The 72,089-nt window shown below is 42.9% G+C and overlaps 6 pseudogenes; all 6 read left to right on the forward strand.

Moving 5' to 3' along the window:
• Positions 1 to 2,189: 2,189 nt before the first annotated feature.
• Positions 2,190 to 3,196, forward strand: LOC132482914 (ferritin light chain-like; annotated as a pseudogene).
• A 9,581-nt stretch (positions 3,197 to 12,777) lies between these two features.
• Positions 12,778 to 13,784, forward strand: LOC132482915 (ferritin light chain-like; annotated as a pseudogene).
• A 9,579-nt stretch (positions 13,785 to 23,363) lies between these two features.
• On the forward strand, positions 23,364 to 24,370 carry LOC132482916 (ferritin light chain-like; annotated as a pseudogene).
• Positions 24,371 to 33,948: 9,578 nt separating this feature from the next.
• Positions 33,949 to 34,955, forward strand: LOC132482917 (ferritin light chain-like; annotated as a pseudogene).
• Positions 34,956 to 44,536: 9,581 nt separating this feature from the next.
• Positions 44,537 to 45,543, forward strand: LOC132482919 (ferritin light chain-like; annotated as a pseudogene).
• A 10,673-nt stretch (positions 45,544 to 56,216) lies between these two features.
• LOC132482920 (ferritin light chain-like) lies at positions 56,217 to 57,223 on the forward strand (annotated as a pseudogene).
• Positions 57,224 to 72,089: the final 14,866 nt, after the last annotated feature.

The raw sequence follows: 72,089 nt of genomic DNA on the forward strand, positions 1-72,089 counted from the left end.
AAGTAAAGCTGTCACTGTTTGCAGATGACATGATACTATACATAGAGAATCCTAAAGATGCTACCAGAAAACTACTAGAGCTAATCAATGAATTTGGTAAAGTTGCAGGATACAAAATTAATGCACAGAAATCTCTGGCATTCCTATATACTAATGATGAAAAATCTGAAAGTGAAATCAAGGAAACACTCCCATTTACCATTGCAACAAAAAGAAAAAATATCTAGGAATAAACCTACCTAAGGAGACAAAAGACCTGTATGCAGAAAATTATAAGACACTGATGAAAGAAATTAAAGATGATACAAATAGATGGAGAGATGTACCATGTTCTTGGATTGGAAGAATCAACATTGTGAAAATGACTCTACTACCCAAAGCAATCTACAGATTCAATGCAATACCTATCAAACTACCAATGGCATTTTTCACAGAACTAGAACAAAAAATTTCACAATTTGTATGGAAACACAAAAGACCCCGAATAGCCAAAGCAATCTTGAGAACGAAAAATGGAGCTGGAGGAATCAGGCTCCCTGACTTCAGACTATACTACAAAGCTACAGTAATCAAGACAGTATGGTACTGGCACAAAAACAGAAAGATAGATCAATGGAACAGGATAGAAAGCCCAGAGATAAACCCACGGACATATGGTCACCTTATCTTTGATAAAGGAGGCAGGAATGTACAGTGGAGAAAGGACAGTCTCTTCAATAAGTGGTGCTGGGAAAACTGGACAGGGACATGTAAAAGTATGAGATTAGATCACTCCCTAACACCATACACAAAAATTAGCTCAAAATGGATTAAAGACCTAAATGTAAGGCCAGAAACTATCAAACTCTTAGAGGAAAACATAGGCAGAACACTCTATGACATAAATCACAGCAAGATCCTTTTTGACCCATCTCCTAGAGAAATGGAAATAAAGACAAAGATAAACACATGGGACCTAATGAAACTTCAAAGCTTTTCCACAGCAAAGGAAACCATAAACAAGACCAAAAGACAACCCTCAGAATGGGAGAAAATATTTGCAAATGAAGCAACTGACAAAGGATTAATCTCCAAAATTTATAAGCAGCTCATGCAGCTCAATAGCAAAAAAACAAACAACCCAATCCAAAAATGGGCAGAAGACCTAAATAGACATTTCTCCACAGAAGATATACAGACAGCCAACAAACACATGAAAGGATGCTCAACATCTTTACTCATTAGAGAAATGCAAATCAAAACTACAATGAGATATCATCTCACACCAGTCAGAATGGCCATCATCAAAAAATCTAGAAACAATAAATGCTGGAGAGGGTGTGGAAAAAAGGGAACACTCTTGCACTGCTGGTGGGAATGTGAATTGGTACAGCCACTATGGAGAACGGTATGGAGGTTCCTTAAAAAACTACAAATAGAACTACCATATGACCCAGCAATCCCACTACTAGGCATATACCCTGAGAAAACCATAATTCAAAAAGAGACATGTACCAAAATGTTCATAGCAGCCCTATTTACAATAGCCCGGAGATGGAAACAACCTAAGTGTCCATCATCGGATGAATGGATAAAGAAGATGTGGCACATATATACAATGGAATATTACTCAGCCATAAAAAGAAATGAAATTGAGCTATTTGTAATGAGGTGGATGGACCTAGAGTCTGTCATACAGAGTGAAGTAAGTCAGAAAGAGAAAGACAAATACTGTATGCTGACACATATATATGGAAATTAAGAAAAAAATGTCATCAAGAACATAGGGGTAAGACAGGAATAAAGACACAGACCTACTAGAGCATGGACTTGAGGATATGGGGAGGGGGAAGGGTAAGCTGTGACAAAGTGAAAGAGCGGCATGGACATATATACACTACCAAATGTAAGGTAGAGAGCTAGTGGGAAGCAGCCGCATAGCACAGGGAGATCAGCTCGGTTCTTTGTGACCGCCTGGAGGGGTGGGATAGGGAGGGTGGGAGGGAGACGCAAAAGGGAGGGGATATGGGAACATATGTATATGTATAACTGATTAAATTTGTAAAATAAAAAAAATAAAAAAATATAGTGAAAAAAAAAAGAAGGAATGCAAGCAGCATTTAGAAGCAGAGAGCAACCCCTTGCTGACAGCCAGCAAGGAAACAGTGAACCTCTGATCTACAGCCTCAAGGAACCAGATTCTGCCAACAATGGGAATGAGTTTGGAAGCAGATTATCTCCCAGACCCTCCATATAAGAGCCCAGCCCAGCCCAGCCAACACCCTGGCTTCAGCCTTGTGTGATCTTATACATAGGATGTAGTTGAACCCACCTAGATTTCTGACCCATAGAACTGTGTGCTCACCAGTGTGTACTGCCTTAAGCTTTGAAATTTGCAGTCATTTGTTATGCAGCAATAGAAAATTAAGAAAAGGACTGATAAGATTCATTCACTGCAGCAGAGGAGGTTAGGGTGTAGGCAGTGTGCTAGGCAGTGCTTTGGATCTGTCTCTTGCTTCAGTAGTGTTTGGGTGGAACAGACCCACATGGACATCCCCTGCTCCAGCCTCTGGTCACCCTCCAACCTTTTTTCCAGTCACAACCTTCAGAATCAGCCACTCAGCTCCCCTTGGTCACCGGGACCAACCAACACCACTTTTTGAGCTTAACTGCTTTCTACCGATCAACCACGAGTTTCCAGATTCGTCAGAATTATCACACTGAGGTGGAGGCCCCTGTCAACCCCCTGGCTGACACACAGCTGAGGGCCTCCTACACCTCCCTCTCTCTGAGCTTCTATTTCGACTGCGACAACGTGGCCCTGGAGGGCATGGGCCACTTTTTCTGTGAATTGGCCAAGGAGAAGTGCGAGGGAGCCAAGCATCTCTTGAAAACACAAAACCAGCGTGGCAGCCGCGCCTTCTTCTAGAATGTGCAGAAGCCATCTCCAGATGAGTGGGATAAAACCCAGGATACTATGGAAGCTGCCGTGCTTGTGGAGGAGAACGTGAACCAGGCCCTTGTGGACCTGCGTGCCCTGGGTTCTGCCCACGCAGACCCCCGCCTCTGTGACTTCCTGGAGAGCCTTGTCTTAGATGAGCAGATTAAACTCATCAAGAAGATGGGTGACCACCTGACCAACCTCCGCAGGCCGGCTGGTCCCCAGGCTGGGCTGGGTGGGTCTCTCTTCGAAAGGCTCACCCTCCAGCATGACTAGGTGCCTCTGGAGCCCAGCGACCTTTGAGGATCCCCTCTGGCGTCAGGGTTTCTGCCTGAAGCCCCTCCCTGCAGCCACTAGGCAGCTTTTTAACTGCCCTGGAGCTCTCTCCCAAGCCTTGGACCAAATGGAAACCATAAAGCTTTTTACAGCAAAAAAAAAAAGAGTGGGGTATAGTAAGTAATGCATTATGCTTGGAATACATTGGAGACACTTGGAAAAGCAAGCACTGCTGGCCAGGCGATTTCTCAGCCATGTGAAATCCTTCCTTCATTTGGAAAGTCTTGGACTTGGAACTGTCACTGGTGTTCCTATAGTCTGGCACCTCAAAAGCATGACCATTTAATTTTATTCTCCACAGATAATTTGCAAACATTCAACAAGGGAAGGAAATGGAAGCAGGAAAATTTTTATAACTGGCTTCTTTGTTCAGAGGAATTGTGCTTGCTTACTACTTTGTAATTTGCCCACTAGAGACTAAAGGAAAACTCATTTGGATGTGTACCAAATAAGAAGCAGAAGGTTGCAACTGGATATTATAACTGTCCATTACTTATCTTATTAAAGAGGGATTCAATTTTTCTCAACAATCAAAAGTGGAAACAACACAAATGTCCATCAGCAGATGAATGGATAAACAAAATGTGCTGTATACAGTACAATATCACTCAGCTTTAAAAAGGAAATAAAGTCTGATATGCTAAAACACAGATGACATTATGCTCAAAGACATCATGCTAAGTGAAATAAGCCAGTCACAAGAGGACAAATATTGTATGATTCCACTTATATAAGAAATCTAGGGTAGTCAAATTCACAGAGACAGAAAGTAGAATGGTGTTGTCCAGGGGCTGGGAAGGGAGGAATGGGGAGTTGGTGTTTAATGAGTTCAGAGTTTCAGTTTTGGGAGATGAAGGTCTGGAGATGGTTGGTGGTAATGGTTGTGCAACAATATGAATGTACTTAATGCCAATGAATACAGTTAAAAGTAATTAAAAGGTTAAATTTTATGTTATGTATATTTTGCTGCCATTTTTTTTTAAAAAAGGGATTACATAAACTTCCCTTCTTCAGAAATCATCATTCAGTTGTGTTAAAGGAATTTCACTGTGGGTGACTTTCTATAATAAAACTCCTTCTATTCTCATCTAAAAAAAAAAAAAAAAGAAAAAGGCATGGATCATTGTGATGAAAAAGGCATGGAGCCTTGTCATGCCAGGGTTCATGGAGCATACTGACGACAAGTGTCAGGGAGCATTGTGATGACAAGTGTATTGAGCATTGTGAGGACAAAGGTCATGGAGCATTGTGATGAGAAGACAATGGATAAATGTGATGATGAGCATCATGGGGTGTTGTGATGATAAGTGTTATGCAACATTGTGATAACCAGGGTTTGGAGCATTGTGATGACAGAGGTCATGGAGCATTTTGATTTCATTGTGATGACAATAGCTTGAAGCATTATGATGATGGGCATGGTGCATTGTGATGACAAGGTTCATGGAGCATTGAGATGAAAAGGGGCATGGAGCATTGTGATTACAGGGGTCTTGGAGCATTGTGATGACAAGGGCATGGAGCATTGTGATGAGAAGTCCATGGAACATTCTGATGACATGCGTTATGGAGCTTTGTGATGACAAGGGCATGTTGCATTGTGATGACAGGGGTCTTGGAGCATTGCGATGAAAAGGGCATGGATCATTGTGATGAAAAAGGCATGGAGCCTTGTCATGACAGGGTTCATGGAGCATATTGACGAAAAGTGTCAGGGAGCATTGTGATGACAAGTGTATTGAGAATTGTGATGACAAAGGTCATGGAGCATTGTGATGAGAAGACCATGGATAATTGTGATGATGAGTGTCATGGGGTGTTTTGATGATAAGTGTTATGCAACATTGTGATCACCAGGGTTTGGATCATTGTGATGACAGAGGTCATGGAGCATTTTGATTTCATTGTGATGACAATAGCCTGAAGCACTATGATGATGGGCACGGTGCATTGTGATGACAGGGTTCATGGAGCATTGAGATGAAAAGGGGCATGGAGCATTGTGATTACAGGGGTCTTGGAGCATTGTGATGACAAGGGCATGGAGCATTGTGATGAGAAGTCCATGGAACATTCTGATGACATGCATCATGGAGCTTTGTGATGACAAGGGCATGGAGCATTGTGATTACAGGGGTCTTGGAGCATTGTGATGGAAAGGGAATGGATCATTGTGATGAAAAAGGCATGGAGCCTTGTCATGACAGGGTTAATGGAGCATACTGACAACAAGTGTCAGGGAGCATTGTGATGACAAGTGTATTGAGAATTGTGATGAAAAAGGTCATGGAGCATTGTGATGAGAGGACCATGGATAATTGTGATGATGAGCGTTATGCGGTGTTGTGATGATAAGTGTTATGCAACATTGTGATCATCAGGGTATGGAGCATTGTGATGACAGAGGTCATGGAGCATTTTGATTTCATTGTGATGACAATAGACTGAAGCATTATGATGATGCACATGGTGCATTGTGATGACAGGGTTCATGGAGCATTGAGATGAAAAGGGGCATGGAGCATTGTGATTACAGGGGTCTTGGAGCATTGTGATGACAAGGGCATGGAGCATTGTGATGAGAAGTCCATGGAACATTCTGATGACATTTGTCATGGAGCTTCGTGATGACAAGGGCATGGAGCATTGTGATTACAGGGGTCTTGGAGCATTGTGATGACAAGGGCATGGAACATTGTGATGAGAAGTCCATGGAACATTCTGATGACAAGCGTCATGGAGCTTTGTGATGACAAGGGCATGGAGCATTGTGATTACAGGGGTCGTGGGGCATTGTGATGAAAAAGGCATGGATCAGGACTTCCGGGTAAGATGGCGGAAGAGTAAGACGCGGAGATCACCTTCCTCCCCACAGATACACCAGAAATACAGCTACACGTGCAACAACTCCTACAGAACAACTACTGAACGCTGGCAGAAGACCCCAGACCTCCCAAAAGGCAAGAAACTCCCCACATACCTGGGTAGGGCAAAGCAGAGAGATTCCCGCAGAGAGGAGCGGTGCCGAGCGGCACTCACCAGCCCGAGAGGCTTGTCTGCTCCCCCGCCAGGGCGGGCGGCGCTGGAGCTGAGGCTCGGGCTTCGGTCAGAGCGTAGGGAGAGGACTGGGACTGGCGGCGAGAACTCAGCCTGAAGGGGGCTAATGTGCCACAGCTAGCCGGGAGGGAGTCCGGGAAAACTCTGGAGCTGCCGAAGAGGCAGGAGACTTTCTCTTCCCTCTTGGTTTCCTGGTGTGCGAGGAGAGGGGATTAAGAGCGCCGCGTAAAGGAGCTCCAGAGACGGGCGCGAGTCGCGGCTGAAAGCGCGGAGCCCAGAGACGGGCGTGGGACGCTGGGGCTGCTGCTGCCGCCGCCAAGAAGCCTGTGTGCGAGCGCAGGACACTGTCCACACCGCCCTTCCGGGAGCCTGTGCAGCCTGCCACTGCCGGGGTCCCGGGATCCAGGGGCGGCTTCCCTGGGAGAACGCACGGCGCGCCCCGGGCTGGTGCAACATCACGCCGACCTCTGCCGCTGCAGGCACGCCCCGCACTCCGTGCCCCTCCCTCCCGCCCGGCCTGAGTGAGCCAGAGTCCCCGAAGAGGCTGCTCCTTTAACCCTGTCCTGTCTGAGCGAAGAACAGACGCCCTCCGGCGACCTACACGCAGAGGCGGGGCGAAATCCAAAGCTGAGACCCAGGAGCTGTGAGAACAAAGAAGAGAAAGGGAAACCTCTCCCAGCAGCCTCAGAAGCAGCGGATTAAAGCTCCACAATCAACTTCATGTACCCTGCATCTGTGGAATACATGAATAGACAACAAATCATCCCAAATTGAGGAGCCAGGAGTCAGTGCTGTGCCTCTGAGGTGGGAGAGCGAACTTCAGGACACTGGTCCACAAGAGACCTCCCAGCTCCACATAATATCAAACGGCGAAAATCTTCCAGAGATCTCCATCTCAACACCAGCACCCAGCTTCACTCAACGACCAGCAAGCTACAGTGCTGGACACCCTATGCCAAACAACTAGCAAGACAGGAACACAACACCACCCATTAGCAGAGAGGCTGCCTCAAATCATAAAAAGTCCGCAAACACCCCAAAACACACCACCAGACGTGGACCTGCCCACCAGAAAGACAAGATCCAGCCTCATCCACCAGAACACAGGCAGTAGTCCCCTCCACCAAGAAGCCTACACAACCCACTAAACCAACCTTAGCCACTGGGGACAGACACCAAAAACAACGGGAACTACGAACCTGCAGCCTGCAAAGAGGAGACCCCAAACACAGTAACATAAGCAAAATGAGAAGACAGAAAAACACACAGCAGGAGAAGGAGCAAGATAAAAACCCACCAGACCTAACAAATGAAGAGGTAATAGGCAGTCTATCTGAAAAAGAATTCAGAATAATGATGGTAAAGATGATCCAAAATCTTGGAAATAGAATAGACAAAATGCAAGAAACAGTTAACAAGGACCTAGAAGAACTAAAGACGAATCAAGCATCGATTAAAAACACAATAAATGAAATAAAAAATACTCTAGATGGGATCAATAGCAGAATAACTGAGGCAGAAGAACGGATAAGTGAGGTGGAAGATAAAATAGTGGAAATAACTGCTGCACAGCAAAATAAAGAAAAAAGAATGAAAAGAACAGAGGACAGTCTCAGAGACCTCTGGGACAACATTAAACGCACCAACATTCGAATTATAGGGGTTCCAGAAGAAGAAGAGAAAAAGAAAGGGACTGAGAAAATATTTGAAGAGATTATAGTTGAAAACTTCCCTAATATGGGAAAGGAAATAGTTAATCAAGTCCAGGAGGCACAGAGAGTCCCATACAGAATAAATCCAAGGAGAAATACACCAAGACACATATTAATCAAACTGTCAAAAATTAAACACAAAGAAATCATATTAAAAGCAGCAAGGCAAAAACAACAAATAACACACAAGGGAATCCCCATCAGGATAACAGCTGATCTCTCAGTAGAAACTGTACAAGCCAGAAGGGAGTGGCAGGACATACTTAAAGTGATGAAGGAGAAAAACCTGCAACCAAGATTACTCTACCCAGCAAGGATCTCATTCAGATTTGATGGAGAAATTAAAACCTTTACAGACAAGCAAAAGCTGAGAGAGTTCAGCACCACCAAACCAGCTTTACAACAAATGCTAAAGGAACTTCTCTAGGCAAGAAACACAACAGAAGGAAAAGACCTACAATAACGAACCCAAAACAATTAAGAAAATGGGAATAGGAACATACATATCAATAATTACCTTAAATGTAAATGGACTAAATGCTCCCACCAAAAGACACAGACTGGCTGAATGGATACAAAAACAAGACCCATATATATGCTGTCTACAAGAGACCCACTTCAGACCTAGAGATACATACAGACTGAAAGTAAGGGGATGGAAAAAGATATTCCATGCAAATGGAAACCAAAAGAAAGCTGGAGTAGCAATTCTCATATCAGACAAAATAGACTTTAAAATAAAGACTACTAGAAGAGACAAAGAAGGACACTACATAATGATCAAGGGATCAATCCAAGAAGAAGATATAACAATTGTAAATATTTATGCACCAAACATAGGAGCACCTCAATACATAAGGGAAATATTAACAGCCATAAAAGGAGAAATCGACAGTAACACAATCATAGTAGGGGACTTTAACACCCCACTTTCACCAATGGACAGGTCATCCAAAATGAAAATAAATAAGGAAACACAAGCTTTAAATGATACATTAAACAAGATGGACTTAATTGATATTTATAGGACATTCCATCCAAAAACAACAGAATACACATTTTTCTCAAGTGCTCATGGAACATTCTCCAGGATAGATCATATCTTGGGTCACAAATCAAGCGTTGGTAAATTTAAGAAAATTGAAATTGTATCAAGTATCTTTTCCGACCACAATGCTATGAGACTAGATATCAATTACAGGAAAAAAGCTGTAAAACATACAAACACATGGAGGCTAAACAATACACTACTTAATAACGAAGTGATCACTGAAGAAATCAAAGAGGAAATTAAAAAATACCTAGAAACAAATGACAATGGAGACACGACGACCCAAAACCTATGGGATGCAGCAAAAGCAGTTCTAAGAGGGAAGTTTATGGCAATTCAATCACACCTTAAGAAACAGGAAATATCTCGAATAAACAACCTAACCTTGCACCTAAAGCAATTAGAGAAAGAAGAACAAAAACATCCCAAAGTTAGCAGAAGGAAAGAAATCATAAAAATCAGATCAGAAATAAATGAAAAAGAAATGAAGGAAACGATAGCAAAGATCAATAAAACTAAAAGCTGGTTCTTTGAGAAGATAAACAAAATTGATAAACCATTAGCCAGACTCATCAAGAAAAAAAGGGAGAAGACTCAAATCAATAGAATTAGAAATGAAAAAGGAGAAGTAACAACTGACACTGCAGAAATACAAAAGATCATGAGAGATTACTATAAGCAACTCTATGCCAATAAAATGGACAACCTGGAAGAAATGGACAAATTCTTAGAAATGCACAACCTGCCAAGACTGACTCAGGAAGAAATAGAAAATATGAATAGACCAATCACAAGCACTGAAATTGAAACTGTGATTAAAAATCTTCCAACAAACAAAAGCCCAGGACCAGATGGCTTCACAGGCGAATTCTATCAAGCATTTAGAGAAGAGCTAACACCTATCCTTCTCAAACTCTTCCAAAATATAGCAGAGGGAGGAACACTCCCAAACTCATTCTACGAGGCCACCATCACCTTGATACCAAAACCAGACAAGGATGTCACAAAGAAAGAAAACTACAGGCCAATATCACTGATGAACATAGATGCAAAAATCCTCAACAAAATACTAGCAAACAGAATCCAACAGCACATTAAAAGGATCATACACCATGATCAAGTGGGGTTTATTCCAGGAATGCAGGGATTCTTCAATATACGCAAATCAATCAATGTGATACACCATATTAACAAGTTGAAGGAGAAAAACCATATGATCATCTCAATAGATGCAGAGAAAGCTTTTGACAAAATTCAACACCCATTTATGATAAAAACCCTGCAGAAAGTAGGCATAGAGGGAACTTTCCTCAACATAATAAAGGCCATATATGACAAACCCACAGCCAGCATCGTCCTCAATGGTGAAAAACTGAAACCATTTCCACTAAGATCAGGAACAAGACAAGGTTGCCCACTCTCACCACTCTTATTTAACATAGTTTTGGAAGTTTTAGCCACAGCAATCAGAGAAGAAAAGGAAATAAAAGGAATCCAAATGGGAAAAGAAGAAGTAAAGCTGTCACTGTTTGCAGATGACATGATACTATACATAGAGAATCCTAAAGATGCTACCAGAAAACTACTAGAGCTAATCAATGAATTTGGTAAAGTTGCAGGATACAAAATTAATGCACAGAAATCTCTGGCATTCCTATATACTAATGATGAAAAATCTGAAAGTGAAATCAAGGAAACACTCCCATTTACCATTGCAACAAAAAGAAAAAAATATCTAGGAATAAACCTACCTAAGGAGACAAAAGACCTGTATGCAGAAAATTATAAGACACTGATGAAAGAAATTAAAGATGATACAAATAGATGGAGAGATGTACCATGTTCTTGGATTGGAAGAATCAACATTGTGAAAATGACTCTACTACCCAAAGCAATCTACAGATTCAATGCAATACCTATCAAACTACCAATGGCATTTTTCACAGAACTAGAACAAAAAATTTCACAATTTGTATGGAAACACAAAAGACCCCGAATAGCCAAAGCAATCTTGAGAACGAAAAATGGAGCTGGAGGAATCAGGCTCCCTGACTTCAGACTATACTACAAAGCTACAGTAATCAAGACAGTATGGTACTGGCACAAAAACAGAAAGATAGATCAATGGAACAGGGTAGAAAGCCCAGAGATAAACCCACGGACATATGGTCACCTTATCTTTGATAAAGGAGGCAGGAATGTACAGTGGAGAAAGGACAGTCTCTTCAATAAGTGGTGCTGGGAAAACTGGACAGGGACATGTAAAAGTATGAGATTAGATCACTCCCTAACACCATACACAAAAATTAGCTCAAAATGGATTAAAGACCTAAATGTAAGGCCAGAAACTATCAAACTCTTAGAGGAAAACATAGGCAGAACACTCTATGACATAAATCACAGCAAGATCCTTTTTGACCCATCTCCTAGAGAAATGGAAATAAAGACAAAGATAAACACATGGGACCTAATGAAACTTCAAAGCTTTTCCACAGCAAAGGAAACCATAAACAAGACCAAAAGACAACCCTCAGAATGGGAGAAAATATTTGCAAATGAAGCAACTGACAAAGGATTAATCTCCAAAATTTATAAGCAGCTCATGCAGCTCAATAGCAAAAAAACAAACAACCCAATCCAAAAATGGGCAGAAGACCTAAATAGACATTTCTCCACAGAAGATATACAGACAGCCAACAAACACATGAAAGGATGCTCAACATCTTTACTCATTAGAGAAATGCAAATCAAAACTACAATGAGATATCATCTCACACCAGTCAGAATGGCCATCATCAAAAAATCTAGAAACAATAAATGCTGGAGAGGGTGTGGAAAAAAGGGAACACTCTTGCACTGCTGGTGGGAATGTGAATTGGTACAGCCACTATGGAGAACGGTATGGAGGTTCCTTAAAAAACTACAAATAGAACTACCATATGACCCAGCAATCCCACTACTAGGCATATACCCTGAGAAAACCATAATTCAAAAAGAGACATGTACCAAAATGTTCATAGCAGCCCTATTTACAATAGCCCGGAGATGGAAACAACCTAAGTGTCCATCATCGGATGAATGGATAAAGAAGATGTGGCACATATATACAATGGAATATTACTCAGCCATAAAAAGAAATGAAATTGAGCTATTTGTAATGAGGTGGATGGACCTAGAGTCTGTCATACAGAGTGAAGTAAGTCAGAAAGAGAAAGACAAATACTGTATGCTGACACATATATATGGAATTTAAGAAAAAAATGTCATCAAGAACATAGGGGTAAGACAGGAATAAAGACACAGACCTACTAGAGCATGGACTTGAGGATATGGGGAGGGGGAAGGGTAAGCTGTGACAAAGTGAAAGAGCGGCATGGACATATATACACTACCAAATGTAAGGTAGAGAGCTAGTGGGAAGCAGCCGCATAGCACAGGGAGATCAGCTCGGTTCTTTGTGACCGCCTGGAGGGGTGGGATAGGGAGGGTGGGAGGGAGACGCAAAAGGGAGGGGATATGGGAACATATGTATATGTATAACTGATTAAATTTGTAAAATAAAAAAAATAAAAAAATATAGTGAAAAAAAAAAGAAGGAATGCAAGCAGCATTTAGAAGCAGAGAGCAACCCCTTGCTGACAGCCAGCAAGGAAACAGTGAACCTCTGATCTACAGCCTCAAGGAACCAGATTCTGCCAACAATGGGAATGAGTTTGGAAGCAGATTATCTCCCAGACCCTCCATATAAGAGCCCAGCCCAGCCCAGCCAACACCCTGGCTTCAGCCTTGTGTGATCTTATACATAGGATGTAGTTGAACCCACCTAGATTTCTGACCCATAGAACTGTGTGCTCACGAGTGTGTACTGCCTTAAGCTTTGAAATTTGCAGTCATTTGTTATGCAGCAATAGAAAATTAAGAAAAGGACTGATAAGATTCATTCACTGCAGCAGAGGAGGTTAGGGTGTAGGCAGTGTGCTAGGCAGTGCTTTGGATCTGTCTCTTGCTTCAGTAGTGTTTGGGTGGAACAGACCCACATGGACATCCCCTGCTCCAGCCTCTGGTCACCCTCCAACCTTTTTTCCAGTCACAACCTTCAGAATCAGCCACTCAGCTCCCCTTGGTCACCGGGACCAACCAACACCACTTTTTGAGCTTAACTGCTTTCTACCGATCAACCACGAGTTTCCAGATTCGTCAGAATTATCACACTGAGGTGGAGGCCCCTGTCAACCCCCTGGCTGACACACAGCTGAGGGCCTCCTACACCTCCCTCTCTCTGAGCTTCTATTTCGACTGCGACAACGTGGCCCTGGAGGGCATGGGCCACTTTTTCTGTGAATTGGCCAAGGAGAAGTGCGAGGGAGCCAAGCATCTCTTGAAAACACAAAACCAGCGTGGCAGCCGCGCCTTCTTCTAGAATGTGCAGAAGCCATCTCCAGATGAGTGGGATAAAACCCAGGATACTATGGAAGCTGCCGTGCTTGTGGAGGAGAACGTGAACCAGGCCCTTGTGGACCTGCGTGCCCTGGGTTCTGCCCACGCAGACCCCCGCCTCTGTGACTTCCTGGAGAGCCTTGTCTTAGATGAGCAGATTAAACTCATCAAGAAGATGGGTGACCACCTGACCAACCTCCGCAGGCCGGCTGGTCCCCAGGCTGGGCTGGGTGGGTCTCTCTTCGAAAGGCTCACCCTCCAGCATGACTAGGTGCCTCTGGAGCCCAGCGACCTTTGAGGATCCCCTCTGGCGTCAGGGTTTCTGCCTGAAGCCCCTCCCTGCAGCCACTAGGCAGCTTTTTAACTGCCCTGGAGCTCTCTCCCAAGCCTTGGACCAAATGGAAACCATAAAGCTTTTTACAGCAAAAAAAAAAGAGTGGGGTATAGTAAGTAATGCATTATGCTTGGAATACATTGGAGACACTTGGAAAAGCAAGCACTGCTGGCCAGGCGATTTCTCAGCCATGTGAAATCCTTCCTTCATTTGGAAAGTCTTGGACTTGGAACTGTCACTGGTGTTCCTATAGTCTGGCACCTCAAAAGCATGACCATTTAATTTTATTCTCCACAGATAATTTGCAAACATTCAACAAGGGAAGGAAATGGAAGCAGGAAAATTTTTATAACTGGCTTCTTTGTTCAGAGGAATTGTGCTTGCTTACTACTTTGTAATTTGCCCACTAGAGACTAAAGGAAAACTCATTTGGATGTGTACCAAATAAGAAGCAGAAGGTTGCAACTGGATATTATAACTGTCCATTACTTATCTTATTAAAGAGGGATTCAATTTTTCTCAACAATCAAAAGTGGAAACAACACAAATGTCCATCAGCAGATGAATGGATAAACAAAATGTGCTGTATACAGTACAATATCACTCAGCTTTAAAAAGGAAATAAAGTCTGATATGCTAAAACAAGGATGACATTATGCTCAAAGACATCATGCTAAGTGAAATAAGCCAGTCACAAGAGGACAAATATTGTATGATTCCACTTATATAAGAAATCTAGGGTAGTCAAATTCACAGAGACAGAAAGTAGAATGGTGTTGTCCAGGGGCTGGGAAGGGAGGAATGGGGAGTTGGTGTTTAATGAGTTCAGAGTTTCAGTTTTGGGAGATGAAGGTCTGGAGATGGTTGGTGGTAATGGTTGTGCAACAATATGAATGTACTTAATGCCAATGAATACAGTTAAAAGTAATTAAAAGGTTAAATTTTATGTTATGTATATTTTGCTGCCATTTTTTTTTAAAAAAGGGATTACATAAACTTCCCTTCTTCAGAAATCATCATTCAGTTGTGTTAAAGGAATTTCACTGTGGGTGACTTTCTATAATAAAACTCCTTCTATTCTCATCTAAAAAAAAAAAAAAAAGAAAAAGGCATGGATCATTGTGATGAAAAAGGCATGGAGCCTTGTCATGCCAGGGTTCATGGAGCATACTGACGACAAGTGTCAGGGAGCATTGTGATGACAAGTGTATTGAGCATTGTGAGGACAAAGGTCATGGAGCATTGTGATGAGAAGACAATGGATAAATGTGATGATGAGCATCATGGGGTGTTGTGATGATAAGTGTTATGCAACATTGTGATAACCAGGGTTTGGAGCATTGTGATGACAGAGGTCATGGAGCATTTTGATTTCATTGTGATGACAATAGCTTGAAGCATTATGATGATGGGCATGGTGCATTGTGATGACAAGGTTCATGGAGCATTGAGATGAAAAGGGGCATGGAGCATTGTGATTACAGGGGTCTTGGAGCATTGTGATGACAAGGGCATGGAGCATTGTGATGAGAAGTCCATGGAACATTCTGATGACATGCGTTATGGAGCTTTGTGATGACAAGGGCATGTTGCATTGTGATGACAGGGGTCTTGGAGCATTGCGATGAAAAGGGCATGGATCATTGTGATGAAAAAGGCATGGAGCCTTGTCATGACAGGGTTCATGGAGCATATTGACGAAAAGTGTCAGGGAGCATTGTGATGACAAGTGTATTGAGAATTGTGATGACAAAGGTCATGGAGCATTGTGATGAGAAGACCATGGATAATTGTGATGATGAGTGTCATGGGGTGTTTTGATGATAAGTGTTATGCAACATTGTGATCACCAGGGTTTGGATCATTGTGATGACAGAGGTCATGGAGCATTTTGATTTCATTGTGATGACAATAGCCTGAAGCACTATGATGATGGGCACGGTGCATTGTGATGACAGGGTTCATGGAGCATTGAGATGAAAAGGGGCATCGAGCATTGTGATTACAGGGGTCTTGGAGCATTGTGATGACAAGGGCATGGAGCATTGTGATGAGAAGTCCATGGAACATTCTGATGACATGCATCATGGAGCTTTGTGATGACAAGGGCATGGAGCATTGTGATTACAGGGGTCTTGGAGCATTGTGATGGAAAGGGAATGGATCATTGTGATGAAAAAGGCATGGAGCCTTGTCATGACAGGGTTAATGGAGCATACTGACAACAAGTGTCAGGGAGCATTGTGATGACAAGTGTATTGAGAATTGTGATGAAAAAGGTCATGGAGCATTGTGATGAGAGGACCATGGATAATTGTGATGATGAGCGTTATGCGGTGTTGTGATGATAAGTGTTATGCAACATTGTGATCATCAGGGTATGGAGCATTGTGATGACAGAGGTCATGGAGCATTTTGATTTCATTGTGATGACAATAGACTGAAGCATTATGATGATGCGCATGGTGCATTGTGATGACAGGGTTCATGGAGCATTGAGATGAAAAGGGGCATGGAGCATTGTGATTACAGGGGTCTTGGAGCATTGTGATGACAAGGGCATGGAGCATTGTGATGAGAAGTCCATGGAACATTCTGATGACATTTGTCATGGAGCTTCGTGATGACAAGGGCATGGAGCATTGTGATTACAGGGGTCTTGGAGCATTGTGATGACAAGGGCATGGAACATTGTGATGAGAAGTCCATGGAACATTCTGATGACAAGCGTCATGGAGCTTTGTGATGACAAGGGCATGGAGCATTGTGATTACAGGGGTCGTGGGGCATTGTGATGAAAAAGGCATGGATCAGGACTTCCGGGTAAGATGGCGGAAGAGTAAGACGCGGAGATCACCTTCCTCCCCACAGATACACCAGAAATACAGCTACACGAGCAACAACTCCTACAGAACAACTACTGAACGCTGGCAGAAGACCCCAGACCTCCCAAAAGGCAAGAAACTCCCCACATACCTGGGTAGGGCAAAGCAGAGAGATTCCCGCAGAGAGGAGCGGTGCCGAGCGGCACTCACCAGCCCGAGAGGCTTGTCTGCTCCCCCGCCAGGGCGGGCGGCGCTGGAGCTGAGGCTCGGGCTTCGGTCAGAGCGTAGGGAGAGGACTGGGACTGGCGGCGAGAACTCAGCCTGAAGGGGGCTAATGTGCCACAGCTAGCCGGGAGGGAGTCCGGGAAAACTCTGGAGCTGCCGAAGAGGCAGGAGACTTTCTCTTCCCTCTTGGTTTCCTGGTGTGCGAGGAGAGGGGATTAAGAGCGCCGCATAAAGGAGCTCCAGAGACGGGCGCGAGTCGCGGCTGAAAGCGCGGAGCCCAGAGACGGGCGTGGGACGCTGGGGCTGCTGCTGCCGCCGCCAAGAAGCCTGTGTGCGAGCGCAGGACACTGTCCACACCGCCCTTCCGGGAGCCTGTGCAGCCTGCCACTGCCGGGGTCCCGGGATCCAGGGGCGGCTTCCCTGGGAGAACGCACGGCGCGCCCCGGGCTGGTGCAACATCACGCCGACCTCTGCCGCTGCAGGCACGCCCCGCACTCCGTGCCCCTCCCTCCCGCCCGGCCTGAGTGAGCCAGAGTCCCCGAAGAGGCTGCTCCTTTAACCCTGTCCTGTCTGAGCGAAGAACAGACGCCCTCCGGCGACCTACACGCAGAGGCGGGGCCAAATCCAAAGCTGAGACCCAGGAGCTGTGAGAACAAAGAAGAGAAAGGGAAACCTCTCCCAGCAGCCTCAGAAGCAGCGGATTAAAGCTCCACAATCAACTTCATGTACCCTGCATCTGTGGAATACATGAATAGACAACAAATCATCCCAAATTGAGGAGCCAGGAGTCAGTGCTGTGCCTCTGAGGTGGGAGAGCGAACTTCAGGACACTGGTCCACAAGAGACCTCCCAGCTCCACATAATATCAAACGGCGAAAATCTTCCAGAGATCTCCATCTCAACACCAGCACCCAGCTTCACTCAACGACCAGCAAGCTACAGTGCTGGACACCCTATGCCAAACAACTAGCAAGACAGGAACACAACACCACCCATTAGCAGAGAGGCTGCCTCAAATCATAAAAAGTCCGCAAACACCCCAAAACACACCACCAGACGTGGACCTGCCCACCAGAAAGACAAGATCCAGCCTCATCCACCAGAACACAGGCAGTAGTCCCCTCCACCAAGAAGCCTACACAACCCACTAAACCAACCTTAGCCACTGGGGACAGACACCAAAAACAACGGGAACTACGAACCTGCAGCCTGCAAAGAGGAGACCCCAAACACAGTAACATAAGCAAAATGAGAAGACAGAAAAACACACAGCAGGAGAAGGAGCAAGATAAAAACCCACCAGACCTAACAAATGAAGAGGTAATAGGCAGTCTATCTGAAAAAGAATTCAGAATAATGATGGTAAAGATGATCCAAAATCTTGGAAATAGAATAGACAAAATGCAAGAAACAGTTAACAAGGACCTAGAAGAACTAAAGACGAATCAAGCATCGATTAAAAACACAATAAATGAAATAAAAAATACTCTAGATGGGATCAATAGCAGAATAACTGAGGCAGAAGAACGGATAAGTGAGGTGGAAGATAAAATAGTGGAAATAACTGCTGCACAGCAAAATAAAGAAAAAAGAATGAAAAGAACAGAGGACAGTCTCAGAGAGCTCTGGGACAACATTAAACGCACCAACATTCGAATTATAGGGGTTCCAGAAGAAGAAGAGAAAAAGAAAGGGACTGAGAAAATATTTGAAGAGATTATAGTTGAAAACTTCCCTAATATGGGAAAGGAAATAGTTAATCAAGTCCAGGAGGCACAGAGAGTCCCATACAGAATAAATCCAAGGAGAAATACACCAAGACACATATTAATCAAACTGTCAAAAATTAAACACAAAGAAATCATATTAAAAGCAGCAAGGCAAAAACAACAAATAACACACAAGGGAATCCCCATCAGGATAACAGCTGATCTCTCAGTAGAAACTGTACAAGCCAGAAGGGAGTGGCAGGACATACTTAAAGTGATGAAGGAGAAAAACCTGCAACCAAGATTACTCTACCCAGCAAGGATCTCATTCAGATTTGATGGAGAAATTAAAACCTTTACAGACAAGCAAAAGCTGAGAGAGTTCAGCACCACCAAACCAGCTTTACAACAAATGCTAAAGGAACTTCTCTAGGCAAGAAACACAACAGAAGGAAAAGACCTACAATAACGAACCCAAAACAATTAAGAAAATGGGAATAGGAACATACATATCAATAATTACCTTAAATGTAAATGGACTAAATGCTCCCACCAAAAGACACAGACTGGCTGAATGGATACAAAAACAAGACCCATATATATGCTGTCTACAAGAGACCCACTTCAGACCTAGAGATACATACAGACTGAAAGTAAGGGGATGGAAAAAGATATTCCATGCAAATGGAAACCAAAAGAAAGCTGGAGTAGCAATTCTCATATCAGACAAAATAGACTTTAAAATAAAGACTACTAGAAGAGACAAAGAAGGACACTACATAATGATCAAGGGATCAATCCAAGAAGAAGATATAACAATTGTAAATATTTATGCACCAAACATAGGAGCACCTCAATACATAAGGGAAATATTAACAGCCATAAAAGGAGAAATCGACAGTAACACAATCATAGTAGGGGACTTTAACACCCCACTTTCACCAATGGACAGGTCATCCAAAATGAAAATAAATAAGGAAACACAAGCTTTAAATGATACATTAAACAAGATGGACTTAATTGATATTTATAGGACATTCCATCCAAAAACAACAGAATACACATTTTTCTCAAGTGCTCATGGAACATTCTCCAGGATAGATCATATCTTGGGTCACAAATCAAGCCTTGGTAAATTTAAGAAAATTTAAATTGTATCAAGTATCTTTTCCGACCACAATGCTATGAGACTAGATATCAATTACAGGAAAAAAGCTGTAAAACATACAAACACATGGAGGCTAAACAATACACTACTTAATAACGAAGTGATCACTGAAGAAATCAAAGAGGAAATTAAAAAATACCTAGAAACAAATGACAATGGAGACACGACGACCCAAAACCTATGGGATGCAGCAAAAGCAGTTCTAAGAGGGAAGTTTATGGCAATTCAATCACACCTTAAGAAACAGGAAATATCTCGAATAAACAACCTAACCTTGCACCTAAAGCAATTAGAGAAAGAAGAACAAAAACATCCCAAAGTTAGCAGAAGGAAAGAAATCATAAAAATCAGATCAGAAATAAATGAAAAAGAAATGAAGGAAACGATAGCAAAGATCAATAAAACTAAAAGCTGGTTCTTTGAGAAGATAAACAAAATTGATAAACCATTAGCCAGACTCATCAAGAAAAAAAGGGAGAAGACTCAAATCAATAGAATTAGAAATGAAAAAGGAGAAGTAACAACTGACACTGCAGAAATACAAAAGATCATGAGAGATTACTATAAGCAACTCTATGCCAATAAAATGGACAACCTGGAAGAAATGGACAAATTCTTAGAAATGCACAACCTGCCAAGACTGACTCAGGAAGAAATAGAAAATATGAATAGACCAATCACAAGCACTGAAATTGAAACTGTGATTAAAAATCTTCCAACAAACAAAAGCCCAGGACCAGATGGCTTCACAGGCGAATTCTATCAAGCATTTAGAGAAGAGCTAACACCTATCCTTCTCAAACTCTTCCAAAATATAGCAGAGGGAGGAACACTCCCAAACTCATTCTACGAGGCCACCATCACCTTGATACCAAAACCAGACAAGGATGTCACAAAGAAAGAAAACTACAGGCCAATATCACTGATGAACATAGATGCAAAAATCCTCAACAAAATACTAGCAAACAGAATCCAACAGCACATTAAAAGGATCATACACCATGATCAAGTGGGGTTTATTCCAGGAATGCAGGGATTCTTCAATATACGCAAATCAATCAATGTGATACACCATATTAACAAGTTGAAGGAGAAAAACCATATGATCATCTCAATAGATGCAGAGAAAGCTTTTGACAAAATTCAACACCCATTTATGATAAAAACCCTGCAGAAAGTAGGCATAGAGGGAACTTTCCTCAACATAATAAAGGCCATATATGACAAACCCACAGCCAGCATCGTCCTCAATGGTGAAAAACTGAAACCATTTCCACTAAGATCAGGAGCAAGACAAGGTTGCCCACTCTCACCACTCTTATTTAACATAGTTTTGGAAGTTTTAGCCACAGCAATCAGAGAAGAAAAGGAAATAAAAGGAATCCAAATGGGAAAAGAAGAAGTAAAGCTGTCACTGTTTGCAGATGACATGATACTATACATAGAGAATCCTAAAGATGCTACCAGAAAACTACTAGAGCTAATCAATGAATTTGGTAAAGTTGCAGGATACAAAATTAATGCACAGAAATCTCTGGCATTCCTATATACTAATGATGAAAAATCTGAAAGTGAAATCAAGGAAACACTCCCATTTACCATTGCAACAAAAAGAAAAAATATCTAGGAATAAACCTACCTAAGGAGACAAAAGACCTGTATGCAGAAAATTATAAGACACTGATGAAAGAAATTAAAGATGATACAAATAGATGGAGAGATGTACCATGTTCTTGGATTGGAAGAATCAACATTGTGAAAATGACTCTACTACCCAAAGCAATCTACAGATTCAATGCAATACCTATCAAACTACCAATGGCATTTTTCACAGAACTAGAACAAAAAATTTCACAATTTGTATGGAAACACAAAAGACCCCGAATAGCCAAAGCAATCTTGAGAACGAAAAATGGAGCTGGAGGAATCAGGCTCCCTGACTTCAGACTATACTACAAAGCTACAGTAATCAAGACAGTATGGTACTGGCACAAAAACAGAAAGATAGATCAATGGAACAGGATAGAAAGCCCAGAGATAAACCCACGGACATATGGTCACCTTATCTTTGATAAAGGAGGCAGGAATGTACAGTGGAGAAAGGACAGTCTCTTCAATAAGTGGTGCTGGGAAAACTGGACAGGGACATGTAAAAGTATGAGATTAGATCACTCCCTAACACCATACACAAAAATTAGCTCAAAATGGATTAAAGACCTAAATGTAAGGCCAGAAACTATCAAACTCTTAGAGGAAAACATAGGCAGAACACTCTATGACATAAATCACAGCAAGATCCTTTTTGACCCATCTCCTAGAGAAATGGAAATAAAGACAAAGATAAACACATGGGACCTAATGAAACTTCAAAGCTTTTCCACAGCAAAGGAAACCATAAACAAGACCAAAAGACAACCCTCAGAATGGGAGAAAATATTTGCAAATGAAGCAACTGACAAAGGATTAATCTCCAAAATTTATAAGCAGCTCATGCAGCTCAATAGCAAAAAAACAAACAACCCAATCCAAAAATGGGCAGAAGACCTAAATAGACATTTCTCCACAGAAGATATACAGACAGCCAACAAACACATGAAAGGATGCTCAACATCTTTACTCATTAGAGAAATGCAAATCAAAACTACAATGAGATATCATCTCACACCAGTCAGAATGGCCATCATCAAAAAATCTAGAAACAATAAATGCTGGAGAGGGTGTGGAAAAAAGGGAACACTCTTGCACTGCTGGTGGGAATGTGAATTGGTACAGCCACTATGGAGAACGGTATGGAGGTTCCTTAAAAAACTACAAATAGAACTACCATATGACCCAGCAATCCCACTACTAGGCATATACCCTGAGAAAACCATAATTCAAAAAGAGACATGTACCAAAATGTTCATAGCAGCCCTATTTACAATAGCCCGGAGATGGAAACAACCTAAGTGTCCATCATCGGATGAATGGATAAAGAAGATGTGGCACATATATACAATGGAATATTACTCAGCCATAAAAAGAAATGAAATTGAGCTATTTGTAATGAGGTGGATGGACCTAGAGTCTGTCATACAGAGTGAAGTAAGTCAGAAAGAGAAAGACAAATACTGTATGCTGACACATATATATGGAATTTAAGAAAAAAATGTCATCAAGAACATAGGGGTAAGACAGGAATAAAGACACAGACCTAGTAGAGCATGGACTTGAGGATATGGGGAGGGGGAAGGGTAAGCTGTGACAAAGTGAAAGAGCGGCATGGACATATATACACTACCAAATGTAAGGTAGAGAGCTAGTGGGAAGCAGCCGCATAGCACAGGGAGATCAGCTCGGTTCTTTGTGACCGCCTGGAGGGGTGGGATAGGGAGGGTGGGAGGGAGACGCAAAAGGGAGGGGATATGGGAACATATGTATATGTATAACTGATTAAATTTGTAAAATAAAAAAAATAAAAAAATATAGTGAAAAAAAAAAGAAGGAATTCAAGCAGCATTTAGAAGCAGAGAGCAACCCCTTGCTGACAGCCAGCAAGGAAACAGTGAACCTCTGATCTACAGCCTCAAGGAACCAGATTCTGCCAACAATGGGAATGAGTTTGGAAGCAGATTATCTCCCAGACCCTCCATATAAGAGCCCAGCCCAGCCCAGCCAACACCCTGGCTTCAGCCTTGTGTGATCTTATACATAGGATGTAGTTGAACCCACCTAGACTTCTGACCCATAGAACTGTGTGCTCACGAGTGTGTACTGCCTTAAGCTTTGAAATTTGCAGTCATTTGTTATGCAGCAATAGAAAATTAAGAAAAGGACTGATAAGATTCATTCACTGCAGCAGAGGAGGTTAGGGTGTAGGCAGTGTGCTAGGCAGTGCTTTGGATCTGTCTCTTGCTTCAGTAGTGTTTGGGTGGAACAGACCCACATGGACATCCCCTGCTCCAGCCTCTGGTCACCCTCCAACCTTTTTTCCAGTCACAACCTTCAGAATCAGCCACTCAGCTCCCCTTGGTCACCGGGACCAACCAACACCACTTTTTGAGCTTAACTGCTTTCTACCGATCAACCACGAGTTTCCAGATTCGTCAGAATTATCACACTGAGGTGGAGGCCCCTGTCAACCCCCTGGCTGACACACAGCTGAGGGCCTCCTACACCTCCCTCTCTCTGAGCTTCTATTTCGACTGCGACAACGTGGCCCTGGAGGGCATGGGCCACTTTTTCTGTGAATTGGCCAAGGAGAAGTGCGAGGGAGCCAAGCATCTCTTGAAAACACAAAACCAGCGTGGCAGCCGCGCCTTCTTCTAGAATGTGCAGAAGCCATCTCCAGATGAGTGGGATAAAACCCAGGATACTATGGAAGCTGCCGTGCTTGTGGAGGAGAACGTGAACCAGGCCCTTGTGGACCTGCGTGCCCTGGGTTCTGCCCACGCAGACCCCCGCCTCTGTGACTTCCTGGAGAGCCTTGTCTTAGATGAGCAGATTAAACTCATCAAGAAGATGGGTGACCACCTGACCAACCTCCGCAGGCCGGCTGGTCCCCAGGCTGGGCTGGGTGGGTCTCTCTTCGAAAGGCTCACCCTCCAGCATGACTAGGTGCCTCTGGAGCCCAGCGACCTTTGAGGATCCCCTCTGGCGTCAGGGTTTCTGCCTGAAGCCCCTCCCTGCAGCCACTAGGCAGCTTTTTAACTGCCCTGGAGCTCTCTCCCAAGCCTTGGACCAAATGGAAACCATAAAGCTTTTTACAGCAAAAAAAAAAGAGTGGGGTATAGTAAGTAATGCATTATGCTTGGAATACATTGGAGACACTTGGAAAAGCAAGCACTGCTGGCCAGGCGATTTCTCAGCCATGTGAAATCCTTCCTTCATTTGGAAAGTCTTGGACTTGGAACTGTCACTGGTGTTCCTATAGTCTGGCACCTCAAAAGCATGACCATTTAATTTTATTCTCCACAGATAATTTGCAAACATTCAACAAGGGAAGGAAATGGAAGCAGGAAAATTTTTATAACTGGCTTCTTTGTTCAGAGGAATTGTGCTTGCTTACTACTTTGTAATTTGCCCACTAGAGACTAAAGGAAAACTCATTTGGATGTGTACCAAATAAGAAGCAGAAGGTTGCAACTGGATATTATAACTGTCCATTACTTATCTTATTAAAGAGGGATTCAATTTTTCTCAACAATCAAAAGTGGAAACAACACAAATGTCCATCAGCAGATGAATGGATAAACAAAATGTGCTGTATACAGTACAATATCACTCAGCTTTAAAAAGGAAATAAAGTCTGATATGCTAAAACACAGATGACATTATGCTCAAAGACATCATGCTAAGTGAAATAAGCCAGTCACAAGAGGACAAATATTGTATGATTCCACTTATATAAGAAATCTAGGGTAGTCAAATTCACAGAGACAGAAAGTAGAATGGTGTTGTCCAGGGGCTGGGAAGGGAGGAATGGGGAGTTGGTGTTTAATGAGTTCAGAGTTTCAGTTTTGGGAGATGAAGGTGTGGAGATGGTTGGTGGTAATGGTTGTGCAACAATATGAATGTACTTAATGCCAATGAATACAGTTAAAAGTAATTAAAAGGTTAAATTTTATGTTATGTATATTTTGCTGCCATTTTTTTTAAAAAGGGATTACATAAGCTTCCCTTCTTCAGAAATCATCATTCAGTTGTGTTAAAGGAATTTCACTGTGGGTGACTTTCTATAATAAAACTCCTTCTATTCTCATCTAAAAAAAAAAAAAAAAAGAAAAAGGCATGGATCATTGTGATGAAAAAGGCATGGAGCCTTGTCATGCCAGGGTTCATGGAGCATACTGACGACAAGTGTCAGGGAGCATTGTGATGACAAGTGTATTGAGCATTGTGAGGACAAAGGTCATGGAGCATTGTGATGAGAAGACAATGGATAAATGTGATGATGAGCATCATGGGGTGTTGTGATGATAAGTGTTATGCAACATTGTGATAACCAGGGTTTGGAGCATTGTGATGACAGAGGTCATGGAGCATTTTGATTTCATTGTGATGACAATAGCTTGAAGCATTATGATGATGGGCATGGTGCATTGTGATGACAAGGTTCATGGAGCATTGAGATGAAAAGGGGCATGGAGCATTGTGATTACAGGGGTCTTGGAGCATTGTGATGACAAGGGCATGGAGCATTGTGATGAGAAGTCCATGGAACATTCTGATGACATGCGTTATGGAGCTTTGTGATGACAAGGGCATGTTGCATTGTGATGACAGGGGTCTTGGAGCATTGCGATGAAAAGGGCATGGATCATTGTGATGAAAAAGGCATGGAGCCTTGTCATGACAGGGTTCATGGAGCATATTGACGAAAAGTGTCAGGGAGCATTGTGATGACAAGTGTATTGAGAATTGTGATGACAAAGGTCATGGAGCATTGTGATGAGAAGACCATGGATAATTGTGATGATGAGTGTCATGGGGTGTATGATGATAAGTGTTATGCAACATTGTGATCACCAGGGTTTGGATCATTGTGATGACAGAGGTCATGGAGCATTTTGATTTCATTGTGATGACAATAGCCTGAAGCACTATGATGATGGGCACGGTGCATTGTGATAACAGGGTTCATGGAGCATTGAGATGAAAAGGGGCATGGAGCATTGTGATTACAGGGGTCTTGGAGCATTGTGATGACAAAGGCATGGAGCATTGTGATGAGAAGTCCATGGAACATTCTGATGACATGCATCATGGAGCTTTGTGATGACAAGGGCATGGAGCATTGTGATTACAGGGGTCTTGGAGCATTGTGATGGAAAGGGAATGGATCATTGTGATGAAAAAGGCATGGAGCCTTGTCATGACAGGGTTAATGGAGCATACTGACAACAAGTGTCAGGGAGCATTGTGATGACAAGTGTATTGAGAATTGTGATGAAAAAGGTCATGGAGCATTGTTATGAGAGGACCATGGATAATTGTGATGATGAGCGTTATGCGGTGTTGTGATGATAAGTGTTATGCAACATTGTGATCATCAGGGTATGGAGCATTGTGATGACAGAGGTCATGGAGCATTTTGATTTCATTGTGATGACAATAGACTGAAGCATTATGATGATGCGCATGGTGCATTGTGATGACAGGGTTCATGGAGCATTGAGATGAAAAGGGGCATGGAGCATTGTGATTATAGGGGTCTTGGAGCATTGTGATGACAAGGGCATGGAGCATTGTGATGAGAAGTCCATGGAACATTCTGATGACATTTGTCATGGAGCTTCGTGATGACAAGGGCATGGAGCATTGTGATTACAGGGGTCTTGGAGCATTGTGATGACAAGGGCATGGAACATTGTGATGAGAAGTCCATGGAACATTCTGATGACAAGCGTCATGGAGCTTTGTGATGACAAGGGCATGGAGCATTGTGATTACAGGGGTCGTGGGGCATTGTGATGAAAAAGGCATGGATCAGGACTTCCGGGTAAGATGGCGGAAGAGTAAGACGCGGAGATCACCTTCCTCCCCACAGATACACCAGAAATACAGCTACACGTGCAACAACTCCTACAGAACAACTACTGAACGCTGGCAGAAGACCCCAGACCTCCCAAAAGGCAAGAAACTCCCCACATACCTGGGTAGGGCAAAGCAGAGAGATTCCCGCAGAGAGGAGCGGTGCCGAGCGGCACTCACCAGCCCGAGAGGCTTGTCTGCTCCCCCGCCAGGGCGGGCGGCGCTGGAGCTGAGGCTCGGGCTTCGGTCAGAGCGTAGGGAGAGGACTGGGACTGGCGGCGAGAACTCAGCCTGAAGGGGGCTAATGTGCCACAGCTAGCCGGGAGGGAGTCCGGGAAAACTCTGGAGCTGCCGAAGAGGCAGGAGACTTTCTCTTCCCTCTTGGTTTCCTGGTGTGCGAGGAGAGGGGATTAAGAGCGCCGCGTAAAGGAGCTCCAGAGACGGGCGCGAGTCGCGGCTGAAAGCGCGGAGCCCAGAGACGGGCGTGGGACGCTGGGGCTGCTGCTGCCGCCGCCAAGAAGCCTGTGTGCGAGCGCAGGACACTGTCCACACCGCCCTTCCGGGAGCCTGTGCAGCCTGCCACTGCCGGGGTCCCGGGATCCAGGGGCGGCTTCCCTGGGAGAACGCACGGCGCGCCCCGGGCTGGTGCAACATCACGCCGACCTCTGCCGCTGCAGGCACGCCCCGCACTCCGTGCCCCTCCCTCCCGCCCGGCCTGAGTGAGCCAGAGGCCCCGAAGAGGCTGCTCCTTTAACCCTGTCCTGTCTGAGCGAAGAACAGACGCCCTCCGGCGACCTACACGCAGAGGCGGGGCCAAATCCAAAGCTGAGACCCAGGAGCTGTGAGAACAAAGAAGAGAAAGGGAAACCTCTCCCAGCAGCCTCAGAAGCAGCGGATTAAAGCTCCACAATCAACTTCATGTACCCTGCATCTGTGGAATACATGAATAGACAACAAATCATCCCAAATTGAGGAGCCAGGAGTCAGTGCTGTGCCTCTGAGGTGGGAGAGCGAACTTCAGGACACTGGTCCACAAGAGACCTCCCAGCTCCACATAATATCAAACGGCGAAAATCTTCCAGAGATCTCCATCTCAACACCAGCACCCAGCTTCACTCAACGACCAGCAAGCTACAGTGCTGGACACCCTATGCCAAACAACTAGCAAGACAGGAACACAACACCACCCATTAGCAGAGAGGCTGCCTCAAATCATAAAAAGTCCGCAAACACCCCAAAACACACCACCAGACGTGGACCTGCCCACCAGAAAGACAAGATCCAGCCTCATCCACCAGAACACAGGCAGTAGTCCCCTCCACCAAGAAGCCTACACAACCCACTAAACCAACCTTAGCCACTGGGGACAGACACCAAAAACAACGGGAACTACGAACCTGCAGCCTGCAAAGAGGAGACCCCAAACACAGTAACATAAGCAAAATGAGAAGACAGAAAAACACACAGCAGGAGAAGGAGCAAGATAAAAACCCACCAGACCTAACAAATGAAGAGGTAATAGGCAGTCTATCTGAAAAAAAATTCAGAATAATGATGGTAAAGATGATCCAAAATCTTGGAAATAGAATAGACAAAATGCAAGAAACAGTTAACAAGGACCTAGAAGAACTAAAGACGAATCAAGCATCGATTAAAAACACAATAAATGAAATAAAAAATACTCTAGATGGGATCAATAGCAGAATAACTGAGGCAGAAGAACGGATAAGTGAGGTGGAAGATAAAATAGTGGAAATAACTGCTGCACAGCAAAATAAAGAAAAAAGAATGAAAAGAACAGAGGACAGTCTCAGAGAGCTCTGGGACAACATTAAACGCACCAACATTCGAATTATAGGGGTTCCAGAAGAAGAAGAGAAAAAGAAAGGGACTGAGAAAATATTTGAAGAGATTATAGTTGAAAACTTCCCTAATATGGGAAAGGAAATAGTTAATCAAGTCCAGGAGGCACAGAGAGTCCCATACAGAATAAATCCAAGGAGAAATACACCAAGACACATATTAATCAAACTGTCAAAAATTAAACACAAAGAAATCATATTAAAAGCAGCAAGGCAAAAACAACAAATAACACACAAGGGAATCCCCATCAGGATAACAGCTGATCTCTCAGTAGAAACTGTACAAGCCAGAAGGGAGTGGCAGGACATACTTAAAGTGATGAAGGAGAAAAACCTGCAACCAAGATTACTCTACCCAGCAAGGATCTCATTCAGATTTGATGGAGAAATTAAAACCTTTACAGACAAGCAAAAGCTGAGAGAGTTCAGCACCACCAAACCAGCTTTACAACAAATGCTAAAGGAACTTCTCTAGGCAAGAAACACAACAGAAGGAAAAGACCTACAATAACGAACCCAAAACAATTAAGAAAATGGGAATAGGAACATACATATCAATAATTACCTTAAATGTAAATGGACTAAATGCTCCCACCAAAAGACACAGACTGGCTGAATGGATACAAAAACAAGACCCATATATATGCTGTCTACAAGAGACCCACTTCAGACCTAGAGATACATACAGACTGAAAGTAAGGGGATGGAAAAAGATATTCCATGCAAATGGAAACCAAAAGAAAGCTGGAGTAGCAATTCTCATATCAGACAAAATAGACTTTAAAATAAAGACTACTAGAAGAGACAAAGAAGGACACTACATAATGATCAAGGGATCAATCCAAGAAGAAGATATAACAATTGTAAATATTTATGCACCAAACATAGGAGCACCTCAATACATAAGGGAAATATTAACAGCCATAAAAGGAGAAATCGACAGTAACACAATCATAGTAGGGGACTTTAACACCCCACTTTCACCAATGGACAGGTCATCCAAAATGAAAATAAATAAGGAAACACAAGCTTTAAATGATACATTAAACAAGATGGACTTAATTGATATTTATAGGACATTCCATCCAAAAACAACAGAATACACATTTTTCTCAAGTGCTCATGGAACATTCTCCAGGATAGATCATATCTTGGGTCACAAATCAAGCGTTGGTAAATTTAAGAAAATTGAAATTGTATCAAGTATCTTTTCCGACCACAATGCTATGAGACTAGATATCAATTACAGGAAAAAAGCTGTAAAACATACAAACACATGGAGGCTAAACAATACACTACTTAATAACGAAGTGATCACTGAAGAAATCAAAGAGGAAATTAAAAAATACCTAGAAACAAATGACAATGGAGACACGACGACCCAAAACCTATGGGATGCAGCAAAAGCAGTTCTAAGAGGGAAGTTTATGGCAATTCAATCACACCTTAAGAAACAGGAAATATCTCGAATAAACAACCTAACCTTGCACCTAAAGCAATTAGAGAAAGAAGAACAAAAACATCCCAAAGTTAGCAGAAGGAAAGAAATCATAAAAATCAGATCAGAAATAAATGAAAAAGAAATGAAGGAAACGATAGCAAAGATCAATAAAACTAAAAGCTGGTTCTTTGAGAAGATAAACAAAATTGATAAACCATTAGCCAGACTCATCAAGAAAAAAAGGGAGAAGACTCAAATCAATAGAATTAGAAATGAAAAAGGAGAAGTAACAACTGACACTGCAGAAATACAAAAGATCATGAGAGATTACTATAAGCAACTCTATGCCAATAAAATGGACAACCTGGAAGAAATGGACAAATTCTTAGAAATGCACAACCTGCCAAGACTGACTCAGGAAGAAATAGAAAATATGAATAGACCAATCACAAGCACTGAAATTGAAACTGTGATTAAAAATCTTCCAACAAACAAAAGCCCAGGACCAGATGGCTTCACAGGCGAATTCTATCAAGCATTTAGAGAAGAGCTAACACCTATCCTTCTCAAACTCTTCCAAAATATAGCAGAGGGAGGAACACTCCCAAACTCATTCTACGAGGCCACCATCACCTTGATACCAAAACCAGACAAGGATGTCACAAAGAAAGAAAACTACAGGCCAATATCACTGATGAACATAGATGCAAAAATCCTCAACAAAATACTAGCAAACAGAATCCAACAGCACATTAAAAGGATCATACACCATGATCAAGTGGGGTTTATTCCAGGAATGCAGGGATTCTTCAATATACGCAAATCAATCAATGTGATACACCATATTAACAAGTTGAAGGAGAAAAACCATATGATCATCTCAATAGATGCAGAGAAAGCTTTTGACAAAATTCAACACCCATTTATGATAAAAACCCTGCAGAAAGTAGGCATAGAGGGAACTTTCCTCAACATAATAAAGGCCATATATGACAAACCCACAGCCAGCATCGTCCTCAATGGTGAAAAACTGAAACCATTTCCACTAAGATCAGGAACAAGACAAGGTTGCCCACTCTCACCACTCTTATTTAACATAGTTTTGGAAGTTTTAGCCACAGCAATCAGAGAAGAAAAGGAAATAAAAGGAATCCAAATGGGAAAAGAAGAAGTAAAGCTGTCACTGTTTGCAGATGACATGATACTATACATAGAGAATCCTAAAGATGCTACCAGAAAACTACTAGAGCTAATCAATGAATTTGGTAAAGTTGCAGGATACAAAATTAATGCACAGAAATCTCTGGCATTCCTATATACTAATGATGAAAAATCTGAAAGTGAAATCAAGGAAACACTCCCATTTACCATTGCAACAAAAAGAAAAAAATATCTAGGAATAAACTTACCTAAGGAGACAAAAGACCTGTATGCAGAAAATTATAAGACACTGATGAAAGAAATTAAAGATGATACAAATAGATGGAGAGATGTACCATGTTCTTGGATTGGAAGAATCAACATTGTGAAAATGACTCTACTACCCAAAGCAATCTACAGATTCAATGCAATACCTATCAAACTACCAATGGCATTTTTCACAGAACTAGAACAAAAAATTTCACAATTTGTATGGAAACACAAAAGACCCCGAATAGCCAAAGCAATCTTGAGAATGAAAAATGGAGCTGGAGGAATCAGGCTCCCTGACTTCAGACTATACTACAAAGCTACAGTAATCAAGACAGTATGGTACTGGCACAAAAACAGAAAGATAGATCAATGGAACAGGGTAGAAAGCCCAGAGATAAACCCACGGACATATGGTCACCTTATCTTTGATAAAGGAGGCAGGAATGTACAGTGGAGAAAGGACAGTCTCTTCAATAAGTGGTGCTGGGAAAACTGGACAGGGACATGTAAAAGTATGAGATTAGATCACTCCCTAACACCATACACAAAAATTAGCTCAAAATGGATTAAAGACCTAAATGTAAGGCCAGAAACTATCAAACTCTTAGAGGAAAACATAGGCAGAACACTCTATGACATAAATCACAGCAAGATCCTTTTTGACCCATCTCCTAGAGAAATGGAAATAAAGACAAAGATAAACACATGGGACCTAATGAAACTTCAAAGCTTTTCCACAGCAAAGGAAACCATAAACAAGACCAAAAGACAACCCTCAGAATGGGAGAAAATATTTGCAAATGAAGCAACTGACAAAGGATTAATCTCCAAAATTTATAAGCAGCTCATGCAGCTCAATAGCAAAAACACAAACAACCCAATCCAAAAATGGGCAGAAGACCTAAATAGACATTTCTCCACAGAAGATATACAGACAGCCAACAAACACATGAAAGGATGCTCAACATCTTTACTCATTAGAGAAATGCAAATCAAAACTACAATGAGATATCATCTCACACCAGTCAGAATGGCCATCATCAAAAAATCTAGAAACAATAAATGCTGGAGAGGGTGTGGAAAAAAGGGAACACTCTTGCACTGCTGGTGGGAATGTGAATTGGTACAGCCACTATGGAGAACGGTATGGAGGTTCCTTAAAAAACTACAAATAGAACTACCATATGACCCAGCAATCCCACTACTAGGCATATACCCTGAGAAAACCATAATTCAAAAAGAGACATGTACCAAAATGTTCATAGCAGCCCTATTTACAATAGCCCGGAGATGGAAACAACCTAAGTGTCCATCATCGGATGAATGGATAAAGAAGATGTGGCACATATATACAATGGAATATTACTCAGCCATAAAAAGAAATGAAATTGAGCTATTTGTAATGAGGTGGATGGACCTAGAGTCTGTCATACAGAGTGAAGTAAGTCAGAAAGAGAAAGACAAATACTGTATGCTGACACATATATATGGAATTTAAGAAAAAAATGTCATCAAGAACATAGGGGTAAGACAGGAATAAAGACACAGACCTAGTAGAGCATGGACTTGAGGATATGGGGAGGGGGAAGGGTAAGCTGTGACAAAGTGAAAGAGCGGCATGGACATATATACACTACCAAATGTAAGGTAGAGAGCTAGTGGGAAGCAGCCGCATAGCACAGGGAGATCAGCTCGGTTCTTTGTGACCGCCTGGAGGGGTGGGATAGGGAGGGTGGGAGGGAGACGCAAAAGGGAGGGGATATGGGAACATATGTATATGTATAACTGATTAAATTTGTAAAATAAAAAAAATAAAAAAATATAGTGAAAAAAAAAAGAAGGAATTCAAGCAGCATTTAGAAGCAGAGAGCAACCCCTTGCTGACAGCCAGCAAGGAAACAGTGAACCTCTGATCTACAGCCTCAAGGAACCAGATTCTGCCAACAATGGGAATGAGTTTGGAAGCAGATTATCTCCCAGACCCTCCATATAAGAGCCCAGCCCAGCCCAGCCAACACCCTGGCTTCAGCCTTGTGTGATCTTATACATAGGATGTAGTTGAACCCACCTAGACTTCTGACCCATAGAACTGTGTGCTCACGAGTGTGTACTGCCTTAAGCTTTGAAATTTGCAGTCATTTGTTATGCAGCAATAGAAAATTAAGAAAAGGACTGATAAGATTCATTCACTGCAGCAGAGGAGGTTAGGGTGTAGGCAGTGTGCTAGGCAGTGCTTTGGATCTGTCTCTTGCTTCAGTAGTGTTTGGGTGGAACAGACCCACATGGACATCCCCTGCTCCAGCCTCTGGTCACCCTCCAACCTTTTTTCCAGTCACAACCTTCAGAATCAGCCACTCAGCTCCCCTTGGTCACCGGGACCAACCAACACCACTTTTTGAGCTTAACTGCTTTCTACCGATCAACCACGAGTTTCCAGATTCGTCAGAATTATCACACTGAGGTGGAGGCCCCTGTCAACCCCCTGGCTGACACACAGCTGAGGGCCTCCTACACCTCCCTCTCTCTGAGCTTCTATTTCGACTGCGACAACGTGGCCCTGGAGGGCATGGGCCACTTTTTCTGTGAATTGGCCAAGGAGAAGTGCGAGGGAGCCAAGCATCTCTTGAAAACACAAAACCAGCGTGGCAGCCGCGCCTTCTTCTAGAATGTGCAGAAGCCATCTCCAGATGAGTGGGATAAAACCCAGGATACTATGGAAGCTGCCGTGCTTGTGGAGGAGAACGTGAACCAGGCCCTTGTGGACCTGCGTGCCCTGGGTTCTGCCCACGCAGACCCCCGCCTCTGTGACTTCCTGGAGAGCCTTGTCTTAGATGAGCAGATTAAACTCATCAAGAAGATGGGTGACCACCTGACCAACCTCCGCAGGCCGGCTGGTCCCCAGGCTGGGCTGGGTGGGTCTCTCTTCGAAAGGCTCACCCTCCAGCATGACTAGGTGCCTCTGGAGCCCAGCGACCTTTGAGGATCCCCTCTGGCGTCAGGGTTTCTGCCTGAAGCCCCTCCCTGCAGCCACTAGGCAGCTTTTTAACTGCCCTGGAGCTCTCTCCCAAGCCTTGGACCAAATGGAAACCATAAAGCTTTTTACAGCAAAAAAAAAAGAGTGGGGTATAGTAAGTAATGCATTATGCTTGGAATACATTGGAGACACTTGGAAAAGCAAGCACTGCTGGCCAGGCGATTTCTCAGCCATGTGAAATCCTTCCTTCATTTGGAAAGTCTTGGACTTGGAACTGTCACTGGTGTTCCTATAGTCTGGCACCTCAAAAGCATGACCATTTAATTTTATTCTCCACAGATAATTTGCAAACATTCAACAAGGGAAGGAAATGGAAGCAGGAAAATTTTTATAACTGGCTTCTTTGTTCAGAGGAATTGTGCTTGCTTACTACTTTGTAATTTGCCCACTAGAGACTAAAGGAAAACTCATTTGGATGTGTACCAAATAAGAAGCAGAAGGTTGCAACTGGATATTATAACTGTCCATTACTTATCTTATTAAAGAGGGATTCAATTTTTCTCAACAATCAAAAGTGGAAACAACACAAATGTCCATCAGCAGATGAATGGATAAACAAAATGTGCTGTATACAGTACAATATCACTCAGCTTTAAAAAGGAAATAAAGTCTGATATGCTAAAACAAGGATGACATTATGCTCAAAGACATCATGCTAAGTGAAATAAGCCAGTCACAAGAGGACAAATATTGTATGATTCCACTTATATAAGAAATCTAGGGTAGTCAAATTCACAGAGACAGAAAGTAGAATGGTGTTGTCCAGGGGCTGGGAAGGGAGGAATGGGGAGTTGGTGTTTAATGAGTTCAGAGTTTCAGTTTTGGGAGATGAAGGTCTGGAGATGGTTGGTGGTAATGGTTGTGCAACAATATGAATGTACTTAATGCCAATGAATACAGTTAAAAGTAATTAAAAGGTTAAATTTTATGTTATGTATATTTTGCTGCCATTTTTTTTTAAAAAAGGGATTACATAAACTTCCCTTCTTCAGAAATCATCATTCAGTTGTGTTAAAGGAATTTCACTGTGGGTGACTTTCTATAATAAAACTCCTTCTATTCTCATCTAAAAAAAAAAAAAAAAGAAAAAGGCATGGATCATTGTGATGAAAAAGGCATGGAGCCTTGTCATGCCAGGGTTCATGGAGCATACTGACGACAAGTGTCAGGGAGCATTGTGATGACAAGTGTATTGAGCATTGTGAGGACAAAGGTCATGGAGCATTGTGATGAGAAGACAATGGATAAATGTGATGATGAGCATCATGGGGTGTTGTGATGATAAGTGTTATGCAACATTGTGATAACCAGGGTTTGGAGCATTGTGATGACAGAGGTCATGGAGCATTTTGATTTCATTGTGATGACAATAGCTTGAAGCATTATGATGATGGGCATGGTGCATTGTGATGACAAGGTTCATGGAGCATTGAGATGAAAAGGGGCATGGAGCATTGTGATTACAGGGGTCTTGGAGCATTGTGATGACAAGGGCATGGAGCATTGTGATGAGAAGTCCATGGAACATTCTGATGACATGCGTTATGGAGCTTTGTGATGACAAGGGCATGTTGCATTGTGATGACAGGGGTCTTGGAGCATTGCGATGAAAAGGGCATGGATCATTGTGATGAAAAAGGCATGGAGCCTTGTCATGACAGGGTTCATGGAGCATATTGACGAAAAGTGTCAGGGAGCATTGTGATGACAAGTGTATTGAGAATTGTGATGACAAAGGTCATGGAGCATTGTGATGAGAAGACCATGGATAATTGTGATGATGAGTGTCATGGGGTGTTTTGATGATAAGTGTTATGCAACATTGTGATCACCAGGGTTTGGATCATTGTGATGACAGAGGTCATGGAGCATTTTGATTTCATTGTGATGACAATAGCCTGAAGCACTATGATGATGGGCACGGTGCATTGTGATGACAGGGTTCATGGAGCATTGAGATGAAAAGGGGCATCGAGCATTGTGATTACAGGGGTCTTGGAGCATTGTGATGACAAGGGCATGGAGCATTGTGATGAGAAGTCCATGGAACATTCTGATGACATGCATCATGGAGCTTTGTGATGACAAGGGCATGGAGCATTGTGATTACAGGGGTCTTGGAGCATTGTGATGGAAAGGGAATGGATCATTGTGATGAAAAAGGCATGGAGCCTTGTCATGACAGGGTTAATGGAGCATACTGACAACAAGTGTCAGTGAGCATTGTGATGACAAGTGTATTGAGAATTGTGATGAAAAAGTTCATGGAGCATTGTGATGAGAGGACCATGGATAATTGTGATGATGAGCGTTATGCGGTGTTGTGATGATAAGTGTTATGCAACATTGTGATCATCAGGGTATGGAGCATTGTGATGACAGAGGTCATGGAGCATTTTGATTTCATTGTGATGACAATAGACTGAAGCATTATGATGATGCGCATGGTGCATTGTGATGACAGGGTTCATGGAGCATTGAGATGAAAAGGGGCATGGAGCATTGTGATTACAGGGGTCTTGGAGCATTGTGATGACAAGGGCATGGAGCATTGTGATGAGAAGTCCATGGAACATTCTGATGACATTTGTCATGGAGCTTCGTGATGACAAGGGCATGGAGCATTGTGATTACAGGGGTCTTGGAGCATTGTGATGACAAGGGCATGGAACATTGTGATGAGAAGTCCATGGAACATTCTGATGACAAGCGTCATGGAGCTTTGTGATGACAAGGGCATGGAGCATTGTGATTACAGGGGTCGTGGGGCATTGTGATGAAAAAGGCATGGATCAGGACTTCCGGGTAAGATGGCGGAAGAGTAAGACGCGGAGATCACCTTCCTCCCCACAGATACACCAGAAATACAGCTACACGTGCAACAACTCCTACAGAACAACTACTGAACGCTGGCAGAAGACCCCAGACCTCCCAAAAGGCAAGAAACTCCCCACATACCTGGGTAGGGCAAAGCAGAGAGATTCCCGCAGAGAGGAGCGGTGCCGAGCGGCACTCACCAGCCCGAGAGGCTTGTCTGCTCCCCCGCCAGGGCGGGCGGCGCTGGAGCTGAGGCTCGGGCTTCGGTCAGAGCGTAGGGAGAGGACTGGGACTGGCGGCGAGAACTCAGCCTGAAGGGGGCTAATGTGCCACAGCTAGCCGGGAGGGAGTCCGGGAAAACTCTGGAGCTGCCGAAGAGGCAGGAGACTTTCTCTTCCCTCTTGGTTTCCTGGTGTGCGAGGAGAGGGGATTAAGAGCGCCGCGTAAAGGAGCTCCAGAGACGGGCGCGAGTCGCGGCTGAAAGCGCGGAGCCCAGAGACGGGCGTGGGACGCTGGGGCTGCTGCTGCCGCCGCCAAGAAGCCTGTGTGCGAGCGCAGGACACTGTCCACACCGCCCTTCCGGGAGCCTGTGCAGCCTGCCACTGCCGGGGTCCCGGGATCCAGGGGCGGCTTCCCTGGGAGAACGCACGGCGCGCCCCGGGCTGGTGCAACATCACGCCGACCTCTGCCACTGCAGGCACGCCCCGCACTCCGTGCCCCTCCCTCCCGCCTGGCCTGAGTGAGCCAGAGTCCCCGAAGAGGCTGCTCCTTTAACCCTGTCCTGTCTGAGCGAAGAACAGACGCCCTCCGGCGACCTACACGCAGAGGCGGGGCCAAATCCAAAGCTGAGACCCAGGAGCTGTGAGAACAAAGAAGAGAAAGGGAAACCTCTACCAGCAGCCTCAGAAGCAGCGGATTAAAGCTCCACAATCAACTTCATGTACCCTGCATCTGTGGAATACATGAATAGACAACAAATCATCCCAAATTGAGGAGCCAGGAGTCAGTGCTGTGCCTCTGAGGTGGGAGAGCGAACTTCAGGACACTGGTCCACAAGAGACCTCCCAGCTCCACATAATATCAAACGGCGAAAATCTTCCAGAGATCTCCATCTCAACACCAGCACCCAGCTTCACTCAACGACCAGCAAGCTACAGTGCTGGACACCCTATGCCAAACAACTAGCAAGACAGGAACACAACACCACCCATTAGCAGAGAGGCTGCCTCAAATCATAAAAAGTCCGCAAACACCCCAAAACACACCACCAGACGTGGACCTGCCCACCAGAAAGACAAGATCCAGCCTCATCCACCAGAACACAGGCAGTAGTCCCCTCCACCAAGAAGCCTACACAACCCACTAAACCAACCTTAGCCACTGGGGACAGACACCAAAAACAACGGGAACTACGAACCTGCAGCCTGCAAAGAGGAGACCCCAAACACAGTAACATAAGCAAAATGAGAAGACAGAAAAACACACAGCAGGAGAAGGAGCAAGATAAAAACCCACCAGACCTAACAAATGAAGAGGTAATAGGCAGTCTATCTGAAAAAGAATTCAGAATAATGATGGTAAAGATGATCCAAAATCTTGGAAATAGAATAGACAAAATGCAAGAAACAGTTAACAAGGACCTAGAAGAACTAAAGACGAATCAAGCATCGATTAAAAACACAATAAATGAAATAAAAAATACTCTAGATGGGATCAATAGCAGAATAACTGAGGCAGAAGAACGGATAAGTGAGGTGGAAGATAAAATAGTGGAAATAACTGCTGCACAGCAAAATAAAGAAAAAAGAATGAAAAGAACAGAGGACAGTCTCAGAGACCTCTGGGACAACATTAAACGCACCAACATTCGAATTATAGGGGTTCCAGAAGAAGAAGAGAAAAAGAAAGGGACTGAGAAAATATTTGAAGAGATTATAGTTGAAAACTTCCCTAATATGGGAAAGGAAATAGTTAATCAAGTCCAGGAGGCACAGAGAGTCCCATACAGAATAAATCCAAGGAGAAATACACCAAGACACATATTAATCAAACTGTCAAAAATTAAACACAAAGAAATCATATTAAAAGCAGCAAGGCAAAAACAACAAATAACACACAAGGGAATCCCCATCAGGATAACAGCTGATCTCTCAGTAGAAACTGTACAAGCCAGAAGGGAGTGGCAGGACATACTTAAAGTGATGAAGGAGAAAAACCTGCAACCAAGATTACTCTACCCAGCAAGGATCTCATTCAGATTTGATGGAGAAATTAAAACCTTTACAGACAAGCAAAAGCTGAGAGAGTTCAGCACCACCAAACCAGCTTTACAACAAATGCTAAAGGAACTTCTCTAGGCAAGAAACACAACAGAAGGAAAAGACCTACAATAACGAACCCAAAACAATTAAGAAAATGGGAATAGGAACATACATATCAATAATTACCTTAAATGTAAATGGACTAAATGCTCCCACCAAAAGACACAGACTGGCTGAATGGATACAAAAACAAGACCCATATATATGCTGTCTACAAGAGACCCACTTCAGACCTAGAGATACATACAGACTGAAAGTAAGGGGATGGAAAAAGATATTCCATGCAAATGGAAACCAAAAGAAAGCTGGAGTAGCAATTCTCATATCAGACAAAATAGACTTTAAAATAAAGACTACTAGAAGAGACAAAGAAGGACACTACATAATGATCAAGGGATCAATCCAAGAAGAAGATATAACAATTGTAAATATTTATGCACCAAACATAGGAGCACCTCAATACATAAGGGAAATATTAACAGCCATAAAAGGAGAAATCGACAGTAACACAATCATAGTAGGGGACTTTAACACCCCACTTTCACCAATGGACAGGTCATCCAAAATGAAAATAAATAAGGAAACACAAGCTTTAAATGATACATTAAACAAGATGGACTTAATTGATATTTATAGGACATTCCATCCAAAAACAACAGAATACACATTTTTCTCAAGTGCTCATGGAACATTCTCCAGGATAGATCATATCTTGGGTCACAAATCAAGCGTTGGTAAATTTAAGAAAATTGAAATTGTATCAAGTATCTTTTCCGACCACAATGCTATGAGACTAGATATCAATTACAGGAAAAAAGCTGTAAAACATACAAACACATGGAGGCTAAACAATACACTACTTAATAACGAAGTGATCACTGAAGAAATCAAAGAGGAAATTAAAAAATACCTAGAAACAAATGACAATGGAGACACGACGACCCAAAACCTATGGGATGCAGCAAAAGCAGTTCTAAGAGGGAAGTTTATGGCAATTCAATCACACCTTAAGAAACAGGAAATATCTCGAATAAACAACCTAACCTTGCACCTAAAGCAATTAGAGAAAGAAGAACAAAAACATCCCAAAGTTAGCAGAAGGAAAGAAATCATAAAAATCAGATCAGAAATAAATGAAAAAGAAATGAAGGAAACGATAGCAAAGATCAATAAAACTAAAAGCTGGTTCTTTGAGAAGATAAACAAAATTGATAAACCATTAGCCAGACTCATCAAGAAAAAAAGGGAGAAGACTCAAATCAATAGAATTAGAAATGAAAAAGGAGAAGTAACAACTGACACTGCAGAAATACAAAAGATCATGAGAGATTACTATAAGCAACTCTATGCCAATAAAATGGACAACCTGGAAGAAATGGACAAATTCTTAGAAATGCACAACCTGCCAAGACTGACTCAGGAAGAAATAGAAAATATGAATAGACCAATCACAAGCACTGAAATTGAAACTGTGATTAAAAATCTTCCAACAAACAAAAGCCCAGGACCAGATGGCTTCACAGGCGAATTCTATCAAGCATTTAGAGAAGAGCTAACACCTATCCTTCTCAAACTCTTCCAAAATATAGCAGAGGGAGGAACACTCCCAAACTCATTCTACGAGGCCACCATCACCTTGATACCAAAACCAGACAAGGATGTCACAAAGAAAGAAAACTACAGGCCAATATCACTGATGAACATAGATGCAAAAATCCTCAACAAAATACTAGCAAACAGAATCCAACAGCACATTAAAAGGATCATACACCATGATCAAGTGGGGTTTATTCCAGGAATGCAGGGATTCTTCAATATACGCAAATCAATCAATGTGATACACCATATTAACAAGTTGAAGGAGAAAAACCATATGATCATCTCAATAGATGCAGAGAAAGCTTTTGACAAAATTCAACACCCATTTATGATAAAAACCCTGCAGAAAGTAGGCATAGAGGGAACTTTCCTCAACATAATAAAGGCCATATATGACAAACCCACAGCCAGCATCGTCCTCAATGGTGAAAAACTGAAACCATTTCCACTAAGATCAGGAACAAGACAAGGTTGCCCACTCTCACCACTCTTATTTAACATAGTTTTGGAAGTTTTAGCCACAGCAATCAGAGAAGAAAAGGAAATAAAAGGAATCCAAATGGGAAAAGAAGAAGTAAAGCTGTCACTGTTTGCAGATGACATGATACTATACATAGAGAATCCTAAAGATGCTACCAGAAAACTACTAGAGCTAATCAATGAATTTGGTAAAGTTGCAGGATACAAAATTAATGCACAGAAATCTCTGGCATTCCTATATACTAATGATGAAAAATCTGAAAGTGAAATCAAGGAAACACTCCCATTTACCATTGCAACAAAAAGAAAAAAATATCTAGGAATAAACTTACCTAAGGAGACAAAAGACCTGTATGCAGAAAATTATAAGACACTGATGAAAGAAATTAAAGATGATACAAATAGATGGAGAGATGTACCATGTTCTTGGATTGGAAGAATCAACATTGTGAAAATGACTCTACTACCCAAAGCAATCTACAGATTCAATGCAATACCTATCAAACTACCAATGGCATTTTTCACAGAACTAGAACAAAAAATTTCACAATTTGTATGGAAACACAAAAGACCCCGAATAGCCAAAGCAATCTTGAGAATGAAAAATGGAGCTGGAGGAATCAGGCTCCCTGACTTCAGACTATACTACAAAGCTACAGTAATCAAGACAGTATGGTACTGGCACAAAAACAGAAAGATAGATCAATGGAACAGGGTAGAAAGCCCAGAGATAAACCCACAGACATATGGTCACCTTATCTTTGATAAAGGAGGCAGGAATGTACAGTGGAGAAAGGACAGTCTCTTCAATAAGTGGTGCTGGGAAAACTGGACAGGGACATGTAAAAGTATGAGATTAGATCACTCCCTAACACCATACACAAAAATTAGCTCAAAATGGATTAAAGACCTAAATGTAAGGCCAGAAACTATCAAACTCTTAGAGGAAAACATAGGCAGAACACTCTATGACATAAATCACAGCAAGATCCTTTTTGACCCATCTCCTAGAGAAATGGAAATAAAGACAAAGATAAACACATGGGACCTAATGAAACTTCAAAGCTTTTCCACAGCAAAGGAAACCATAAACAAGACCAAAAGACAACCCTCAGAATGGGAGAAAATATTTGCAAATGAAGCAACTGACAAAGGATTAATCTCCAAAATTCATAAGCAGCTCATGCAGCTCAATAGCAAAAACACAAACAACCCAATCCAAAAATGGGCAGAAGACCTAAATAGACATTTCTCCACAGAAGATATACAGACAGCCAACAAACACATGAAAGGATGCTCAACATCTTTACTCATTAGAGAAATGCAAATCAAAACTACAATGAGATATCATCTCACACCAGTCAGAATGGCCATCATCAAAAAATCTAGAAACAATAAATGCTGGAGAGGGTGTGGAAAAAAGGGAACACTCTTGCACTGCTGGTGGGAATGTGAATTGGTACAGCCACTATGGAGAACGGTATGGAGGTTCCTTAAAAAACTACAAATAGAACTACCATATGACCCAGCAATCCCACTACTAGGCATATACCCTGAGAAAACCATAATTCAAAAAGAGACATGTACCAAAATGTTCATAGCAGCCCTATTTACAATAGCCCGGAGATGGAAACAACCTAAGTGTCCATCATCGGATGAATGGATAAAGAAGATGTGGCACATATATACAATGGAATATTACTCAGCCATAAAAAGAAATGAAATTGAGCTATTTGTAATGAGGTGGATGGACCTAGAGTCTGTCATACAGAGTGAAGTAAGTCAGAAAGAGAAAGACAAATACTGTATGCTGACACATATATATGGAATTTAAGAAAAAAATGTCATCAAGAACATAGGGGTAAGACAGGAATAAAGACACAGACCTAGTAGAGCATGGACTTGAGGATATGGGGAGGGGGAAGGGTAAGCTGTGACAAAGTGAAAGAGCGGCATGGACATATATACACTACCAAATGTAAGGTAGAGAGCTAGTGGGAAGCAGCCGCATAGCACAGGGAGATCAGCTCGGTTCTTTGTGACCGCCTGGAGGGGTGGGATAGGGAGGGTGGGAGGGAGACGCAAAAGGGAGGGGATATGGGAACATATGTATATGTATAACTGATTAAATTTGTAAAATAAAAAAAATAAAAAAAATATAGTGAAAAAAAAAAGAAGGAATGCAAGCAGCATTTAGAAGCAGAGAGCAACCCCTTGCTGACAGCCAGCAAGGAAACAGTGAACCTCTGATCTACAGCCTCAAGGAACCAGATTCTGCCAACAATGGGAATGAGTTTGGAAGCAGATTATCTCCCAGACCCTCCATATAAGAGCCCAGCCCAGCCCAGCCAACACCCTGGCTTCAGCCTTGTGTGATCTTATACATAGGATGTAGTTGAACCCACCTAGACTTCTGACCCATAGAACTGTGTGCTCACGAGTGTGTACTGCCTTAAGCTTTGAAATTTGCAGTCATTTGTTATGCAGCAATAGAAAATTAAGAAAAGGACTGATAAGATTCATTCACTGCAGCAGAGGAGGTTAGGGTGTAGGCAGTGTGCTAGGCAGTGCTTTGGATCTGTCTCTTGCTTCAGTAGTGTTTGGGTGGAACAGACCCACATGGACATCCCCTGCTCCAGCCTCTGGTCACCCTCCAACCTTTTTTCCAGTCACAACCTTCAGAATCAGCCACTCAGCTCCCCTTGGTCACCGGGACCAACCAACACCACTTTTTGAGCTTAACTGCTTTCTACCGATCAACCACGAGTTTCCAGATTCGTCAGAATTATCACACTGAGGTGGAGGCCCCTGTCAACCCCCTGGCTGACACACAGCTGAGGGCCTCCTACACCTCCCTCTCTCTGAGCTTCTATTTCGACTGCGACAACGTGGCCCTGGAGGGCATGGGCCACTTTTTCTGTGAATTGGCCAAGGAGAAGTGCGAGGGAGCCAAGCATCTCTTGAAAACACAAAACCAGCGTGGCAGCCGCGCCTTCTTCTAGAATGTGCAGAAGCCATCTCCAGATGAGTGGGATAAAACCCAGGATACTATGGAAGCTGCCGTGCTTGTGGAGGAGAACGTGAACCAGGCCCTTGTGGACCTGCGTGCCCTGGGTTCTGCCCACGCAGACCCCCGCCTCTGTGACTTCCTGGAGAGCCTTGTCTTAGATGAGCAGATTAAACTCATCAAGAAGATGGGTGACCACCTGACCAACCTCCGCAGGCCGGCTGGTCCCCAGGCTGGGCTGGGTGGGTCTCTCTTCGAAAGGCTCACCCTCCAGCATGACTAGGTGCCTCTGGAGCCCAGCGACCTTTGAGGATCCCCTCTGGCGTCAGGGTTTCTGCCTGAAGCCCCTCCCTGCAGCCACTAGGCAGCTTTTTAACTGCCCTGGAGCTCTCTCCCAAGCCTTGGACCAAATGGAAACCATAAAGCTTTTTACAGCAAAAAAAAAAGAGTGGGGTATAGTAAGTAATGCATTATGCTTGGAATACATTGGAGACACTTGGAAAAGCAAGCACTGCTGGCCAGGCGATTTCTCAGCCATGTGAAATCCTTCCTTCATTTGGAAAGTCTTGGACTTGGAACTGTCACTGGTGTTCCTATAGTCTGGCACCTCAAAAGCATGACCATTTAATTTTATTCTCCACAGATAATTTGCAAACATTCAACAAGGGAAGGAAATGGAAGCAGGAAAATTTTTATAACTGGCTTCTTTGTTCAGAGGAATTGTGCTTGCTTACTACTTTGTAATTTGCCCACTAGAGACTAAAGGAAAACTCATTTGGATGTGTACCAAATAAGAAGCAGAAGGTTGCAACTGGATATTATAACTGTCCATTACTTATCTTATTAAAGAGGGATTCAATTTTTCTCAACAATCAAAAGTGGAAACAACACAAATGTCCATCAGCAGATGAATGGATAAACAAAATGTGCTGTATACAGTACAATATCACTCAGCTTTAAAAAGGAAATAAAGTCTGATATGCTAAAACACAGATGACATTATGCTCAAAGACATCATGCTAAGTGAAATAAGCCAGTCACAAGAGGACAAATATTGTATGATTCCACTTATATAAGAAATCTAGGGTAGTCAAATTCACAGAGACAGAAAGTAGAATGGTGTTGTCCAGGGGCTGGGAAGGGAGGAATGGGGAGTTGGTGTTTAATGAGTTCAGAGTTTCAGTTTTGGGAGATGAAGGTGTGGAGATGGTTGGTGGTAATGGTTGTGCAACAATATGAATGTACTTAATGCCAATGAATACAGTTAAAAGTAATTAAAAGGTTAAATTTTATGTTATGTATATTTTGCTGCCATTTTTTTTTAAAAAGGGATTACATAAGCTTCCCTTCTTCAGAAATCATCATTCAGTTGTGTTAAAGGAATTTCACTGTGGGTGACTTTCTATAATAAAACTCCTTCTATTCTCATCTAAAAAAAAAAAAAAAAGAAAAAGGCATGGATCATTGTGATGAAAAAGGCATGGAGCCTTGTCATGACAGGGTTCATGGAGCATACTGACGACAAGTGTCAGGGAGCATTGTGATGACAAGTGTATTGAGAATTGTGATGACAAAGGTCATGGAGCATTGTGATGAGTAGACCATGGATAATTGTCATGATGAGCGTCATGGGGTGTTGTGATGATAAGTGTTATGCAACATTGTGATCACCAGGGTTTGGAGCATTGTGATGACAGAGGTCATGGAGCATTTTGATTTCATTGTGATGACAATAGCCTCAAGCATTATGATGATGGGCATGGTGCATTGTGATGACAAGGTTCATGGAGCATTGAGATGAAAAGGGGCATGGAGCATTGTTATGACAGGGTTCATGGTGCATTGAGATGAAAAGGGGCATGGAGCATTGTGATTACAGGGGTCTTGGAGCATTGTGATGACAAGGGCATGGAGCATTGTGATGAGAAGTCCATGGAACATTCTGATGACATGCATCATGGAGCTTTGTCATGACAAGGGCATGGAGCATTGTGATTACTGGGGTCTTGGAGCATTGTGATGGAAAGGGAATGGATCATTGTGATGAAAAACGCATGGAGCCTTGTCATGACAGGGTTCATGGAGCATACTGATGACAAGTGTCAGGGAGCATTGTGATGACAAGTGTATTGAGCATTGTGAGGACAAAAGTCATGGAGCATTGTGATGAGAAGACCATGGATAATTGTGATGATGAGCATCATGGTGTGTTGTGATGATAAGTGTTATGCAACATTGTGATAACCAGGGTTTGGAGCATTGTGATGACAGAGGTCATGGAGCATTTTGATTTCACTGTGATGACAATAGCCTGAAGCATTATGATGATGCGTATGGTGCATTGTGATGACAGGGTTCATGGAGCATGAGATGAAAAGGGGAATGGAGCATTGTGATTACAGGGGTCTTGGAGCATTGTGATGAAAAGGGCATGGAGCATTGTGATGAGAAGTCCATGGAACATTCTGATGACATGCGTCATGGAGTTTTGTTTTGACAAGGGCATGGAGCATTGTGATTACACGGGTCTTGGAGCATTGCGATGAAAAGGGCATGGATCATTGTGATGAAAAAGGCATGGAGACTTGTCATGACAGGGTTCATGGAGCATACTGACGACAAGTGTCAGGAAGCATTGTGATGAAAAGTGTATTGAGAAATTTGATGACAAAAGTCATGGAGCATTGTGATGAGAAGACCATGGATAATTGTGATGATGAGCGTCATGGGGTGTTGAGATGATAAGTGTTATGCAACATTGGGATCACCAGGATTTGGAGCATTGTGATGACAGAGGTCATGGAGCATTTTTATTTCATTGTGATGACAATAGCCTGAAGCATTATGATGATGCGCATGGTGCATTGTGATGACAGGGTTCATGGGGCATTGAGATGAAAAGGGGCATGGAGCATTGTGATTAAAGGGGTCATGGAGCATTGTGATGGCAAGGGCATTGAGCATTGTGATGAGAAGTCCATGGAACATTCTGATGGCATGCGTCATGGAGCTTTGTGATGGCAAGGGCATGGAGCATTGTGATTACAGGGGTCTTGGAGCATTGTGATGAAAGGGCATGGATCATTGTGGTGAAAAAGGCATGGAGCCTTGTCATTAGAGGGTTGATGGAGCATACTGACGACAAGTGTCAGGGAGCATTGTGATGACAAGTGTATTGAGAATTGTGATGACAAAGGTCATGGAGCATTGTGATGAGAAGACCATGGGTAATTGTGATGATGAGCGTCATGGGGTGTTGTGATGATAAGTGTTATGCAACATTGTGACCACCAGGGTTTGGAGCATTGTGATGACAGAGGTCATGGAGCATTTTGATTTCATTGTGATGACAATAGCCTGAAGCATTATGATGATGGGCACGGTGGATTGTGCTGACAGGGTTCATGTAGCATTGAGATGAAAAGGGGCATGGAGCATTGTGATTACAGGGGTCTTGGATCATTGTGATGACAAGGGCATGGAGCATTGTGATGAGAAGTCCATGGAACATTCTGATGACATGCATCATGGAGCTTTGTGATGACAAGGGCATGGAGCATTGTGATTACAGGGGTCTTGGAGCATTGTGATGGAAAGGGAATGGATCATTGTGATGAAAAAGGCATGGAGCCTTGTCATGACAGGGTTAATGGAGCATACTGACAACAAGTGTCAGGGAGCATTGTGATGACAAGTGTATTGAGAATTGTGATGAAAAAGGTCATGGAGCATTGTGATGAGAGGACCATGGATAATTGTGATGATGAGCGTTATGCGGTGTTGTGATGATAAGTGTTATGCAACATTGTGATCATCAGGGTATGGAGCATTGTGATGACAGAGGTCATGGAGCATTTTGATTTCATTGTGATGACAATAGACTGAAGCATTATGATGATGTGCATGGTGCATTGTGATGACAGGGTTCATGGAGCATTGAGATGAAAAGGGGCATGGAGCATTGTGATTACAGGGGTCTTGGAGCATTGTGATGACAAGGGCATGGAGCATTGTGATGAGAAGTCCATGGAACATTCTGATGACATTTGTCATGGAGCTTCGTGATGACAAGGGCATGGAGCATTGTGATTACAGGGGTCTTGGAGCATTGTGATGACAAGGGCATGGAACATTGTGATGAGAAGTCCATGGAACATTCTGATGACAAGCGTCATGGAGCTTTGTGATGACAAGGGCATGGAGCATTGTGATTAAAGGGGTGGTGGGGCATTGTGATGAAAAAGGCATGGATCAGGACTTCCGGGTAAGATGGCGGAAGAGTAAGACGCGGAGATCACCTTCCTCCCCACAGATACACCAGAAATACAGCTACACGTGCAACAACTCCTACAGAACAACTACTGAACGCTGGCAGAAGACCCCAGACCTCCCAAAAGGCAAGAAACTCCCCACATACCTGGGTAGGGCAAAGCAGAGAGATTCCCACAGAGAGGAGCGGTGCCGAGCGGCACTCACCAGCCCGAGAGGCTTGTCTGCTCCCCCGCCAGGGCGGGCGGCGCTGGAGCTGAGGCTCGGGCTTCGGTCAGAGCGCAGGGAGAGGATTGGGACTGGCGGCGAGAAATCAGCCTGAAGGGGCCTAATGTGCCACAGCTAGCTGGGAGGGAGTCCGGGAAAACTCTGGAGCTGCCGAAGAGGCAGGAGACTTTTTCTTCCCTCTTGGTTTCCTGGTGTGCGAGGAGAGGGGATTAAGAGCGCCGCGTAAAGGAGCTCCAGAGACGGGCGCGAGTCGCGGCTGAAAGCGCGGAGCCCAGAGACGGGCGTGGGACGCTGGGGCTGCTGCTGCCGCTGCCAAGAAGCCTGTGTGCTAGCGCAGGACACTGTCCAAACCGCCCTTCCGGGAGCCTGTGCAGCCTGCCACTGCCGGGGTCCCGGGATCCAGGGGCGGCTTCCCTGGGAGAACGCACGGCGCGCCCCGGGCTGGTGCAACATCACGCCGACCTCTGCCGCTGCAGGCACGCCCCGCACTCCGTGCCCCTCCCTCCCGCCCGGCCTGAGTGAGCCAGAGTCCCCGAAGAGGCTGCTCCTTTAACCCTGTCCTGTCTGAGCGAAGAACAGACGCCCTCCGGCGACCTACACGCAGAGGCGGGGCCAAATCCAAAGCTGAGACCCAGGAGCTGTGAGAACAAAGAAGAGAAAGGGAAACCTCTCCCAGCAGCCTCAGAAGCAGCGGATTAAAGCTCCACAATCAACTTCATGTACCCTGCAACTGTGGAATACATGAATAGACAACAAATCATCCCAAATTGAGGAGCCAGGAGTCAGTGCTGTGCCTCTGAGGTGGGAGAGCGAACTTCAGGACACTGGTCCACAAGAGACCTCCCAGCTCCACATAATATCAAACGGCGAAAATCTTCCAGAGATCTCCATCTCAACACCAGCACCCAGCTTCACTCAACGACCAGCAAGCTACAGTGCTGGACACCCTATGCCAAACAACTAGCAAGACAGGAACACAACACCACCCATTAGCAGAGAGGCTGCCTCAAATCATAAAAAGTCCGCAAACACCCCAAAACACACCACCAGACGTGGACCTGCCCACCAGAAAGACAAGATCCAGCCTCATCCACCAGAACACAGGCAGTAGTCCCCTACACCAAGAAGCCTACACAACCCACTAAACCAACCTTAGCCACTGGGGACAGACACCAAAAACAACGGGAACTACGAACCTGCAGCCTGCAAAGAGGAGACCCCAAACACAGTAACATAAGCAAAATGAGAAGACAGAAAAACACACAGCAGGAGAAGGAGCAAGATAAAAACCCACCAGACCTAACAAATGAAGAGGTAATAGGCAGTCTATCTGAAAAAGAATTCAGAATAATGATGGTAAAGATGATCCAAAATCTTGGAAATAGAATAGACAAAATGCAAGAAACAGTTAACAAGGACCTAGAAGAACTAAAGACGAATCAAGCATCGATTAAAAACACAATAAATGAAATAAAAAATACTCTAGATGGGATCAATAGCAGAATAACTGAGGCAGAAGAACGGATAAGTGAGGTGGAAGATAAAATAGTGGAAATAACTGCTGCACAGCAAAATAAAGAAAAAAGAATGAAAAGAACAGAGGACAGTCTCAGAGAGCTCTGGGACAACATTAAACGCACCAACATTCGAATTATAGGGGTTCCAGAAGAAGAAGAGAAAAAGAAAGGGACTGAGAAAATATTTGAAGAGATTATAGTTGAAAACTTCCCTAATATGGGAAAGGAAATAGTTAATCAAGTCCAGGAGGCACAGAGAGTCCCATACAGAATAAATCCAAGGAGAAATACACCAAGACACATATTAATCAAACTGTCAAAAATTAAACACAAAGAAATCATATTAAAAGCAGCAAGGCAAAAACAACAAATAACACACAAGGGAATCCCCATCAGGATAACAGCTGATCTCTCAGTAGAAACTGTACAAGCCAGAAGGGAGTGGCAGGACATACTTAAAGTGATGAAGGAGAAAAACCTGCAACCAAGATTACTCTACCCAGCAAGGATCTCATTCAGATTTGATGGAGAAATTAAAACCTTTACAGACAAGCAAAAGCTGAGAGAGTTCAGCACCACCATACCAGCTTTACAACAAATGCTAAAGGAACTTCTCTAGGCAAGAAACACAACAGAAGGAAAAGACCTACAATAACGAACCCAAAACAATTAAGAAAATGGGAATAGGAACATACATATCAATAATTACCTTAAATGTAAATGGACTAAATGCTCCCACCAAAAGACACAGACTGGCTGAATGGATACAAAAACAAGACCCATATATATGCTGTCTACAAGAGACCCACTTCAGACCTAGAGATACATACAGACTGAAAGTAAGGGGATGGAAAAAGATATTCCATGCAAATGGAAACCAAAAGAAAGCTGGAGTAGCAATTCTCATATCAGACAAAATAGACTTTAAAATAAAGACTACTAGAAGAGACAAAGAAGGACACTACATAATGATCAAGGGATCAATCCAAGAAGAAGATATAACAATTGTAAATATTTATGCACCAAACATAGGAGCACCTCAATACATAAGGGAAATATTAACAGCCATAAAAGGAGAAATCGACAGTAACACAATCATAGTAGGGGACTTTAACACCCCACTTTCACCAATGGACAGGTCATCCAAAATGAAAATAAATAAGGAAACACAAGCTTTAAATGATACATTAAACAAGATGGACTTAATTGATATTTATAGGACATTCCATCCAAAAACAACAGAATACACATTTTTCTCAAGTGCTCATGGAACATTCTCCAGGATAGATCATATCTTGGGTCACAAATCAAGCCTTGGTAAATTTAAGAAAATTGAAATTGTATCAAGTATCTTTTCCGACCACAATGCTATGAGACTAGATATCAATTACAGGAAAAAAGCTGTAAAACATACAAACACATGGAGGCTAAACAATACACTACTTAATAACGAAGTGATCACTGAAGAAATCAAAGAGGAAATTAAAAAATACCTAGAAACAAATGACAATGGAGACACGACGACCCAAAACCTATGGGATGCAGCAAAAGCAGTTCTAAGAGGGAAGTTTATGGCAATTCAATCACACCTTAAGAAACAGGAAATATCTCGAATAAACAACCTAACCTTGCACCTAAAGCAATTAGAGAAAGAAGAACAAAAACATCCCAAAGTTAGCAGAAGGAAAGAAATCATAAAAATCAGATCAGAAATAAATGAAAAAGAAATGAAGGAAACGATAGCAAAGATCAATAAAACTAAAAGCTGGTTCTTTGAGAAGATAAACAAAATTGATAAACCATTAGCCAGACTCATCAAGAAAAAAAGGGAGAAGACTCAAATCAATAGAATTAGAAATGAAAAAGGAGAAGTAACAACTGACACTGCAGAAATACAAAAGATCATGAGAGATTACTATAAGCAACTCTATGCCAATAAAATGGACAACCTGGAAGAAATGGACAAATTCTTAGAAATGCACAACCTGCCAAGACTGACTCAGGAAGAAATAGAAAATATGAATAGACCAATCACAAGCACTGAAATTGAAACTGTGATTAAAAATCTTCCAACAAACAAAAGCCCAGGACCAGATGGCTTCACAGGCGAATTCTATCAAGCATTTAGAGAAGAGCTAACACCTATCCTTCTCAAACTCTTCCAAAATATAGCAGAGGGAGGAACACTCCCAAACTCATTCTACGAGGCCACCATCACCTTGATACCAAAACCAGACAAGGATGTCACAAAGAAAGAAAACTACAGGCCAATATCACTGATGAACATAGATGCAAAAATCCTCAACAAAATACTAGCAAACAGAATCCAACAGCACATTAAAAGGATCATACACCATGATCAAGTGGGGTTTATTCCAGGAATGCAGGGATTCTTCAATATACGCAAATCAATCAATGTGATACACCATATTAACAAGTTGAAGGAGAAAAACCATATGATCATCTCAATAGATGCAGAGAAAGCTTTTGACAAAATTCAACACCCATTTATGATAAAAACCCTGCAGAAAGTAGGCATAGAGGGAACTTTCCTCAACATAATAAAGGCCATATATGACAAACCCACAGCCAGCATCGTCCTCAATGGTGAAAAACTGAAACCATTTCCACTAAGATCAGGAACAAGACAAGGTTGCCCACTCTCACCACTCTTATTTAACATAGTTTTGGAAGTTTTAGCCACAGCAATCAGAGAAGAAAAGGAAATAAAAGGAATCCAAATGGGAAAAGAAGAAGTAAAGCTGTCACTGTTTGCAGATGACATGATACTATACATAGAGAATCCTAAAGATGCTACCAGAAAACTACTAGAGCTAATCAATGAATTTGGTAAAGTTGCAGGATACAAAATTAATGCACAGAAATCTCTGGCATTCCTATATACTAATGATGAAAAATCTGAAAGTGAAATCAAGGAAACACTCCCATTTACCATTGCAACAAAAAGAAAAAAATATCTAGGAATAAACCTACCTAAGGAGACAAAAGACCTGTATGCAGAAAATTATAAGACACTGATGAAAGAAATTAAAGATGATACAAATAGATGGAGAGATGTACCATGTTCTTGGATTGGAAGAATCAACATTGTGAAAATGACTCTACTACCCAAAGCAATCTACAGATTCAATGCAATACCTATCAAACTACCAATGGCATTTTTCACAGAACTAGAACAAAAAATTTCACAATTTGTATGGAAACACAAAAGACCCCGAATAGCCAAAGCAATCTTGAGAACGAAAAATGGAGCTGGAGGAATCAGGCTCCCTGACTTCAGACTATACTACAAAGCTACAGTAATCAAGACAGTATGGTACTGGCACAAAAACAGAAAGATAGATCAATGGAACAGGATAGAAAGCCCAGAGATAAACCCACGGACATATGGTCACCTTATCTTTGATAAAGGAGGCAGGAATGTACAGTGGAGAAAGGACAGTCTCTTCAATAAGTGGTGCTGGGAAAACTGGACAGGGACATGTAAAAGTATGAGATTAGATCACTCCCTAACACCATACACAAAAATTAGCTCAAAATGGATTAAAGACCTAAATGTAAGGCCAGAAACTATCAAACTCTTAGAGGAAAACATAGGCAGAACACTCTATGACATAAATCACAGCAAGATCCTTTTTGACCCATCTCCTAGAGAAATGGAAATAAAGACAAAGATAAACACATGGGACCTAATGAAACTTCAAAGCTTTTCCACAGCAAAGGAAACCATAAACAAGACCAAAAGACAACCCTCAGAATGGGAGAAAATATTTGCAAATGAAGCAACTGACAAAGGATTAATCTCCAAAATTTATAAGCAGCTCATGCAGCTCAATAGCAAAAAAACAAACAACCCAATCCAAAAATGGGCAGAAGACCTAAATAGACATTTCTCCACAGAAGATATACAGACAGCCAACAAACACATGAAAGGATGCTCAACATCTTTACTCATTAGAGAAATGCAAATCAAAACTACAATGAGATATCATCTCACACCAGTCAGAATGGCCATCATCAAAAAATCTAGAAACAATAAATGCTGGAGAGGGTGTGGAAAAAAGGGAACACTCTTGCACTGCTGGTGGGAATGTGAATTGGTACAGCCACTATGGAGAACGGTATGGAGGTTCCTTAAAAAACTACAAATAGAACTACCATATGACCCAGCAATCCCACTACTGGGCATATACCCTGAGAAAACCATAATTCAAAAAGAGACATGTACCAAAATGTTCATAGCAGCCCTATTTACAATAGCCCGGAGATGGAAACAATCTAAGTGTCCATCATCGGATGAATGGATAAAGAAGATGTGGCACATATATACAATGGAATATTACTCAGCCATAAAAAGAAATGAAATTGAGCTATTTGTAATGAGGTGGATGGACCTAGAGTCTGTCATACAGAGTGAAGTAAGTCAGAAAGAGAAAGACAAATACTGTATGCTGACACATATATATGGAATTTAAGAAAAAAATGTCATCAAGAACATAGGGGTAAGACAGGAATAAAGACACAGACCTACTAGAGCATGGACTTGAGGATATGGGGAGGGGGAAGGGTAAGCTGTGACAAAGTGAAAGAGCGGCATGGACATATATACACTACCAAATGTAAGGTAGAGAGCTAGTGGGAAGCAGCCGCATAGCACAGGGAGATCAGCTCGGTTCTTTGTGACCGCCTGGAGGGGTGGGATAGGGAGGGTGGGAGGGAGACGCAAAAGGGAGGGGATATGGGAACATATGTATATGTATAACTGATTAAATTTGTAAAATAAAAAATAAAAAAATATAGTGAAAAAAAAAAGAAGGAATGCAAGCAGCATTTAGAAGCAGAGAGCAACCCCTTGCTGACAGCCAGCAAGGAAACAGTGAACCTCTGATCTACAGCCTCAAGGAACCAGATTCTGCCAACAATGGGAATGAGTTTGGAAGCAGATTATCTCCCAGACCCTCCATATAAGAGCCCAGCCCAGCCCAGCCAACACCCTGGCTTCAGCCTTGTGTGATCTTATACATAGGATGTAGTTGAACCCACCTAGACTTCTGACCCATAGAACTGTGTGCTCACGAGTGTGTACTGCCTTAAGCTTTGAAATTTGCAGTCATTTGTTATGCAGCAATAGAAAATTAAGAAAAGGACTGATAAGATTCATTCACTGCAGCAGAGGAGGTTAGGGTGTAGGCAGTGTGCTAGGCAGTGCTTTGGATCTGTCTCTTGCTTCAGTAGTGTTTGGGTGGAACAGACCCACATGGACATCCCCTGCTCCAGCCTCTGGTCACCCTCCAACCTTTTTTCCAGTCACAACCTTCAGAATCAGCCACTCAGCTCCCCTTGGTCACCGGGACCAACCAACACCACTTTTTGAGCTTAACTGCTTTCTACCGATCAACCACGAGTTTCCAGATTCGTCAGAATTATCACACTGAGGTGGAGGCCCCTGTCAACCCCCTGGCTGACACACAGCTGAGGGGCTCCTACACCTTCCTCTCTCTGAGCTTCTATTTCGACTGCGACAACGTGGCCCTGGAGGGCATGGGCCACTTTTTCTGTGAATTGGCCAAGGAGAAGTGCGAGGGAGCCAAGCATCTCTTGAAAACACAAAACCAGCGTGGCAGCCGCGCCTTCTTCTAGAATGTGCAGAAGCCATCTCCAGATGAGTGGGATAAAACCCAGGATACTATGGAAGCTGCCGTGCTTGTGGAGGAGAACGTGAACCAGGCCCTTGTGGACCTGCGTGCCCTGGGTTCTGCCCACGCAGAACCCCGCCTCTGTGACTTCCTGGAGAGCCTTGTCTTAGATGAGCAGATTAAACTCATCAAGAAGATGGGTGACCACCTGACCAACCTCCGCAGGCCGGCTGGTCCCCAGGCTGGGCTGGGTGTGTCTCTCTTCGAAAGGCTCACCCTCCAGCATGACTAGGTGCCTCTGGAGCCCAGCGACCTTTGAGGATCCCCTCTGGCGTCAGGGTTTCTGCCTGAAGCCCCTCCCTGCAGCCACTAGGCAGCTTTTTAACTGCCCTGGAGCTCTCTCCCAAGCCTTGGACCAAATGGAAACCATAAAGCTTTTTACAGCAAAAAAAAAGAGTGGGGTATAGTAAGTAATGCATTATGCTTGGAATACATTGGAGACACTTGGAAAAGCAAGCACTGCTGGCCAGGCGATTTCTCAGCCATATGAAATCCTTCCTTCATTTGGAAAGTCTTGGACTTGGAACTGTCACTGGTGTTCCTATAGTCTGGCACCTCAAAAGCATGACCATTTAATTTTATTCTCCACAGATAATTTGCAAACATTCAACAAGGGAAGGAAATGGAAGCAGGAAAATTTTTATAACTGGCTTCTTTGTTCAGAGGAATTGTGCTTGCTTACTACTTTGTAATTTGCCCACTAGAGACTAAAGGAAAACTCATTTGGATGTGTACCAAATAAGAAGCAGAAGTTTGCAACTGGATATTATAACTATCCATTACTTATCTTATTAAAGAGGGATTCAATTTTTCTCAACAATCAAAAGTGGAAACAACACAAATGTCCATCAGCAGATGAATGGATAAACAAAATGTGCTGTATACAGTACAATATCACTCAGCTTTAAAAAGGAAATAAAGTCTGATATGCTAAAACACAGATGACATTATGCTCAAAGACATCATGCTAAGTGAAATAAGCCAGTCACAAGAGGACAAATATTGTATGATTCCACTTATATAAGAAATCTAGGGTAGTCAAATTCACAGAGACAGAAAGTAGAATGGTGTTGTCCAGGGGCTGGGAAGGGAGGAATGGGGAGTTGGTGTTTAATGAGTTCAGAGTTTCAGTTTTGGGAGATGAAGGTCTGGAGATGGTTGGTGGTAACGGTTGTGCAACAATATGAATGTACTTAATGCCAATGAATACAGTTAAAAGTAATTAAAAGGTTAAATTTTATGTTATGTATATTTTGCTGCCATTTTTTTTAAAAGGGATTACATAAGCTTCCCGTCTTCAGAAATCATCATTCAGTTGTGTTAAAGGAATTTCACTGTGGGTGACTTTCTATAATAAAACTCCTTCTATTCTCATCTAAAAAAAAAAAAGAAAGAAAAAGGCATGGATCATTGTGATGAAAAAGGCATGGAGCCTTGTCATGCCAGGGTTCATGGAGCATACTGACGACAAGTGTCAGGGAGCATTGTGATGACAAGTGTATTGAGCATTCTGAGGACAAAGGTCATGGAGCATTGTGATGAGAAGACAATGGATAAATGTGATGATGAGCATCATGGGGTGTTGTGATGATAAGTGTTATGCAACATTGTGATAACCAGGGTTTGGAGCATTGTGATGACAGAGGTCATGGAGCATTTTGATTTCATTGTGATGACAATAGCTTGAAGCATTATGATGATGGGCATGGTGCATTGTGATGACAAGGTTCATGGAGCATTGAGATGAAAAGGGGCATGGAGCATTGTGATTACAGGGGTCTTGGAGCACTGTGATGACAAGGGCATGGAGCATTGTGATGAGAAGTCCATGGAACATTCTGATGACATGCGTTATGGAGCTTTGTGATGACAAGGGCATGTTGCATTGTGATGACAGGGGTCTTGGAGCATTGCGAAGAAAAGGGCATGGATCATTGTGATGAAAAAGGCATGGAGTCTTGTCATGACACGGTTCATGGAGCATACTGACGAAAAGTGTCAGGGAGCATTGTGATGACAAGTGTATTGAGAATTGTGATGACAAAGGTCATGGAGCATTGTGATGAGAAGACCATGGATAATTGTGTTGATGAGTGTCATGGGGTGTTTTGATGATAAGTGTTATGCAACACTGTGATCACCAGGGTTTGGATCATTGTGATGACAGAGGTCATGGAGCATTTTGATATCACTGTGATGACAATAGCCTGAAGCACTATGATGATGGGCATGGTGCATTGAGATGACAGGGTTCATGGAGCATTGAGATGAAAAGGGGCATGGAGCATTGTGATTACAGGGGTCTTGGAGCATTGTGATGACAAGGGCATGGAGCATTGTGATGAGAAGTCCATGGAACATTCTGATGACATGCATCATGGAGCTTTGTGATGACAAGGGCATGGAGCATTGTGATTACAGGGGTCTTGGAGCATTGTGATGGAAAGGGAATGGATCATTGTGATGAAAAAGCCATGGAGCCTTGTCATGACAGGGTTAATGGAGCATACTGAGAACAAGTGTCAGGGAGCATTGTGATGACAAGTGTATTGAGAATTGTGATGAAAAAGGTCATGGAGCATTGTGAAGAGAGGACCATGGATAATTGTGATGATGAGCGTTATGCGGTGTTGTGATGATAAGTGTTATGCAACATTGTGATCATCAGGGTATGGAGCATTGTGATGACAGAGGTCATGGAGCATTTTGATTTCATTGTGATGACAATAGACTGAAGCATTATGATGATGCACATGGTGCATTGTGATGACAGGGTTCATGGAGCATTGAGATGAAAAGGGGCATGGAGCATTGTGATTACAGGGGTCTTGGAGCATTGTGATGACAAGAGCATGGAGCATTGTGATGAGAAGTCCATGGAACATTCTGATGACATTTGTCATGGAGCTTCGTGATGACAAGGGCATGGAGCATTGTGATTACAGGGGTCTTGGAGCATTGTGATGACAAGGGCATGGAACATTGTGATGAGAAGTCCATGGAACATTCTGATGACAAGCGTCATGGAGCTTTGTGATGACAAGGGCATGGAGCATTGTGATTACAGGGGTCGTGGGGCATTGTGATGAAAAGGGCGTGGATCATTGTGATGAAAAAGGCATGGAGCCTTGTCATGACAGGGTTCATGGAGCATACTGACGACAAGTGTCAGGGAGCATTGTGATGACAAGTGTATTGAGAATTGTGATGACAAAGGTCGTGGAGCATTGTGATGAGGAGACCATGGATAATTGTGATGATGAGCATCATGGGGTGTTGTGATGATAAGTGTTATGCAACATTGTGATCACCAGCGTTTGGAGCATTCTGATGACAGAGGTAATAGAGCATTTTGATTTCATTGTAATGACAATAGCCTGAAGTATTATGATGATGGGCATGGTGCATTGTGATGACAGGGTTTATGGAGCATTGAGATGAAAAGGGGCATGGAGCATTGTGATTAAAGGGGTCATGGGGCATTGTGATGGCAAGGGCATTGAGCATTGTGATGAGAAGTCCATGGAACATTCTGATGGCATGCGTCATGGAGCTTTGTGATGACAAGGGCATGGAGCATTGTGATTACAGGGGTCTTGGAGCATTGTGATGAAAGGGCATGGATCATTGTGGTGAAAAAGGCATGGAGCCTTGTCATTAGAGGGTTGATGGAGCATACTGACGACAAGTGTCAGGGAGCATTGTGATGACAAGTGTATTGAGAATTGTGATGACAAAGGTCATGGAGCATTGTGATGAGAAGACCATGGGTAATTGTGATGATGAGCGTCATGGGGTGTTGTGATGATAAGTGTTATGCAACATTGTGACCACCAGGGTTTGGAGCATTGTGATGACAGAGGTCATGGAGCATTTTGATTTCATTGTGATGACAATAGCCTGAAGCATTATGATGATGGGCACGGTGGATTGTGCTGACAGGGTTCATGTAGCATTGAGATGAAAAGGGGCATGGAGCATTGTGATTACAGGGGTCTTGGATCATTGTGATGACAAGGGCATGGAGCATTTTGATGAGAAATCCATGAAACTTTCTGATGACATGCATCATGGAGCTTTGTGATGACAAGGTCATGGAGCATTGTGATTACAGGGGTCTTGGAGCATTGTGATGACAAGGGCATGGAGCATTGTGATGAGAAGTCCATGGAACATCCTGATGACATGTGTCATGGAGCTTTGTGATGACAATGGCATGGAGCATTGTGATTACAGGGTTCTTGGAGCATTGCGATGAAAAGGGCAGGGTTCATTGTGATGAAAAAGTCATGGAGCCTTGTCATGACAGGGTTCATGGAGCATACTGACGACAAGTGTCAGGGAGCATTGTGATGACAAGTGTATTGAGAATTGTGATGACAAAGATCATGGAGCATTGTGATGAGAAGACCATGGATAATTGTGATGATGCGCATCATGGGGTGTTGTGATGATAAGTGTTATGCAACATTGTGATCACCAGCGTTTGGAGCATTGTGATGACAGAGGTCATGGAGCATTTTGATTTCATTGTGATGACAATAGCCTGAAGCATTATGATGATGGGCACGGTGAATTGTGATGACAGGGTTCATGGAGCATTGAGATGAAAAGGGGCATGGAGCATTGTGATTACAGGGGTCATGGAGAATTGTGATGGCAAGGGCATGGAGCATTGTGTTGAGAAGTCCATGGAACATTCTGATGACATGCGTCATGGAGCTTTGTGATGACAAGGGCATGGAGCATTGTGATTACAGTGGTCTTGGAGCATTGTGATGAAAAGGGCATGGATCATTGTGGTGAAAAAGGCATGGAGCCTTGTCATTAGAGGGTTCATGGAGCATACTGACGACAAGTGTCAGCGAGTATTGTGATGACAAGTGTATTGAGAATTGTGATGACAAAGGTCATGGAGAATTGTGATGAGAAGACCATTGGTAATTGTGCTGATGAGCGTTAAGGGGTGTTGTGATGATAAGTGTTATGCAACATTGTGATCACCAGGGTTTGGAGCATTGTGATGACAGAGGTCATGGAGCATTTTGATTTCATTGTGATGACAATAGCCTGAAGCATTATGATGATGGGCATGGTGCATTGTGATGACAGGGTTCATGGAGCATTGAGATGAAAAGGGGCATGGAGCATTGTGATTACAGGGTTCATGGAGCATTGTGATGACAAGGGGATGGAGCATTGTGATGATAAGTCCACGGAACATTCTGATGACATGCGTCATGGAGGTTTTTGATGACAAGGGCATGGAGCATTGTGATTACACTGTTCTTGGAGCATTGCAATGAAAAGGGCATGGATCATTGTGATGAAAAAGGCATGGAGCCTTGTCATGACAGGGTTCATGGAGCATTCTGACGACAAGTGTCAGGGATCATTGTGATGACAAGTGTATTGAGAATTGTGATTGCAAAGGTAATGGAGCACTGTGATGAGAAGACCATGGATAATTGTGTTGAGGAGCATCATGGGGTGTTGTGATGATAAGTGTTATGCAACATTGTGATCACCAGGGTTTGGAGCATTGTGATGACAGAGGTCATGGAGCATTTTGATATCATTGTGATGACAATAGCTTGAAGCATTATGATGATTGGCACGGTGAATTGTTATGACAGGGTTCATGGAGCATTGAGATGAAAAGGGGCATGGAGCATTGTGATTACACGGGTCATGGAGAATTGTGATGGCAAGGGCATGGAGCATTGTGTTGAGAAGTCCATGGAACATTCTGATGACATGCGTCATGGAGCTTTGTGATGACAAGGGCATGGAGCATTGTGATTACAGTGGTCTTGGAGCATTGTGATGAAAAGGGCATGGATCATTGTGGTGAAAAAGGCATGGAGCCTTGTCATTAGAGGGTTCATGGAGCATACTGACGACAAGTGTCAGCGAGTATTGTGATGACAAGTGTATTGAGAATTGTGATGACAAAGGTCATGGAGAATTGTGATGAGAAGACCATTGGTAATTGTGCTGATGAGCGTTAAGGGGTGTTGTGATGATAAGTGTTATGCAACATTGTGATCACCAGGGTTTGGAGCATTGTGATGACAGAGGTCATGGAGCATTTTGATTTCATTGTGATGACAATAGCCATTAAGCATTATGATGATGGGCATGGTGCATTGTGATGACAGGGTTCATGGAGCATTGAGATGAAAAGGGGCATGGAGCATTGTGATTACAGGGTTCATGGAGCATTGTGATGACAAGGGGATGGAGCATTGTGATGAGAAGTCCACGGAACATTCTGATGACATGCGTCATGGAGGTTTTTGATGACAAGGGCATGGAGCATTGTGATTACACTGTTCTTGGAGCATTGCAATGAAAAGGGCATGGATCATTGTGATGAAAAAGGCATGGATCCTTGTCATGACAGGGTTCATGGAGCATACTGACGACAAGTGTCAGGAAGCATTGTGATGAAAAGTGTATTGAGAATTGTGATGACAAAAGTCATGGAGCATTGTGATGAGAAGACCATGGATAATTGTGATGATGAGCGTCATGGGGTGTTGAGATGATAAGTGTTATGCAACATTGGGATCACCAGGGTTTGGAGCATTGTGATGACAGAGGTCATGGAGCATTTTTATTTCATTGTGATGACAATAGCCTGAAGCATTATGATGATGCGCATGGTGCATTGTGATGACAGGGTTCATGGGGCATTGAGATGAAAATGGGCATGGAGCATTGTGATTACATGGGTCTTGGAGCACTGTGATGACAAGGGAATGAAGCATTGTGATGAGAATTCCATGGAACATTCCGATGACATGCTTCATGGAGCTTTGTGATGACAAGGGCATGGAGCATTGTGATTACAGGGGTCCTGGAGCATTGTGATGAAAAGGGCATGTATCATTGTGATGAAAAAGGCATGGAGCCTTGTCATGACAGGGTTCATGGAGCATACTGACGACAAGTGTCAGGGAGCATTGTGATGACAAGTGTATTGAGAATTGTGATGACAAAGGTCATGGAGCATTTTGATGAGAAGACCATGGATAATTGTGATGATGAGCATCATGGGGTGTTGTGATGATAAGTGTTATGCAACATTGTGATCACCAGCGTTTGGAGCATTCTGATGACAGAGGTAATAGAGCATTTTGATTTCATTTTAATGACAATAGCCTGAAGTATTATGATGATGGGCATGGTGCATTGTGATGACAGGGTTCATGGAGCATTGAGATGAAAAGGGGCATGGAGCATTGTGATTAAAGGGGTCATGGAGCATTGTGATGGCAAGGGCATTGAGCATTGTGATGAGAAGTCCATGGAACATTCTGATGGCATGCGTCATGGAGCTTTGTGATGACAAGGGCATGGAGCATTGTGATTACAGTGGTCTTGGAGCATTGTGATGAAAGGGCATGGATCATTGTGGTGAAAAAGGCATGGAGCCTTGTCATTAGAGGGTTGATGGAGCATACTGACGACAAGTGTCAGGGAGCATTGTGATGACAAGTGTATTGAGAATTGTGATGACAAAGGTCATGGAGCATTGTGATGAGAAGACCATGGGTAATTGTGATGATGAGCGTCATGGGGTGTTGTGATGATAAGTGTTATGCAACATTGTGACCACCAGGGTTTGGAGCATTGTGATGACAGAGGTCATGGAGCATTTTGATTTCATTGTGATGACAATAGCCTGAAGCATTATGATGATGGGCACAGTGGATTGTGCTGACAGGGTTCATGGAGCATTGATTTGAAAAGGGGCATGGAGCATTGTGATTACAGGGGTCTTGGATCATTGTGATGACAAGGGCATGGAGCATTTTGATGAGAAATCCATGAAACTTTCTGATGACATGCATCATGGAGCTTTGTGATGACAAGGTCATGGAGCATTGTGTTTACAGGGGTCTTGGAGCATTGTGATGACAAGGGCATGGAGCATTGTGATGAGAAGTCCATGGAACATCCTGATGACATGTGTCATGGAGCTTTGTGATGACAATGGCATGGAGCATTGTGATTACAGGGTTCTTGGAGCATTGCGATGAAAAGGGCAGGGTTCATTGTGATGAAAAAGTCATGGAGCCTTGTCATGACAGGGTTCATGGAGCATACTGACGACAAGTGTCAGGGAGCATTGTGATGACAAGTGTATTGAGAATTGTGATGACAAAGATCATGGAGCATTGTGATGAGAAGTCCATGGATAATTGTGATGATGCGCATCATGGGGTGTTGTGATGATAAGTGTTATGCAACATTGTGATCACCAGCGTTTGGAGCATTGTGATGACAGAGGTAATAGAGCATTTTGATTTCACTGTGATGACAATAGCCTGAAGCATTATGATGATGGGCACGGTGAATTGTGATGACAGGGTTCATGGAGCATTGAGATGAAAAGGGGCATGGAGCATTGTGATTACAGGGGTCATGGAGAATTGTGATGGCAAGGGCATGGAGCATTGTGTTGAGAAGTCCATGGAACATTCTGATGACATGCGTCATGGAGCTTTGTGATGACAAGGGCATGGAACATTGTGATTACACTGTTCTTTGAGCATTGCAATGAAAAGGGCATGGATCATTGTGATGAAAAAGGCATGGATCCTTGTCATGACAGGGTTCATGGAGCATACTGACGACAAGTGTCAGGGAGCATTGTGATGACAAGTGTATTGAGAATTGTGATGACAAAGGTCATGGAGCATTGTGATGAGTAGACCATGGATAATTGTCATGATGAGCGTCATGGGGTGTTGTGATGATAAGTGTTATGCAACATTGTGATCACCAGGGTTTGGAGCATTGTGATGACAGAGGTCATGGAGCATTTTGATTTCATTGTGATGACAATAGCCTCAAGCATTATGATGATGGGCATGGTGCATTGTGATGACAAGGTTCATGGAGCATTGAGATGAAAAGGGGCATGGAGCATTGTTATGACAGGGTTCATGGTGCATTGTGATGAAAAGGGGCATGGAGCATTGTGATTACAGGGGTCTTGGAGCATTGTGATGACAAGGGCATGGAGCATTGTGATGAGAAGTCCATGGAACATTCTGATGACATGCATCATGGAGCTTTGTCATGACAAGGGCATGGAGCATTGTGATTACTGGGGTCTTGGAGCATTGTGATGGAAAGGGAATGGATCATTGTGATGAAAAAGGCATGGAGCCTTGTCATGACAGGGTTCATGGAGCATACTGATGACAAGTGTCAGGGAGCATTGTGATGACAAGTGTATTGAGCATTGTGATGACAAAGGTCATGGAGCATTGTGATGAGAAGACCATGGATAATTGTGATGATGAGCATCATGGTGTGTTGTGATGATAAGTGTTATGCAACATTGTGATAACCAGGGTTTGGAGCATTGTGATGACAGAGGTCATGGAGCATTTTGATTTCACTGTGATGACAATAGCCTGAAGCATTATGATGATGCGTATGGTGCATTGTGATGACAGGGTTCATGGAGCATTGAGATGAAAAGGGGAATGGAGCATTGTGATTACAGGGGTCTTGGAGCATTGTGATGACAAGGGCATGGAGCATTGTGAGGATAAGTCCATGGAACATTCTGATGACATGCGTCATGGAGTTTTGTTTTGACAAGGGCATGGAGCATTGTGATTACACGGGTCTTGGAGCATTGCGATGAAAAGGGCATGGATCATTGTGATGAAAAATGCATGGAGACTTGTCATGACAGGGTTCATGGAGCATACTGACGACAAGTGTCAGGAAGCATTGTGATGAAAAGTGTATTGAGAATTTTGATGACAAAAGTCATGGAGCATTGTGATGAGAAGACCATGGATAATTGTGATGATGAGCGTCATGGGGTGTTGAGATGATAAGTGTTATGCAACATTGGGATCACCAGGGTTTGGAGCATTGTGATGACAGAAGTCATGGAGCATTTTTATTTCATTGTGATGACAATAGCCTGAAGCATTATGATGATGCGCATGGTGCATTGTGATGACAGGGTTCATGGGGCATTGAGATGAAAATGGGCATGGAGCATTGTGATTACATGGGTCTTGGAGCACTGTGATGACAAGGGAATGAAGCATTGTGATGAGAAGTCCATGGAACATTCCGATGACATGCTTCATGGAGCTTTGTGATGACAAGGGCATGGAGCATTGTGATTACAGGGGTCCTGGAGCATTGTGATGAAAAGGGCATGTATCATTGTGATGAAAAAGGCATGGAGCCTTGTCATGACAGGGTTCATGGAGCATACTGACGACAAGTGTCAGGGAGCATTGTGATGACAAGTGTATTGAGAATTGTGATGACAAAGGTCATGGAGCATTGTGATGAGAAGACCATGGATAATTGTGATGATGAGCATCATGGGGTGTTGTGATGATAAGTGTTATGCAACATTGTGATCACCAGCGTTTGGAGCATTCTGATTACAGAGGTAATAGAGCATTTTGATTTCATTGTAATGACAATAGCCTGAAGTATTATGATGATGGGCATGGTGCATTGTGATGACAGGGTTCATGGAGCATTGAGATGAAAAGGGGCATGGAGCATTGTGATTAAAGGGGTCATGGAGCATTGTGATGGCAAGGGCATTGAGCATTGTGATGAGAAGTCCATGGAACATTCTGATGGCATGCGTCATGGAGCTTTGTGATGACAAGGGCATGGAGCATTGTGATTACAGGGGTCTTGGAGCATTGTGATGAAAGGGCATGGATCATTGTGGTGAAAAAGGCATGGAGCCTTGTCATTAGATGGTTGATGGAGCATACTGACGACAAGTGTCAGGGAGCATTGTGATGACAAGTGTATTGAGAATTGTGATGACAAAGGTCATGGAGCATTGTGATGAGAAGACCATGGGTAATTGTGATGATGAGCGTCATCGGGTGTTGTGATGATAAGTGTTATGCAACATTGTGACCACCAGGGTTTGGAGCATTGTGATGACAGAGGTCATGGAGCATTTTGATTTCATTGTGATGACAATAGCCTGAAGCATTATGATGATGGGCACGGTGGATTGTGCTGACAGGGTTCATGGAGCATTGAGATGAAAAGGGGCATGGAGCATTGTGATTACAGGGGTCTTGGATCATTGTGATGACAAGGGCATGGAGCATTTTGATGAGAAATCCATGAAACTTTCTGATGACATGCATCATGGAGCTTTGTGATGACAAGGTCATGGAGCATTGTGATTACAGGGGTCTTGGAGCATTGTGATGACAAGGGCATGGAGCATTGTGATGAGAAGTCCATGGAACATCCTGATGACATGTGTCATGGAGCTTTGTGATGACAATGGCATGGAGCATTGTGATTACAGGGTTCTTGGAGCATTGCGATGAAAAGGGCAGGGTTCATTGTGATGAAAAAGTCATGGAGCCTTGTCATGACAGGGTTCATGGAGCATACTGACGACAAGTGTCAGGGAGCATTGTGATGACAAGTGTATTGAGAATTGTGATGACAAAGATCATGGAGCATTGTGATGAGAAGACCATGGATAATTGTGATGATGCGCATCATGCGGTGTTGTGATGATAAGTGTTATGCAACATTGTGATCACCAGCGTTTGGAGCATTGTGATGACAGAGGTAATAGAGCATTTTGATTTCACTGTGATGACAATAGCCTGAAGCATTATGATGATGGGCACGGTGAATTGTGATGACAGGGTTCATGGAGCATTGAGATGAAAAGGGGCATGGAGCATTGTGATTACAGGGGTCATGGAGAATTGTGATGGCAAGGGCATGGAGCATTGTGTTGAGAAGTCCATGGAACATTCTGATGACATGCGTCATGGAGCTTTGTGATGACAAGGGCATGGAGCATTGTGATTACAGTGGTCTTGGAGCATTGTGATGAAAAGGGCATGGATCATTGTGGTGAAAAAGGCATGGAGCCTTGTCATGACAGGGTTCATGGAGCATACTGACGACAAGTGTCAGCGAGTATTGTGATGACAAGTGTATTGAGAATTGTGATGACAAAGGTCATGGAGAATTGTGATGAGAAGACCATGGGTAATTGTGCTGATGAGCGTTAAGGGGTGTTGTGATGATCAGTGTTATGCAACATTGTGATCACCAGGGTTTGGAGCATTGTGATGACAGAGGTCATGGAGCATTTTGATTTCATTGTGATGACAATAGCCTGAAGCATTATGATGATGGGCATGGTGCATTGTGATGACAGGGTTCATGGAGCATTGAGATGAAAAGGGGCATGGAGCATTGTGATTACAGGGTTCATGGAGCATTGTGATGACAAGGGGATGGAGCATTGTGATGAGAAGTCCATGGAACATTCTGATGACATGCGTCATGGATGTTTTTGATGACAAGGGCATGGAGCATTGTGATTACACTGTTCTTGGAGCATTGCAATGAAAAGGGCATGGATCATTGTGATGAAAAAGGCATGGATCCTTGTCATGACAGGGTTCATGGAGCATACTGACGACAAGTGTCAGGGAGCATTGTGATGACAAGTGTATTGAGAATTGTGATGACAAAGGTCATGGAGCATTGTGATGAGGAGACCATGGATAATTGTGATGATGAGCGTCATGAGGTGTTGTGATGATAAGTGTTATGCAACATTGTGATAACCAGGGTTTGGAGCATTGTGATTACAGAGGTCATGGAGCATTTTGATTTCATTGTGATAATAATAGCCTCAAGCATTATGATGATGGGCATGGTGCATTGTGATTACAAGGTTCATGGAACATATAGATGAAAAGGGGCATGGAGCATTGTGATTACAGGGATTTGGAGCATTGTGATGACAAGGGCATGGAACATTGTGATGAGAAGTCCATGGAACATTCTGATGACATTTGTCATGGAGCTTCGTGATGACAATGGCATGGAGCATTGTGATTACAGGGGTCTTGGAGCATTGTGATGACAAGGGCCTGGAATATTGTGATGAGAAGTCCATGGAACATTCTGATGACAAGCGTCATGGAGCTTTGTGATGACAAGGGCATGGAGCATTGTGATTACAGGTGTTGTGGGGCATTGTGATGAAAAGGGCATGGATCATTGTGATGAAAAAGGCATGGAGCCTTGTCATGACAGGGTTCATGGAGCATACTGACGACAAGTATCAGGGAGCATTGTGATGACAAGTGTATTGAGCATTGTGATGACAAAGTTCATGGAGCATTGTGATGAGAAGACCATGGATAATTGTGATGATGAGCATCATGGTGTTTTGTGATGATAAATGTTATGCAACATTGTGATAACCAGGGTTTGGAGCATTGTGATGACAGAGGTCATGGAGCATTTTAATTTCATTGTGATGACAATAGCCTGAAGCATTATGATGATGCGCATGGTGCATTGTGTTGACAGGGTTCATGAAGCATTGAGATGAAAATGGGCATGGAGCATTGTGATTACAAGTGTCTTGGAGCATTGTGATGACAAGGGCATGGATCATTGTGATGAAAAAGGCATGGAGCCTTGTCATGACAGGGTTCATGGAGCATTCTGACGACAAGTGTCAGGGAGCATTGTGATGACAAGTGTATTGAGAATTGTGATGACAAAGGTAATGGAGCACTGTGATGAGAAGACCATGGATAATTGTGTTGAGGAGCATCATGGGGTGTTGTGATGATAAGTGTTATGCAACATTGTGATCACCAGGGTTTGGAGCATTGTGATGACAGAGGTCATGGAGCATTTTGATATCATTGTGATGACAATAGCTTGAAGCATTATGATGATTGGCACGGTGAATTTTTATGACAGGGTTCATGGAGCATTGAGATGAAAAGGGGCATGGAGCATTGTGATTACAGGGGTCATGGAGAATTGTGATGGCAAGGGCATGGAGCATTGTGTTGAGAAGTCCATGGAACATTCTGATGACATGCGTCATGGAGCTTTGTGATGACAAGGGCATGGAGCATTGTGATTACAGTGGTCTTGGAGCATTGTGATGAAAAGGGCATGGATCATTGTGGTGAAAAAGGCATGGAGCCTTGTCATTAGAGGGTTCATGGAGCATACTGACGACAAGTGTCAGCGAGTATTGTGATGACAAGTGTATTGAGAATTGTGATGACAAAGGTCATGGAGAATTGTGATGAGAAGACCATTGGTAATTGTGCTGATGAGCGTTAAGGGGTGTTGTGATGATAAGTGTTATGCAACATTGTGATCACCAGGGTTTGGAGCATTGTGATGACAGAGGTCATGGAGCATTTTGATTTCATTGTGATGACAATAGCCTGAAGCATTATGATGATGGGCATGGTGCATTGTGATGACAGGGTTCATGGAGCATTGAGATGAAAAGGGGCATGGAGCATTGTGATTACAGGGTTCATGGAGCATTGTGATGACAAGGGGATGGAGCATTGTGATGAGAAGTCCACGGAACATTCTGATGACATGCGTCATGGAGGTTTTTGATGACAAGGGCATGGAGCATTGTGATTACACTGTTCTTGGAGCATTGCAATGAAAAGGGCATGGATCATTGTGATGAAAAAGGCATGGATCCTTGTCATGACAGGGTTCATGGAGCATACTGACGACAAGTGTCAGGAAGCATTGTGATGAAAAGTGTATTGAGAATTGTGATGACAAAAGTCATGGAGCATTGTGATGAGAAGACCATGGATAATTGTGATGATGAGCGTCATGGGGTGTTGAGATGATAAGTGTTATGCAACATTGGGATCACCAGGGTTTGGAGCATTGTGATGACAGAGGTCATGGAGCATTTTTATTTCATTGTGATGACAATAGCCTGAAGCATTATGATGATGCGCATGGTGCATTGTGATGACAGGGTTCATGGGGCATTGAGATGAAAATGGGCATGGAGCATTGTGATTACATGGGTCTTGGAGCACTGTGATGACAAGGGAATGAAGCATTGTGATGAGAAGTCCATGGAACATTCCGATGACATGCTTCATGGAGCTTTGTGATGACAAGGGCATGGAGCATTGTGATTACAGGGGTCCTGGAGCATTGTGATGAAAAGGGCATGTATCATTGTGATGAAAAAGGCATGGAGCCTTGTCATGACAGGGTTCATGGAGCATACT

This window comes from Mesoplodon densirostris, unplaced genomic scaffold (genome assembly GCF_025265405.1).
Source record: "Mesoplodon densirostris isolate mMesDen1 unplaced genomic scaffold, mMesDen1 primary haplotype scaffold_35, whole genome shotgun sequence".
NCBI classification, from domain to species: Eukaryota; Metazoa; Chordata; class Mammalia; order Artiodactyla; family Ziphiidae; genus Mesoplodon; species Mesoplodon densirostris.